This window comes from Xenopus tropicalis, chromosome 1, assembly GCF_000004195.4.
Source record: "Xenopus tropicalis strain Nigerian chromosome 1, UCB_Xtro_10.0, whole genome shotgun sequence".
NCBI classification, from domain to species: Eukaryota; Metazoa; Chordata; class Amphibia; order Anura; family Pipidae; genus Xenopus; species Xenopus tropicalis.
The window spans coordinates 12039146-12111234 of NC_030677.2; the positions used below are offsets into that span (position 1 = coordinate 12039146).

Sequence of the window (72089 nt, forward strand, 5' to 3'; positions counted from 1 at the left end):
GAGATGAGCCAATCAGCAATAAGTACGGGGGCCGCCTGATGCGCAACAAGAAACCCGATATGACATTTTCCTAAAATATTGTATAAACTCCGCAGCTAAAATGAATTCATGATTCAATAGAAATGTTCTTTTTTTATCTCTGAGACACAAGGGAACCGCGGGGAGAGAGGCTCATGAATTTGTGGAGACTGCGACTATCTCCCGTACAGCAGTAACTGTGAGCAACAGGGGTTTATATTCTGCTTATTGATGCTGGGGGGTTAATGTATGTCACGTGACATTGAGTGGCTTTAACTATTACTTGTCCGTGTCCCCCTCCCTATGCCCGTTCCCTGCTCCTTTACCAATGTACCTTATAGGCCAGTTTCTCCTCTTTCCTTCCCAACATGCCAGACTCCAGCCTCTCCTCCATTCTTTCCGCCATTACAGCCTACCCCATATACCCCATAAACCCCATATACCCCATATACCCCATAAACCCCATATACCCCAGCACTGTGGATAAAACTTCCCACCTTCTCAGTGAGCTCAGCCAATCAGTATTGTCTCCCTACCGGTGGTGTTGGTTGTATTTGCCAACCCAGAGGACAAAGGTGGCCAACCAACAATTAACGGACTAAGCAGACACTGGGTCAGACTAGGGTGTGCCCCCAGGGGTCCAAATACCCCCTCAGGGGCCACTGACTACTCGCTCACCCCCACCAGCCCCTTCCCCCAATGGAGAGTTGACACTTTTCTGTTTTGGACCCAGAAGCCCTGTTTTCAGTAGGGCTGTCCGGGTCAAAACCGGCTGCCCTTTTTTCCCAAATTGAAGAACCGGCCAGGACTCTCCAAGATCTGACCAATCGCTGATCGCCGCATCACTGCCCGACCCAGAGACGTCATGTCCCAACTCCCTGCCCAGAGTTCCCGTGCAGAAAAGGTGGCAACCCAACCCCCATGTACGTACCTTATACTTAACCCCCTCAGGGGAGGGAGGGCTGAGAGCAGCAGGAAGGGATCTTGTCTGGGCCGGGGCCCTGTTCCCCTGCTGATCTGACTACTTTGTGACCCAAATAAAATGTAACAGTAGTCGCCTGTCCTCAGCCTGCCTTCAGCCTGCCTCCTCCCAATCCCACAATCCCCTGCTGCACACTTGATGTCAATAAGGAAAGGAACATCCCAGTACAATGCATTGTGGGTTATGTAGTTCCTGCATGCTGTCTGTAAGCTGGGGAGAAGTTGTTACAATTTGTAACATCAGTGTTTTAGTCCCTCCTCCCCTGCCAGGATTTCAAATGATGCAGAAAGAGAAGAACTGTTTTGCAGCTGGATTTCAGCATTAAAAATGGGATTTATTCCTACTTTTGTAGGTGGCATAGAAGCCCAAGGTGCAGATAATGTGTCCCTGCCCGCAATGCAAGATCCTTTCCTAGAACTGTTTGCCGGGTATCGGAGTAAATTACTTACAAATGACAGCAATGTTACCCCTCACTTACACACCCTATTATTGGCCCTATAGGCACAATACACAAACACAGGAGTTAGGTAGCCACAGTGGTAGCCACAGCCGGCAAAGCCAACCTACTAGCATTGAAGGCTATTTTATTGGATCTCTTTATGCAGTAATTAATTGAGCCCACCCATTCCTTAAATCTTTTCCCTTATTTAAGATATCTGCTTTCTTTTCTCACGACCCTTGTGCCGAATCCCCAAATGAGGCGAATGTACATCTGCTTTTTGGCTATTTTTAGTTTATTAAACAAAGGGGACAGAATGCATCGACATACAAAGGTTGCCTGGATCTGTAATGTATTTGCTTTACAGTAGCGCTGCAAAAGTAAAGGTTGGTGCCATTTTCCTGTGCCTCCCAGTGTTCCCATTGCCTTTTCCTACGATAGGATGGGCCTGGCTCAGCGAGGTCCCTGAGGGCTGGAGCCCAGCAGAATTTCTCCTGGTGTCCCAACTAATGTTGGCACCTAAAGAATGGTGGGACATTGACATCACAAGGGCGGAACTGTGATGTCACGAGCAAGGCTATGACACAGCAAACGCCAATTGGCCAATGGCAGGGTCAATTTAGGAAAGCCCTGCCCAGTTTTCCAAATTCCAAAAACCGGGCTATCTAGGCCATTCAGGGTAAGTGGCAACCCTAGCCCCAGTCCTTCTGGTATCACAATAGCCACACAGAAGCTGCTCCGACCCCAATGAATTGATATCAGAACACTGAAATGTCCCGTTTGGCTCAGCGAAGACTCTAGATATGGGCCCCATTTGGCTCTTTGTTTATCTTTTAACTTTATTAATTAACCTAACAGTATGGGATGCCATACAGGAGGGAGAATTTATAGGCAAATTAAAGTCCCCAACAATGAGTCTTGGCCTTGGAGTATTTATCTCTGCTGCTTCCAGAGAGGAGAGATTAAAGCCCCGATAAGGGCAGGAGAAGTGAATAATGGAGCAGAGCTTTGTTCTTAGCGGATAATTGTATTTCAGTAAGGAATGTCGGCCAGTCCGGCCCAGGGAAGGCGCCACATGGGCACACAGACGCTGGGCTAATGGCTTTATCTGCACTGTGTATCAGGGGCTGTGGCTCTAATGTGAAGCTGAACAAGAACTCCCTGCACCCTTCCCTAGGGCAGCCTGTTTGCCTGGGAGCCAATGGGAATGCACGGAACTGATATCTCTAACTTGCACCCGCCAGCAACATGTCTCATACTCCTGTATGTAGGGGGCAAGTTGTGTATGTAGGGGGCAAGTTGTGTATGTAGGGGGCAAGTTGTGTATGTAGGGGGCAAGTTGTGTATGTATGGGGCAAGTTGTGTATGTAGGGGGCAAGTTGTGTATGTAGGGGGCAAGTTGTGTATGTAGGGGGCAAGTTGTGTATGTAGGGGGCAAGTTGTGTATGTAGGGGGCAAGTTGTGTATGTATGGGGCAAGTTGTGTATGTAGGGGGCAAGTTGTGTATGTATGGGGCAAGTTGTGTATGTATGGGACTGTATGTAGGGGGCAAGTTGTGTGTGTATGTAGGGGGCAAGTTGTGTATGTAGGGGGCAAGTTGTGTATGTAGGGGGCAAGTTGTGTATGTATGGGGCAAGTTGTGTATGTATGGGACTGTATGTAGGGGGCAAGTTGTGTGTGTATGTATGGGGTAAGTTGTGTATGTATGGGGCAAGTTGTGTATGTAGGGGGCAAGTTGTGTATGTATGGGGTAAGTTGTGTATGTATGGGACTGTATGTAGGGGGCAAGTTGTGTGTGTATGTATGGGGCAAGTTGTGTATGTATGGGGCAAGTTGTGTATGTATGGGGTAAGTTGTGTATGTATGGGTAGGTTGTATATGTATGGGACTGTATGTAGGGGGCAAGTTGTGTGTGTATGTATGGGGCAAGTTGTGTATGTATGGGGCAAGTTGTGTATGTAGGGGGCAAGTTGTGTATGTATGGGGTAAGTTGTGTATGTATGGGACTGTATGTAGGGGGCAAGTTGTGTGTGTATGTATGGGGCAAGTTGTGTATGTATGGGGCAAGTTGTGTATGTATGGGGTAAGTTGTGTATGTATGGGTAAGTTGTATATGTATGGGACTGTATGTAGGGGGCAAGTTGAGTATGTATGGTACTGTATGTAGGCGGAGTGTTGTGTGTGTATGTATGGGGCAAGTTGTGTATGTATGGGGCAAGTTGTGTATGTATGGGTAAGTTGTGTATGTATGGGTAAGTTGTGTATGTATGGGACTGTATGTAGGGGGCAAGTTGTGTGTGTATGTATGGGGCAAGTTGTGTATGTATGGGGCAAGTTTTGTATGTAGGGGGCAAGTTTTGTATGTAGGGGGCAAGTTTTGTATGTAGGGGGACATACTGTATATATGTGTTGTTAATGAAGGGGGCATGCTGTGTATGGAGGGAAACACTGTGTCTGTAGGGACATGAGTTTCTAGAGGGCATTTTGGATATCTAGGGGTCATTCTGGGTTTCTGAGGGAATGCTATGTACACTGGGGGGGGGCACACTGTATATGTATGAGATGGGACTGGCCATAAATGAACTAAACATGGTTCTACATTATATATAAATTAGACTAAAGGTGGCCATACACAGGAAGATTTGCTTGGTTGGTGAGGTTGCCAAACAAGTGGACCTTCTCCTGATATGCCCACCTAAAGGTAGTCGATAAGGGGCCATTTTGATTGTGTGGCGCAATGGCAGGGAGAGGGGCCGTTGGATCAGGGACTGCATCAATGAGTGGTCTCCGATCTGACGGAAAATCAAACCCATCGAGATCTGGCCAATTTTAGGCTCATCTGGGGTGCCCATACATGGCGGATAAGCTGCTGAATTGGTCATCTATTTCCCCCCTTTGTTCCCATTCAAAAAAAGGGAATGACCATGAAGGAGGGCCAAATGATTAGGAGCAGGAGGGCCCACTGACCCCTGGGTTTTGCTGGTATCCCGCTGGGCCAGTCCTACACTGGGTAAGTCCCAATATACCTGCCTCACTCTTTTCATGTATCTGGGAAGAACTATATCAATCTGCATTGTATGAAGAGCAACCCCCCCCCCCCCCCCCATAGCAGCCCCCATCTGTAATCACCTGAAATGATATTAAAGCAATTTCCCTGAAACACAATCTGTTGAACCCAATGGCAGGCCGGTCAGATCTGCTGAATAACTAAATAAAACATTTCTGATTCCCCCCCCCCCCGGCAGTCCCTGCCCCTTGATCTGCTCTCATAGCAACACAACTACCCAGGCTTTAATCTAAAGGGAATATATATCCTATATTTAAGTTATTCCAGTTATCATCCCCCCAGGCCCTTAACCTGCTCTACAAAGCACTTGGGTTCTCAGGGAGATCTTCTCTCTTGCCCAATGTTATAAAGGCAAATCCTTAGTGCCAAGGCACCGGGGCAATAGGTCTCTTTAGCCGCAGTAGGTTCAAGAGATGAGAACAAATCCCCAAAAGTAAGTAGAAAATACAGATATATTTCCAGATATCCATGTTCCCTACAACTTAAGCTTAGCCAAGGTCTATTAGGATACAAGATTTTGCCCCGGCCTTGTGGTCATGCCACTCGCATTATCTGGAAAGTCATTATCTGCCATTGATATCAGTAGGGGGTTGGCTCACAGCAGGGCTATTAGGTTACAATGGGCCGTGATGAGCAGCCATCAAAGAGTGACTTTCTGTAAGAAACCTATTTAACACATTGTATAAGTGAATATATCATCCGGTGAGACAAGAGGGAAATCAGCGGCTTCACATCTGGTGGCTATTGACCTTGTGTGTTTAGAAGAATGACTTTGAAGTTCAAAGGAAGACGCTCAGCGAATTGGGTGCGGAGGAGAAATGGTCTTTCAGCCCTTCTGGGCTACTTAGAACCTGCATAGAACCGGCATATGTTTTACCTAAGATTTGTTTTTATTTTATCCTAAGTCATTACCCGCTATACACAGCACTATACAGAGAATTAAGAGAATGCTATAATAATCAAAAGGCAAAATTCAGAGGCAAAAATAGTGATAATAGCATTAAAAGAGTCACTTAGGGCCACTCCAGCGCTTATCCCATTCACCCTGTACTTCATAACCGTACTGAGAGAAGGAACCATATTAGAGTAGAAGATTATTAGGTCCATCAGAGACTGACTCTATATGGAATGGGGGGGGGGGGGTCAGGACGACTTGTCTTTCCCAATGGAGTCACAGTACAGTAAGGAATCCCAGATATTAAATGGAAGACTAATTATGGAGAATTGATGGTAGGCTCTATTGTTCAGCATTGGCCAGGTGCCTAATTGGCCACTAAAAGTGTCTGGCAAATGAGTGGTACCAATACACTAGAAAAGGGCTAGAACCAGCCTTAAGCCATAACAACACTTGTAGGGCTAGACCTACCTACACTTAAGGTCCCCATACACGGGCTGATTCTAGCTGGCGATATGGGTCCCTTAGACCGACTCGGCAGCTTATCGGCCCGTGTATGGGCACTACCGACGGGCCTGCCCGACCGATATCTGGCCTGAAATCGACCAGATATCGATCGGTCAGGTTAAAAAATCTAGTCGGATCGGGAACCACATCGGCTCATTGATGTGGTCCCCGAACCGACTTTGCCTATACCCGTCATCATAATTCAATCGTTTGGCCCCAGGGCCAAATGATAGAATTAGCCTGGATTCTCCCGATATCGCCAACCCATGGGTGGGGGTTATCAGGAGAAGATCCGCACGCTGGCTTGGCAACATCGCCAAGCGAGCAGATCTGAAGGTGTATGGGGATCTGAAGGTGTATGGGGAACAATGGAATATTCACAGGGCTAGACCCATGTGTAGCCAATCATGGGATGAGAACATTAATGGGGCTGGGCTAACATGTAGCCAATGACAGCATGTAAACCTTCTCAAGGCCAGACCAACCTGTAGCCAAGGGAGGCACTAATGGGACTAGACAAGACCTGTATCAGAGGACGAATTTCTTGGTAAAAAAGCCAAATGTATAGGAAATAGTGTGCATTTTTACATGTTTTTCTGAAAAATAGATATATAAGACATAAAATATTTGATATATATAAGATATTAACATTTATTATTCAATTTTAGGAAGACATATAAGGAATAATTTATTATTCCGCAGGAGCAAGTGCTAGAGCACTAAGGGGTGTAAGAGTGCAACCCATAGTGGTACAAAGAGCAGCATCAGGCCTGCCCTGTCCTTACTACCTGCAATGGGCCTTGTTGTGCTCTGCACCGTGCAACACTGGGGGGTACAAGGCGGATCTCTCCTCAGCCAACGCCAAGCAAAGATGGCCCTCTCCTCGGTGCTTGCCATAGGCCAGCTAGTATGGAGCTCCTTTGCACCCTCAGCCTACATTTGTTCCCTGCATGACATGAGTGTTAGGGGGTAAGCAGGGCAGGAACTAGGGGTAGGCAGAAGAGACACCTGCCTAGGGGTGCCTGAAGGGGGCGCCAGGCAGGTACCTCTCTATCTTACCCCTAGTAAGAGCTCTTTCCCCCCCCCCCCCCGCTGCTTGTCTAGTGCGGCAAAACCCCCCCTCCCCATGACATCTCTGCACAATTAGTTCAGAGGCGAGGTGGCCAGCTGGGTTGCCTAGGGTGCCCAGTTGGCTTGGCCTACCCATGAAGGTCAGTAGGGACAGGACGAGGCCTTCCCCAGTCTACCCACGCTGCAATGCTAAAGGCAGCTTTGTATTCCTAGTGAAAGTGCAGGTCATTGTGCTCCAACCTGCGCCCCCAGATGCTGAGGGTGGGGCAGTGGGCAAAGTGCAAAAAACCTCTGTAAATGAGAACCATGTGTCTGGTTTATCGTAATTTCATTACTGAAGGGCTGGGATTTTTCGTCTCTTGATACTAATTCCTGCAAATGGAGATGTTCCTTACAAATGTCTCCCACTGAACATGAAGGGCTTCAGAATGTAAGAACCAGGTACATATAGGGCTCGATGTTTTGATTAATAAAGAGTTAGGACTGATTTTCAGAGCCCGCCATGTGCTATTTATTAAAATACCAAACCAATTGGCCCAGACATTAAGTAAGATCTATAGCTCAGCCGGCAAAGCCCCGTTGAATTTGACTCTTAGAATTTTACATATAGGGCAAATTCTCTCCTAATCTCAGCAAAGGAGAATATAATTGCCATTATATTGCAGCTTAGTTCCCAGCTATCCATTGCCAGCCCCCGTTGGCCATTACTGGAGAAGTTGGTGCTTGAGAGCATTCCATATGTCCATAGACCAATCCCCGTAAGCCTTCTGCTCTTAAGCCATAAGCCTTTTTCTATATCATCATGGAGGTGCCCCCACCCATCACCTAAGCATATTGTGAGCACCAAATGCTGTAGCAGAATAGGGGCAACAGTTTCATGCTGGGGGTGCCATCTTGGTTGCCTTCAAGAATGAGGTTAATGGTTCCTCCATAACCAAAAAGGAGGGGAAAGGGGACTTTGTAGCATGGCTCCATTGGTCCAACTGGTCACGTACATGTAGCAGATACCTGCCCCAGGATCTAAACACAATGCCATGTTGGAAGCACCTCCACATTTCAGCTGTAGATGAAGGTCCCAAGTGACAGTTAGACCATCTTCTTTCTGCCCAACATACCAGGGGGGCCAGTGTTGACCTTTAGCTCCTGAGCCATAAACATTTACTAGAGCTCAGCGTTCCCATTGCTTTCTGTATCAGCGGCGTGACTGTTTTATTGAGGGCCTGGGAAATAACGTTCTACATTTTCTTATTAAAGAAACTCGTCAGCATTCGCTTGTGTTCTGTAATGTAACAAGGACTGGGTATGAGGGAAATCAGAGAACCGTATGTAACATTACATTCTGCCCGACTTTGTAGCTTGGGCGCTTGAAGGTATTGATTTTGTCTTGGAAAAGTTCATATCACCTTGGGAAAAAAAAAGGCAGAAAAACATAGCGAGATTCCAATATATTTTTACAATCCGTAAAGCCGTAGATTTACTATTATTAGCAGCAGGCGCGGAGGAATTACCAGAATCCATCAGCCCGATGAAAGCGGTACAAACGCTGCTGAATAGTGATTGGCCCTGCAAGGAATTCACTAGGGCCGGGGGGGGGGTTGTAGAGAGCAAGTTACTCTGTCTCTATGGCATTACCTGGCACCATCGGGACTCATCAAACCCAACGCTCAGTCTCACAGCTGATTGCACTGCCGGCCAACAAGGATGATCTACTGACCACCTAAGTCTCTATTTAGGGGACCTCTAGAGTAGCCATGGGCAACCATCAGACCTCAACGGGGGAAGTGTTGGAAATTATAGATCAGTTAAGATGTCCATACACATGAAGGTTCACTCGCTTGGCGCCAAGTGAGCGGATCTTCAACCGATATTCCCACCTATGGGTGGGTGATATCGGGGAAAATGTAGGCTAATTTGATCTTTTGGCCCTGGGGCCAAACGATCGAATTATAATGGTGGCAATGGGGCAGTTGGTTTGGGGACCTCATCAATGAGCCAATGCGGTCCCTGATCCGACTAAATCTTTTAACCCGCCCAATCGATATCTGCCCAATTTCAGGCCAGATATTGGTTGGGCATGCCCCTCGCTCCTGCCCCTACACAGCCCGATAAGCTGCCGAATCAGTCCAAGGGACCCATATCGGCAGCTACAAACGGCCCATGTATGGCCACCTTTACCCCAAAAAGCCATTGGTTGTACATCAGTAAACAGAAATGGTTTAGGGACAAAGACACTTAAGGGAGTAATATTCTAAACTGTTTTAGAGTTTAAACCAGTTTTATTCAGAAGGCAGCTTCCAATAACTGCTACCTGCTAACTGGTTGCTATGGTTTACTAGACCCAAGTCTAGTTAGCAGGTAGCAGTTATTGGAAGCTGCCTTCTGAATAAAACTGGTTTAAACTCTAAAACAGTTTAGAATATTACTCCCTAACAAGGTAACTGATAAAGAAAACAGGGCATTGCCCCATTTGTAGCAGGATTCAGATTAACCTCAATGCCTAACTCAATGATTACCTAACAAGTCCAGTTGCTTTAGATTTATTTATACTAGATATACCATGGCCTGGATGAATGAAAATAGTCTTCATAGTCTTACTGCCTAACCGTCACCAAGATGAACTTGTAGCTGAGAGAGTCCCCAGTTTGGGGCCCTGGAAAAGCAGCCTCGCTCCTCATCACTGGTGTATTGATGAAAGCCCTAAGGTGGTGATGTTGGTGCCACCATATCCCTTCCCACCATATCCCTTCCCACCATATCTCTTCCCACCATATCCCTTCCCACCATATCTCTTCCCACCATATCCCTTCCCACCATATCTCTTCCCACCATATCCCTTCCCACCATATCCCTTCCCACCATATCTCTTCCCACCATATCCCTTCCCACCATATCCCTTCCCACCATATCCTTTCCCACCATATCTCTTCCCACCATATCCCTTCCCACCATATCCCTTCCCACCATATCCCTTCCCACCATATCTCTTCCCACCATATCCCTTCCCACCATATCTCTTACCACCATATCCCTTCCCACCGTATCCCTTCCCACCATATCCCTTCCCACCATATCCCTTCCCACCATATCTCTTACCACCATATCCCTTCCCACCATATCTCTTACCACCATATCCCTTCCCACCATATCCGTTCCCACCATATCTCTTACCACCATATCCCTTCCCACCATATCTCTTACCACCATATCCCTTCCCACCATATCTCTTACCACCATATCCCTTCCCACCATATCTCTTACCACCATATCCCTTCCCACCATATATCTTACCACCATATCCCTTCCCACCATATCCCTTCCCACCATATATCTTACCACCATATCTCTTACCACTATATCACAGGACAGGAATATTTTAGACAGCTCCATAATGTATGCCATAAGCAGGTTCATTGAAAATACATTTTGTACAGCAAATACATAGGATAGGCTTGGCTCAAGTTGTGGTTTTTTGCCAACCTCTTCATCTATTTCTCTCAGTATGAAGGTCTCACCTACAATGTCTTGCAAATAAAGGGGTAGATACTGGGTACCATTATGATATAACGGCAGCCCATAGGCCTTTCTATGGGAATGGGAAGACCCCCAACTTGAGCAGCTGGTGCATATTTTTAGACATTTAGATACTTACGGTTCTTGCACAGGATGATGGCAGCTCTGGAGACTGGTCTTCATATCGAGGGAAAAGCCAACAATTTGCCCCAAGGAAGAGGATGATCAACCTCAATGTAAGTCTCTTCTTCTTAACAACGGTACCAGGACCAGACTCACACTGGGAGAGAGGGATAAATAACTGGTTCCAGTAAGGGCAGGGGAAGGGAAAGCACAATGATAGCACTAAGGGCTCCTTTGGGTTCTCTCTGTCCCATTCCATATTCTTTCCCTTGGTGCTAATTAAGAGGGAGCCTTTATCTTCTCGCTATTGATCTCACCTAAAGAAGAGAAGAAAAGCTTTACCTTTGTCTGTACATTTGTTACTTGGGCGGATTGTGTGTGAATAAATTCAATAAATATTATCCGGCAAGAGCCATGTCCCATCTGCCTATAGTACAAGATGAGAGGAGTAATGATCTTCAGCCGGCTAAACGGCTTTGTACTTGTGTTTAATTAAACCCGTGTAACAATGACACATTATTCCTAGTGTGGAGCCATCAATGTGTTGTATCCTCCTGCGGCTTTAGGCACATCTATAGGTCACTTGCATATAAATGTTTCATTTACACACACATTTGATTAGAGACAATTATACCCCGATTTTATTTTTTCCCTTTGTATCTTTCTAATAGAAATAGTGAGAACTTTATGGCTTCTGAAAAGGTAGTTATAGCTCAGATTGCTCGCCTACGTTTCGATTATTCCAGGCTGGCCAACCACAAACTCCCACTCGGGCTCCAGTCTCTAGCAGTGATATTTACTAGTTTTCCCCTTTTTGAGTTTTATTACTCAGGGGTGGTCTTTGCCTAAAGATCAGTTTTTAACAGATGTGGATGGTCTTTAGTTCATCTCCAGCTTGTGATCCATACATGGTCCTCACTGCTGTTGAGTTGATGTTGCCATAGCCTTAGCTACTTATTCACTTTCTAGCACCTTACTCTTGCCTTACTCTTCATCTTCTCTTGGGAACTGTAGTGCTGGTGTTCTCTATACTTCCTCAGCCTCGGTTACTGTTATATTTAGTCTCAGGCCTACCTACTGTCTCCCTTCATCTGTTGTCCTTCGTCTTGCCTTGTTCTTGGGTGCTGCTGATCTTTCCTAAATCTTGGGTACTGTTTCACTTGGGCAGAGACAAGAGGTCTCACTCACTCCCCCCGGTCTGGCCAGTCCTACACTCACTCACCCCCGGTCTGGCCAGTCCTACACTCACTCACCCCCGGTCTGGCCTGTCCTACACTCACTCACCCCCGGTCTGGCCTGTCCTACACTCACTCACCCCCGGTCTGGCCAGTCCTACACTCACTCACCCCCGGTCTGGCCAGTCCTACACTCACCCCTGGTCTGGCCAGTCCTACACTCACTCACCCCCGGTCTGACCTGTCCTACACTCACTCACCCCCGGTCTGGCCAGTCCTACACTCACTCACCCCCGGTCTGGCCTACACTCACCCCCGCTCTGGCCTGTCCTACACTCACTCACCCCCGGTCTGGCCAGTCTTACACTCACTCACCCCTCGGTCTGGCCTGTCATACACTCACTCACCCCCGGTCTGGCCTGTCCTACACTCACTCACCCCCGGTCTGGCCTGTCCTACACTCACTCACCCCCCGTCTGGCCTGTCCTTCACTCACCCCCCGGTCTGGCCTGTCCTACACTCACTCACCCCAGTCTGGCCTGTCCTACACTCACTCACCCCCGGTCTGGCCAGTCCTACACTCACCCCCCGTCTGGCCTGTCCTACACTCACTCACCCCCGGTCTGGCCTGTCCTACACTCACTCACCCCCCGTCTGGCCTGTCCTACACTCACTCACCCCCGGTCTGGCCTGTCCTACACTCACTCACCCCCCGTCTGGCCTGTCCTACACTCACTCACCCCCGGTCTGGCCAGTCCTACACTCACTCACCCCCGGTCTGGCCTGTCCTACACTCACTCACCCCCGGTCTGGCCAGTCCTACACTCACTCACCCCCAGTCTGGCCAGTCCTACACTCACTCACCCCCGGTCTGGCCTGTCCTACACTCACTCACCCCCGGTCTGGCCTGCCCTACACTCACCCCCCCGGTCTGGCCAGTCCTACACTCACTCACCCCCGGTCTGGCCTGCCCTACACTCAGCCCCCGGTCTGGCCTGTCCTACACTCACTCACCCCCGGTCTGGCCTGTCCTACACTCACTCACCCCCCGTCTGGCCTGTCCTACACTCACTCACCCCCGGTCTGGCCTGTCCTACACTCACTCACCCCCCGTCTGGCCTGTCCTACACTCACTCACCCCCGGTCTGGCCTGTCCTACACTCACTCACCCCCGGTCTGGCCAGTCCTACACTCACTCACCCCCGGTCTGGCCAGTCCTACACTCACTCACCCCGGTCTGGCCTGTCCTACACTCACTCACCCCCGGTCTGGCCAGTCCTACACTCACTCACCCCCGGTCTGGCCTGTCCTACACTCACTCACCCCCGGTCTGGCCTGTCCTACACTCACTCACCCCCCGTCTGGCCAGTCCTACACTCACTCCCCCTCGGTCTGGCCTGTCCTACACTCACTCACCCCCGGTCTGGCCTGTCCTACACTCACTCACCCCCGGTCTGGCCTGTCCTACACTCACTCACCCCCGGTCTGGCCTGTCCTACACTCACTCACCCCCCGTCTGGCCTGTCCTACACTCACTCACCCCCTGGTCTGGCCTGTCCTACACTCACTCACCCCCCGTCTGGCCTGTCCTACACTCACTCACCCCCGGTCTGGCCAGTCCTACACTCACTCACCCCCGGTCTGGCCTGTCCTACACTCACTCACCCCCGGTCTGGCCAGTCCTACACTCACTCACCCCCGGTCTGGCCTGTCCTACACTCACTCACCCCCGGTCTGGCCTGTCCTACACTCACTCACCCCCGGTCTGGCCAGTCCTACACTCACTCACCCCCGGTCTGGCCTGTCCTACACTCACTCACCCCCGGTCTGGCCTGTCCTACACTCACTCACCATTAGTATTGGGTACTGTTACTCTTTCCTTGTTTCTTGCTTTATCACACTCGGCGATGCTTTGGCCTTGGCCTTGGCTGGGAGATGCCTATGGATGGATTCAGCACTGACAGTTAAACAGAGGCTTAAACAGACTGAACAGAAGGGTTGGGCTTTTACAACTTGTAAATATAAAGTATCTGTAACAAAGCGGAAATGAAGGCAGAACTGTTCAAACTAGAAGTAATAATGTGATGGCTGCAATGGACCCAATACCCATTCAATAAGTCAGGCCCCATAAAAGGTAACATCACATTTCAAATTAATTATTAATTAGTTTCCCTTCTTGAATTTGCATTATTTTTAATTTACTTGCATCAATCTGATTGCGCTACAGAATAAGCAATCAGTATTTAACACTTGGACCCCTGGTGAGCGACTCAGTCTACTGTAATGGAGCAATTAATATTAAATTCCTGCGTTCTGTGTAAACGAGCCCTGGGCCATTAAGCAACACTTATCTTGCATCATTAGATTAACTGTTTGCTATTTTCTTTATAAAAATGGGACCAGGGAGGGGCAGTGCTGGAATGCAATATGTGAGTGGCAAATAATGAGTTCCGCCAGCAGGTGGCGCCAAACCCTCTAGCAGCCTCTATAAGGGAGCACTTTAGGTGGGCACTTACTCTTTTGGCCTAAAAACACCTTGAGGCAGGGACAAGACCAACGTGGCCAGACCAGTTGGGATACAGACTCCTTCAGGGCCAGCAATGGGATAGCAGTGGGGTGTGAGTTCACTGTAGGCAGGGTCAGACTGGGCCCCATCAGACTAGACCCAATCCCTGCCTGAGCCCCCCGGGCTGCAGATTTCCCTCCTCCGACACGCTGAAAGTAAGTTTAATTACTTGGGGGAGGTAGGGGAATTGGGGGCCCCTGGGGGCCCAGCACCCCCCCAGTGCGACTCTAGGAGTGAAAGATAGGTAGCCTAGTGGGAAAGGACAGCCTGTTGAGAGTCCCAGAGATTATTAAAAAATGACAAATAATAAAGAATAAAGACCAATTGCAAATCGTCTCAGAATATCACTCTTTATATCATACTAAATATTAACTCAAAGGTGACCAACCCCTTTGAAGTATATGAGAGTTCCTCAACCTAACCTTATCCTTCTGGCTGCAAGCAATACACTCATGCTGTGAGTCACTGGCACATTTCCTACTCTTCTATTGGCCGAATTTTAGTATGTTATAGAACGGCCAATTCTAAGCAACTTTTCAATTGGTCTTCATTATTTAATTTTTTTTATTATTTGCCTTCTTCTTCTAACTCCTTGCAGCTTTCAAATGGGGGTCACTGACCCCATCATCCAGAAAAGAATTGCTCTGTGAGGCTCCAGTTTTATTGTTATTGTTACTTATTATACCTTATTTTTCTATTCAGCCCCTCTCCTATTTAAATAGCAATCTCTAATGCAAACTACTCCCTGGTTGCTAAGGTAATTCAGACCCTAGCAACCAGATAGCTCCTCAAACTCCAGACTGGAAAAAATGAAGACCAACTGCAAATAGTCTCAGAATATTACTCTCTACATCATACTTGAAGTGAACAACCCCTTCAATTACTATTTTTATCTCAAAAACAATAAGAACGTATTACGTATCCACTACAGTTGGGGGAGTGACAGTTCCCCTTTAATAAAATCTTTACTAATTATCGTATGATAAACCGAGATGCAAACGAGCGTTTCCCAAGCGTGCCGTTTCTGCACAATAATAACGGCGGATATAATTAAATGGCGCCCATTGGATCTGGGCTGAACCGGAGCCAGCGTCTGGGGGAGGCAAAGAGCTTTTTTGGCTAATAAATAGGAATATCTATTAAAAGAACCTATTTATGGGTTTAATGAACCTGGAGAGCAATCAGATAATTGTGTGATGTCTCGGTGCATTGTGGGAAGACGCTGAGAGGTTAAGGACCGGCCCTTTATAGTCACAAATAACATAATACACATCTAATGGGGATTTGTCAGTCGCACAATGATAAACCCACATGAAAGGGAAAGCGAACCCTCGGCATCTCGTGCCCCAATGTTCTTCCATGGATGCGTCGGTGCCGGCAGCGCCGCCGGGCTCTAACGCTGAAATGACAAATAAAGGACAAGCTAAATGTCTGCGGATTTTATTGGTATACGGAAACAGCTGCCCAAATAATGGCAATAAAAGTAAAAGTCAAGTCTAAGCCACCCCCCCAACGCATATTTATTTTCAGTCATTTTGGGGTTAATTGTAAGTAGTTTTTTTTTTTTACGTGTTTTTTTCTTCTGCCGGAAATTACGGAAAGGATCTGGCGTTCGGACGGCGAAATTCGACATTTATTTTACACAGCGTTTTACACCGTTTTTACGGTGACTTTTGTTTTACACGGTATAATAAATGGGCCCTAAAAGGGGAGGGAACGCGTGCCGGCAGCCATTCATTCACAGCACCTTAAGGCTGAGCCAATGAGATATTGGAAATAACCCGATAAGCCTTGGCCCCTCGTGGGACCCTCGCTGAGCCAGATCTGACCTTCCGCTCCCCCACTCCTCTCCCTCCCCTGGTCATAGTAAAGTATAAGGGCTGGTTGGCTGGGAGGGACTGGCGTTGGGTGAGCGGGTAGTTGGGGGCCCCTGAGGGGGTGTGGGGGGGCCCCTGGAGTAGGGTTGCCACCTCTGCCGGCTTTCTTAGCCGGGCAGGGGTGGGGATGACGCCACAGGGGGCGGGGAGGAGGTGGGGCAGTGTTGTTGCAGGGTGGGGAGGAGGCGGGGCTGTCACATCATGGGGGTGGGACTATGGCATGGCGAGTACTTACGAAAACCGGGCTGTCAGGGTCAAAACCATTCCCTGGGGGTATCATCCCTAGTGGGCCTCACATACCCCTACCCTGGGGGTATCATCCCTAGTGGGCCTCACATACCCCTACCCTGGGGGTATCATCCCTAGTGGGCCTCACATACCCCTACCCTGGGGGTATCATCCCTAGTGGGCCTCACATACCCCTACCCTGGGGGTATCATCCCTAGTGGGCCTCACATACCCCTACCCTGGGGGTATCATCCCTAGTGGGCCTCACATACCCCTACCCTGGGGGTATCATCCCTAGTGGGCCTCACATACCCCTACCCTGGGGGTATCATCCCTAGTGGGCCTCACATACCCCAGTCTGACCCTACAGCACCTAAAGATACAGTTCAGCAACACCTTCCCTCCAGACAGTTTTATCAAGGGCTCAGCTAAGAGCGAAGGGGGCAACTTCAACCTGAGTGTAAGGAGAGGAACAGAAGCAAAGTGAAAGTTATTATGGCAGCTGGTTTGTGCTACATTGTTTCAGTAGTCAGGCAGGCAGGGAAGGGAACAAGGGCAGACATTTGGCCTCAGTATCTCATCAGCTCTGGAGAAAGGGATAACCTTGGGGAAAATCCTTTCAGTTCTCTCGTTAGTCACCTCTGTATCATATTAACAGTTAATTTAAAGGGCAACTATTCCCCAAACTGCTGACTGAGCTCCCCTTGTGCCATTGGGATTATATTGTATTTCTCCCAGTCGATGCAGTGATTAGATATTATGGGAGCTTGTTATCATTACAGGGTGTATCAGTGGGCAGATATAAGTTACGGCGGCCGCTGTTTGGGCGCAGGAAGGCGCTATTGGGCGGGGCCATGCTGACACATATGTATAATGGGGAGGGGGCACCAGTGCCCAGTGCCAGGGTGGGGGCCATAAGGGACAGCTGGCGCTCTCTACTCTCCATGTTTATATAGTGGGGCAGTGAGCGTTACACTAGTGAGCGGCGTGACTGCCACGTGATCAGAGCGCTCTGTGGGTTACGGGAAAAACTGACATTAATGAGTGATGTCCCCACTCTGTGTGATACTAAGAGCCACTTACACAGGCGCCTGCATTGCTCTATAATAACCCAATGGGCCTGGTACCCAGGGCCGGAGAAACCCACCTGTCTCACACTGCCCCCCCAAACAGAGACAGCCCTAGCATAAGGCTAATAAGGGGGTCAGTGATGAACACGCCCACGGTATCAGTATGGGGGAGCAGGACCATTCTGGGGGTGTCTCTGCTGCGGCTGGGGGGAGACCACATAGACTCTACATGTCAGACAGGGAAGGGTTAAGGCACCCGGTATAAGTGCAACCGCGCTCTCATATTTCAAATATGCCCCCCCACCTACTCATTAGGGTACATAACTGCCCCTGGGGAGTCCGCACTGTTTATTTGCCCTTTATTCATTGTCTCCAAAATGAGGTTTTTAACCTTTTCCAGTCGCTGTTTAGTTCCAACTTGTTTAATGAATTTCCCATGACACCCTGCAAAGTATTTGCCTCTTGGCTACTGAAGCCCCCTGTACAGTCACATGACATGGTACCTGCCATTGGCCCCCAATAGCCCCCCTGCCCCCCCCCCCCCCCCGTGGTGCATTAATCACGACCCCTCGCACAGCCATACGGCCCATTATATCTCTGTGGCTCATCACAGGTTTATTTCCTGACTATAACGTTTCTGGGAAAAAGAAGCGAAACTGATGAATTTCTGTAACAAATCAGCCCCTCCGCGCCGGAACCATCGGAATAAATGAGATGAGGAGGGAACACTTTCCCTTGATTTCATCAGCGTTTCATACAGAGATAGGAAAGTCCTTCTATAATGATCCCTATTGTGAGCCAAATGCACCAACGCTGCCTATTGGCTGCCCCGGCACCGGCGGGACCCTGGGGGTCTGGGACATGCTGGGCAGGGACCCTAGAGACAAATTTGCAATGAATGTATATTGTGAAGTTGCTTAGAATTATATTCTGGGTTGACTTGTCCTTTAAAAAAGGATATTAGCAAAAAAAAGTGACATCATAGAAATAAATCTCACCTCATCCGTGGTGTCCATGTACCTTTTGCATATAGTACTGATGATGATGACAGGGGCACGGGGGGGAAGACAGGGGCACGGGGGGGGGAGACAGGGGCACGGGGGGGAAGACAGGGGCACGGGGGGGGGGAGACAGGGGCACGGGGGGGAAGACAGGGGCACGGGGGGGGGAGACAGGGGCACAGGGGGGGACAGGGGCACGGGGGGGAAGACAGGGGCACGGGGGGGGGGAGACAGGGGCACAGGGGGGACCGGGGCACGGGGGGGGGGAGACAGGGGCACAGGGGGGGACAGGGGCACGGGGGGGAAGACAGGGGCACGGGGGGGAAGACAGGGGCACGGGGGGGGGGAGACAGGGGCACAGGGGGGGACAGGGGCACGGGGGGGAAGACAGGGGCACGGGGGGGAAGACAGGGGCACGGGGGGGGGAGACAGGGGCACGGGGGGGAAGACAGGGGCACGGGGGGGGAGACAGGGGCACAGGGGGGGACAGGGGCACGGGGGGGAAGACAGGGGCACGGGGGGGGGAGACAGGGGCACAGGGGGGGACCGGGGCACGGGGGGGGGGAGACAGGGGCACAGGGGGGACAGGGGCACGGGGGGGAAGACAGGGGCACGGGGGGGAAGACAGGGGCACGGGGGGGGGGGAGACAGGGGCACAGGGGGGGACAGGGGCACGGGGGGGAAGACAGGGGCACGGGGGGAAGACAGGGGCACGGGGGGGGGAGACAGGGGCACAGGGGGGGACAGGGGCACGGGGGGGGACGGGCACGGGGGGGGGAGACAGGGACACGGGGGGACAGGGGCACAGGGGGGGACAGGGGCACGGGGGGGAAGACAGGGGCACGGGGGGGAAGACAGGGGCACGGGGGGTGGAGACAGGGGCACAGGGGGGACAGGGGCACAGGGGGGGACGGGCACGGGGAAGGATAGGGGCACGGGGGGGGCACGGGGGGGAAGACAGGGGCACGGGGGGGACGGGCACGGGGGGGGAGACAGGGACACGGGGGGACAGGGGCACAGGGAAGGATAGGGGCACAGGGGGGGACAGGGGCACGAGGGGACAGGGGCACGGGGGGACAGGGGCACAGGGAAGGATAGGGGCACAGGGAAGGATAGGGGGAAAGGGGGGGACAGGGGCACGGGGGGACAGGGGCACGGGGGGACAGGGGCACAGGGAAGGATAGGGGGAAAGGGGGGACAGGGGCACGGGGGGACAGGGGCACAGGGAAGGATAGGGGCACAGGGGGGGACAGGGGCACAGGGAAGGATAGGGGGAAAGGGGGGGACAGGGGCACGGGGGGACAGGGGCACAGGGAAGGATAGGGGCACAGGGGGGACAGGGGCACAGGGAAGGATAGGGGGAAAGGGGGGGACAGGGGCACGGGGGGACAGGGGCACGGGGGGACAGGGGCACAGGGAAGGATAGGGGCACAGGGAAGGATAGGGGGAAAGGGGGGGACAGGGGCACGGGGGGACAGGGGGGGACAGGGGCACGGGGGGGCAGGGGGGGACAGGGGCACGGGGGACAGGGGCATGGGGAGACAGGGGCACAGGGGGGGACAGGGGGACAGAGAGTTCATCTGCAAGACTTATGTGTTTGTCCAGCTTATTAACCTCTAAGTGTTCAGCCCAAGCTCCTCCTAATAGTGTGTAGGCAAGGAGTTAAAGGGAACATAAACCCTTTCCAACTGTCATTTTTATTTTCCAGTTTTCAAAGATATTAACAATTTTTCACACTAGTTATATGCAGAATATGAAACATCGGCGCCACCTGCCGTTCATTTTGCCAAACTGCCTATTGTTGATAAAAGTGACATAGAAGACTCATGTGACTTTTTCTGACCAGTCCTAAGCAGGGCAAAGTCATAGGACTTTCTTTTTCTCAGTGAATGAATTTTCTGCCACCAGTTGGCCAAAATAGGCACCAGGTGGCGATGTTGTTTTAACTCATCCATTTTTATTAGATTAGCAGTGGAAAAACTGCTAATATCTCGAAAACTGGGGTAAAAAATAATTTGGCCTTTATACATATAAATGTTATACAACCTAGTGCTCCCTGTTACACAGAGGCCCACCCATAGACTGAATCAGTTGCCCAATGGGATGTTTCACTCCAATCCAGAGTCTCTGCACAGCCTCAGATAACTATTCATTTTAATCAGGCCAGTAAATTATAAAAAAAAATTATATAAATGCACAGATCTGATTGGTTGCTAGGGGTATCTGCTTCTAGGTTACTCAATAGACCCCCAGGGAATTCTAAAAAGCATTTTACCTCTCTGTCAATGCTCTAAAATTGCTCTAAATAAGGTGCAGAAATAGAATAATTAAGGTTCTTAACCTTAAATGACCAGAGAGCAGATGGGCTGTACAATTAGTAAGTCAATGTTACGGTAAACAATCTCCATCTAGAAACAGCACAAAAAGGGTTAATAGTTGGCAGCAGGAGAAGCCACTTACTTAGTTACCAAAATGACATAATGAAAGGCTATTGGTGCAAACAGCCAAGCAAATCCGGCCATTTATCAGCTCATTTCCACTTGACTTCATCTGCAGGAAGCATTGTGCAGGGCTGCCATCTAGTGGTGGAATAGAAGAATTACAGGTGTCAAGGAGCTTATGCCGGATTGATTCAATTCTACAGCTCTATATAAAGCCATTAAGGCCCGGACTGGCAATCTGTGGGTTCTGGCAAACGCCAGGGGGGCTGCTGTAAGGTGCCATAGACAGTCACTATTTATTGGGCTGGGGGGGCTGTTTGTGCCTCTGGGTACTGGGAATGCCAGGGTGGCTGTAAGGTGCCACAGACAGTCACTATTTATTGGGCTGGGGGGGCTGTTTGTGCCTCTGGGTACTGGGAATGCCAGGGGGGCTGTAAGGTGTCACAGACAGTCACTATTTATTGGGCTGGGGGGGGGCTGTTTGTGCCTCTGGGTACTGGGAATGCCAGGGGGGCTGTAAGGTGCCACAGACAGTCACTATTTATTGGGCGGGGGGGGCTGTTTGTGCCTCTGGGTACTGGGAATGCCAGGGGGGCTGTAAGGTGCCACAGACAGTCACTATTTATTGGGCTGGGGGGGGCTGTTTGTGCCTCTGGGTACTGGGAATGCCAGGGTGGCTGTAAGGTGCCACAGACAGTCACTATTTATTGGGCTGGGGGGGCTGTTTGTGCCTCTGGGTACTGGGAATGCCAGGGGGGCTGTAAGGTGCCACAGACAGTCACTATTTATTGGGCTGGGGGGGCTGTTTGTGCCTCTGGGTACTGGGAATGCCAGGGGGGCTGTAAGGTGCCACAGACAGTCACTATTTATTGGGCTGGGGGGGCTGTTTGTGCCTCTGGGTCCTTGGAATGACGGGGGGGGGGGGGCTGTAAGGTGCCACAGACAGTCACTATTTATTGGGCTGGGGGGGCTGTTTGTGCCTCTGGGTACTGGGAATGCCAGGGGGGCTGTAAGGTGCCACAGACAGTCACTATTTATTGGGCTGGGGGGGGGCTGTTTGTGCCTCTGGGTACTGGGAATGCCAGGGTGGCTGTAAGGTGCCACAGACAGTCACTATTTATTGGGCTGGGGGGGCTGTTTGTGCCTCTGGGTACTGGGAATGCCAGGGGGGCTGTAAGGTGCCACAGACAGTCACTATTTATTGGGCTGGGGGGGGGCTGTTTGTGCCTCTGGGTCCTTGGAATGACGGGGGGGGGGGGGCTGTAAGGTGCCACAGACAGTCACTATTTATTGGGCTGGGGGGGCTGTTTGTGCCTCTGGGTACTGGGAATGCCAGGGGGGCTGTAAGGTGCCACAGACAGTCACTATTTATTGGGCTGGGGGGGGCTGTTTGTGCCTCTGGGTACTGGGAATGCCAGGGGGGCTGTAAGGTGCCACAGACACTCACTATTTATTGGGCTGGGGGGGGGCTGTTTGTGCCTCTGGGTACTGGGAATGCCAGGGGGGCTGTAAGGTGCCACAGACAGTCACTATTTATTGGGCTGGGGGGGCTGTTTGTGCCTCTGGGTACTGGGAATGCCAGGGGGGCTGTAAGGTGCCACAGACAGTCACTATTTATTGGGCTGGGGGGGCTGTTTGTGCCTCTGGGTACTGGGAATGCCAGGGGGGCTTTAAGGTGCCACTGTAAAACAGGATTAAAAGACTCAGTGTGACGTCTGGGTATTTATGGAGAGGCTGCAAATAGGACTGAGATTTGTCATTTGTATTCAGTCCCCGACCCTGTGTGTGACTAATGATAATAATAATACAATATTCAGTACAACGGTGCAGGAGTCGCATCCATCCAACCTTGTACTGCTCAGTATGTGGGGAACCGCGCAGGGAGGGGGCACAAACTTTATATGTTTCTAATGGAAACACAGAGGTTAATTGTTTGGCCATTATATAAAGGTCCCATAAAGCGGCCAATACTAAGCAACTTTTCAATTGGTTTTCATTAGATAATTTTTACAATTTTTAAATTATTTGCCTTCTTCTTCCAACTCTTTGCAGCTTTCAAATGGGGGTCACTGACCCCGGCAGCCAAACCCTATTGCTCTGTGAGGCTCCAGTTTTATTATTGGTAGTTTTTATATCTTATTTTTTCTATTCTATTTTCTATCTATTTCTATTCAGGCCCTCTACTATACATAAACCAGTCTTTCATTCAAATCATATCCTGGTTACTATGGTCATTTGGACCCTAGCAACCAGATAGCCGCTAAACAAATAGTGAAATAATTAAAAAAATAAAAATAAAAAAATGAAGACCAACTGCTAATTGTCTCAGAATATAACTCTCTACCTTATACTAAAAGTTACATAAAGGTGAACAACCCCTTTAAAGGCGGCCCTGCCCTCCTGTCACCAATTCACTATACAATACATATTTAAATATAGCAAAAGAATTGCTGAAATGGGGTGAAAATAATCTTATCGTTTTCTTTAATGTTTTACAGCAGCCATGAGGCTTCTGTGTTCCAAATTATGGAAAGATCCCTTATGTGGCAAAGCCCAGGTCCGGCATATTATGGGTAATACATCCCACACCAGTATGTATATGTGTATATATTTGTGAGTTACTTGGATCTGCCACTAGATGGCACCATACAGCTTACTTTCACATACACAACCTATTAACACTGCAGGCCGGGATTAAATTCAGGGATACAAACTCCTGGCATTTGTTGGAATATGTTAAATGCAGGAACAGCGTCATTTCTATGGACTCTGAACATTAGAATTGTATAATATTAGCAATATCACTTTAAGTAACTCAGGCCCAATTAGTTTGAATGGAGAAGGAAGGATGAAAATGCCATTTTCACACAGATTACATACAGGCCTACCACCTGATAACTCCCCCCCAAACTTAGTGGGCTGTTCCTGCTGAATTGTGCTTAGTACAGGGAAATCCCTATGCTGCCATAGGTTTATGGTATCTCTCTGTACAGGCTATGAGCAAACTTAGGGGGCTGTTCCTGCTGAATTGTGCTTAGTACAGGGGAATCCCTATGTGCCATAGTTTTATGGTATCTCTCTGTACAGGCTATGAGCAAACTTAGGGGGCTGTTCCTGCTGAATTGTGCTTAGTACAGGGGAATCCCTATGTGCCATAGTTTTATGGTATCTCTCTGTACAGGCTATGAGCAAACTTATGGGGCTGTTCCTGCTGAATTGTGCTTAGTACAGGGGAATCCCTATGTGCCATAGTTTTATGGTATCTCTCTGTACAGGCTATGAGCAAACTTAGGGGGCTGTTCCTGCTGAATTGTGCTTAGTACAGGGGAATCCCTATGTGCCATAGTTTTATGGTATCTCTCTGTACAGGCTATGGGCAAACTTAGGGGGCTGTTCCTGCTGAATTGTGCTTAGTACAGGGGAATCCCTATACTGCCATAGGTTTATGGTATCTCTCTGTACAGGCTATGAGCAAACTTAGGGGGCTGTTCCTGCTGCAGTTTTATTTGCAGAGTTTAACTAGTGAAACCGGAAATGCCAGATAAATGAGAGGGGTATGGCGCTGGGGAAGGGTGTAATAATTAATTTGGGTTCCTAATAATGACATCAGGAAGAGACAACAGGGATAATTATGGTTCATCTCAGGCCATTTCAAGGCAAAGTTAACCCAGCTGCCTGCATGTAACAGTAAATTAGTGCTAATAAGATATATATAATATATATATAGTATAATTCAGTCCCACAATCAGTGATGTTCCCAGGGTGAAAGGCTGTAAAAGGGCAATATTTACTGATATATATATTCCAGTTTGGGGAGATTCTTTAATAGGTCACTTAATATGATATAAACTGTCTGTTGGTTACGTATTCATTCTGGGGGTGTAGTTTCCTTTATGTTGCAATATTGCCATCTGCCCACTGGCCCGTTGCCCTGCACTGTATCTAGGAGGCCCCTCCATGGATACTGTACGGCCGACCTTGTCTTTTCTATTGCCGACTCGCCGTCACACCTTCTGCAGGAAACTCTCATTTCCCGCTCGCTATAAACAAACTACAACATGATATAAATAGCGGCGGCGCTCAGGGAGGGGCCCATTTCCCTCAGTATAATACACTGATTTCTGGCACAAATACAAAGATGAAATATTTATCATCGCTTCCCTTTAGCCGTAGCATTGAGGCAATGTATCAGCAGCTCCCCCTACAGGCAGCGGTGTCAGACTGGGGTACCCCCCCCATATCCCAATGGGCCAGTCCAACCCTGCCAGCAAGACTTTAAGTCCCACAATGCCTTGCATGTTCTTTGATTAACATATCTGAGAAGAAGGACCATAGCAGAAGTGTGCAAAGCATTGTGGGAACTGACATGTGCATAATTTTACATTCATGTATATTGGACAGTTGCTTAGAATTAAGTTTTTTTTCATTATGCCAAAAAAAACCCATGATTTGTGGTAGTCACCCCATGTAAGTAGATTTCAGTGTTACCAGTGAGGTGCATGTATAGATTGGGGGTGCCCCTCTACCCTCAGTCTACACTGTCTGTGCTAAGGCCGGTGGGTATTATTGGAGTAGTGACCCCACTAGCAGTAAATAACCCCTCACTATATTGTACTCACAGAGCCCCAAAACACTTTGGGGGTCATTTATCAACAATGGGCAAATTTGACCCTGGGCAGTAACCTATGGCAACCAATCAAACTGTTGCATTCATTGTTCTGGCTGAAAAAAGGCAATCACTGATTGGTTGCTATGGGTTACTGCCCATGGGCAAATTTGCCCAGTGTTAATAAATGAGCCCCCTTGTGTTGCCCTGACCAGGTCTATTCCTGAACAAGTGGCTCAGGCTTCACTCTAGTCCAGTGGATCCCAAGCCCCTCCCCTAGGGACCCCCAGAGCCAGGGCAGTAGGGGCAGGAGCCTTAGGGTGAGATATGAGAGCTATTCCTACTTGTGGCCCTAGATACTCCCAGGAGCCCAGTGTAAATGTTGATTAAACTGATGTTTGGGGTAAAAGTGTATTTATCATGCTAGGTAGGCTGATATGATGCACCAATGGCCAATTCTAAGAAACCTTTCAATTGGTCTTCATTTTGTATCTTCTATAGTTTTTGAATTATTTGCCTTCTTCGTCTGTCTCTTCCCAGCTTTCAAATGGGGGTCACTGACCCCGGCAGCCAGAAACTATTACTCTGTGAGGCTCCAGTATTATCGCTATTGTTACTTTTTATTCCTTATCTTTCTATGCAGCCCCTCTGCTATTTATATATCAGTCACTCTCTTAAATCACGTCCTGGTTGCTAAGGTATACTGGACCCTAGCAACCAGAAAACTGCTCAAATTCCACATGTAATTTAAAGTAATTGAAAAAATCACCAATGAAAAATGAAGACCAATTGCAAATTGTCTCAGAAATATATTACTCTCTACATGATACAAAAAAAATGAATATAAAGGTGAACAACCCTATTAAGTTAATAGGGGCTGCAGCTAATTATTATCCCTCATAGGAGGGTTTGGAGCAAGTTTTACCACTGCTGTAGACACTTAATGGGGGGGGGGGAGTCATCTAAGACACCCCCCCACTACCTAAAATAGAGGTTCTGTTCCATATTCTCAACATGTACCCCGGGGCCAAACAACTGAATTATCCTGATATCACCCACTTAACTCTTTGCAGCTTTCAAATGGGGGTCACTGACCCCCGGCAGCCGAAAAGCTATTGTTCCATGAAGCAGCAATTTTATTGTTATTGTTACTTTATATTACTTAGTTTCTATTCAGCCCCTCTCCTATTCATATACCAGTCTCTCATTCAAACCACACCCTGGTTGCTAAGGTAATTTGGATCCTAGCAACCAAATAGCTGCTGAAACTCCAAGCTGGAGAGCTGCTGAACAAAAACTGAAATAACTAAAAAAAACTACAGATATTGAAAAATGAAGACCAATTGCAAATTGTCTCAGAATATTACCCTCTACATCATATTAAATGTTGACCCAAAAATCAACCCATTTAACTAGACTTCTGTCTGAGACCCCCCCCCCCCCCCCCCCCCCCCCCCCCACCACTGTCCCTCAGGGAGCAGCCCTAGATGGGTTCTAAATAAATATATATATATCACTGTCTGTTCTGCTGAGAGACTGGGGCCATAATGGCTATAACAAATATAAAGTAACAGTCCCCTGGGTCTCTTGTTATTATGGGCTGCGCCACAATAACTATGCAGCATGATGTAGAGAGTAATATTCTGAGACAATTTGCAATTGGTCTTCACTTTTTATTTTCTGTGGTTTTTTAATTATTTCGGGTTTTTTTTGTTCAGCAGCCCTCCAGTTTGGAATCTCAGCAGCTATCTGGTTGCTAGGGTTTAAACTACCCTAGCAACCAGGCAGTGGTTTAAATAAGAAACTGGAATATGATAGAAGAGCTGACTACAAAAATAAGTATTAAAAAGTAACAATAACCATAAAGCTGGAGCCTCACAGAGCAATAGGTTTCTGGCTGCCGGGGTCAGTGACCCCCATTTGAAAGCTGGAAAGAGTCAAAAGAAAAGGTAAATGATTAAAAATAACTATAAGAAATAAATAAATGAAAACCAATTGGAAAGTTGCTATGATGTAAAGGGTGATATTGTAAGACAATTTGCAATTGATCTTCATTTTTTTTTTCATTTTATTATGGTTTTCCAGTTATTGAGATTTTTGTTCAGCCGCTCACCTGTTTTGAATTTTAACAGCTGTCCAGTTGCTAGGGTCCAAATTACCCTAGCAACCAGGCAGTGGTTTGACTGAGGGACTAGAATAGGAATGGGAGAGCCCCTGAACAGAAAGTAGTAAAAGTAGAAATAATAATAAAATTGTAGCCTCACAGAGCAATAGTTTTTTGGCTGCCGGGGTCAGTGACCCCCCAATTGAAAGCTGGAAAGAGTCAGAAGAGGAAGGCAAATAATTATAAAACTAGAAAAAGTACAAAAATAAAGACCAATTGAAAAGTTGCTAAGAATTGGCCATTTTATAATGTACTAAATGTTAACTTGAAGGTGAACTATCCCTTTAAAGGGATGAGGTGCAGGTCTATGCTAAAGAAACAACTTCTGTACAGGTATGGGATCCCTTATCCAGAAACCCGATATCCAGAAAGCTCCGAATTACGGAAAGCCTGTCTCCCATAGACTCCATATTAATTAAATAATTCAGATTTTTAAAATTGATTTCCCTTTTCTCTGTAATAATAAAACAGTACCTGTACTTGATCCCAACTAAGATATAATTACCCCTTATTGGGGGCAGAACAGCCCTATTGGGTTTATTTCATGGTTAAATGATTCCCTTTTCTCTGTAATAATAAAACAGTACCTGTACTTGATCCCAACTAAGATATAATTACCCCTTATTGGGGCAGAACAGCCCTATTGGGTTTATTTAATGGTTAAATGATTCCCTTTTCTCTGTAATAATAAAACAGTACCTGTACTTGATCCCAACTAAGATATAATTACCCCTTATTGGGGCAGAACAGCCCTATTGGGTTTATTTAATGGTTAAATGATTCCCTTTTCTCTGTAATAATAAAACAGTACCTGTACTTGATCCCAACTAAGATATAATTACCCCTTATTGGGGGCAGAACAGTCCTATTGGGTTTATTTCATGGTTAAATGATTCCCTTTTCTCTGTAATAATAAAACAGTACCTGTACTTGATCCCAACTAAGATATAATTACCCCTTATTGGGGCAGAACAGCCCTATTGGGTTTATTTAATGGTTAAATGATTCCCTTTTCTCTGTAATAATAAAACAGTACCTGTACTTGATCCCAACTAAGATATAATTACCCCTTATTGGGGCAGAACAGTCCTATTGGGTTTATTTCATGGTTAAATGATTCCCTTTTCTCTGTAATAATAAAACAGTACCTGTACTTGATCCCAACTAAGATATAATTACCCCTTATTGGGGCAGAACAGCCCTATTGGGTTTATTTAATGGTTAAATGATTCCCTTTTCTCTGTAATAATAAAACAGTACCTGTACTTGATCCCAACTAAGATATAATTACCCCTTATTGGGGCAGAACAGCCCTATTGGGTTTATTTCATGGTTAAATGATTCCCTTTTCTCTGTAATAATAAAACAGTACCTGTACTTGATCCCAACTAAGATATAATTACCCCTTATTGGGGGCAGAACAGCCCTATTGGGTTTATTTAATGGTTAAATGATTCCCTTTTCTCTGTAATAATAAAACAGTACCTGTACTTGATCCCAACTAAGATATAATTACCCCTTATTGGGGCAGAACAGCCCTATTGGGTTTATTTAATGGTTAAATGATTCCCTTTTCTCTGTAATAATAAAACAGTACCTGTACTTGATCCCAACTAAGATATAATTACCCCTTATTGGGGCAGAACAGCCCTATTGGGTTTATTTAATATTTTAATAATTTCTTAGTAGACTTAAGGTTTGAAGATCCAAATTATGGAAAGACCCCTTATCCGGAATACCCTTGGTCCCGAGCATTCTGGATAACAGGTCCTATACCTGTATTTATTAGTTCTCCTGGCTGCTATGGGTAGACTTCCCCTTTAATGGAGCCCTGGGGGCAGACACTGTGCCCTTCGGCAGATAAAGAGACAGCTCTGAGCCCGGTGAGAGCGAGGGACGTTCACATTGTACCGTTATTCCAGGAAATGGAAACACACTGTATGTTCTCACTAATCGCCAGAGATTCCTCTCATATTGTTCTGATATCAGAGACCCAGCGGCGGGGGGAGGAGACTTCTCCCTAAATCAGTTGCTGTGCCAGTAAGGGGATCCCCGCCCAACAACATTTGTTTGCATAATGGAAACAAAAAAAAACTAATGAAAGCAGGATTTGCCTTTCTCTTCTTTGGTTCTGACTCTTGAAATAATGTAGCAGACATTTGTATTGAGTCTGGCCTCGATTTGGCACAGAGGGCAGGGCTTGTGAATAGTTACATAGTTACATAGTTACATAGTTACATAGGGTTGAAAAAAGACCAGTGTCCATCAAGTTCAACCCATCCAAGTAAACCCAGCACCCACAACCCACACCTACCAATCTATACACTCACATACATAAACTATATATACAACCAGTAATACTAACTGTAGGTATTAGTATCACAATAGCCTTGGGTATTCTGCTTGTTCAAAAACTCATCCAGGCCCCTCTTATAGGCACTAACAGAGTCTGCCATTACCCCATCACTAGGAAGGGCATTCCCCAACCCCACTGCCCTCACCGTGAGGAACCCCCTACCCAACATCTCCCGGCAGGGCATTCCCCAACCCCCTCACTGCCCTCACCGTGAGGAACCCCCTACCCAACATCCCCCGGCAGGGCATTCCCCAACCCCCTCACTGCCCTCACCGTGAGGAACCCCCTACCCAACATCCCCCGGCAGGGCATTCCCCAACCCCCTCACTGCCCTCACCGTGAGGAACCCCCTACCCAACATCCCCCGGCAGGGCATTCCCCAACCCCCTCACTGCCCTCACCGTGAGGAACCCCCTACCCAACATCCCCCGGCAGGGCATTCCCCAACCCCCTCACTGCCCTCACCGTGAGGAACCCCCTACCCAACATCCCCCGGCAGGGCATTCCCCAACCCCCTCACTGCCCTCACCGTGAGGAACCCCCTACCCAACATCCCCCGGCAGGGCATTCCCCAACCCCACTGCCCTCACTGTGAGGAACCCCCTACCCAACATCCCCCGGCAGGGCATTCCCCAACCCCCTCACTGCCCTCACCGTGAGGAACCCCCTACCCAACATCCCCCGGCAGGGCATTCCCCAACCCCCTCACTGCCCTCACCGTGAGGAACCCCCTACCCAACATCCCCCGGCAGGGCATTCCCCAACCCCCTCACTGCCCTCACCGTGAGGAACCCCCTACCCAACATCCCCCGGCAGGGCATTCCCCAACCCCCTCACTGCCCTCACCGTGAGGAACCCCCTACCCAACATCCCCCGGCAGGGCATTCCCCAACCCCCTCACTGCCCTCACCGTGAGGAACCCCCTACCCAACATCCCCCGGCAGGGCATTCCCCAACCCCCTCACTGCCCTCACCGTGAGGAACCCCCTACCCAACATCCCCCGGCAGGGCATTCCCCAACCCCCTCACTGCCCTCACCGTGAGGAACCCCCTACCCAACATCCCCCGGCAGGGCATTCCCCAACCCCCTCACTGCCCTCACCGTGAGGAACCCCCTACCCAACATCCCCCGGCAGGGCATTCCCCAACCCCCTCACTGCCCTCACCGTGAGGAACCATCTACCCAACATCCCCCGGCAGGGCATTCCCCAACCCCCTCACTGCCCTCACCGTGAGGAACCATCTACCCAACATCCCCCGGCAGGGCATTCCCCAACCCCCTCACTGCCCTCACCGTGAGGAACCCCCTACCCAACATCCCCCGGCAGGGCATTCCCCAACCCCCTCACTGCCCTCACCGTGAGGAACCCCCTACCCAACATCCCCCGGCAGGGCATTCCCCAACCCCCTCACTGCCCTCACCGTGAGGAACCCCCTACCCAACATCCCCCGGCAGGGCATTCCCCAACCCCCTCACTGCCCTCACCGTGAGGAACCCCCTACCCAACATCCCCCGGCAGGGCATTCCCCAACCCCCTCACTGCCCTCACCGTGAGGAACCCCCTACCCAACATCCCCCGGCAGGGCATTCCCCAACCCACTCACTGCCCTCACCGTGAGGAACCCCCTACCCAACATCCCCCGGCAGGGCATTCCCCACCCCCCTCACTGCCCTCACCGTGAGGAACCACCTACCCAACATCCCCCGGCAGGGCATTCCCCAACCCCCTCACTGCCCTCACCGTGAGGAACCCCCTACCCAACATCCCCCGGCAGGGCATTCCCCAACCCCCTCACTGCCCTCACCGTGAGGAACCCCCTACCCAACATCCCCCAGCAGGGCATTCCCCAACCCCCTCACTGCCCTCACCGTGAGGAACCCCCTACCCAACATCCCCCAACAGGGCATTCCCCAACCCCCTCACTGCCCTCACCATGAGGAACCCCCTACCCAACATCCCCCGGCAGGGCATTCCCCAACCCCCTCACTGCCCTCACCGTGAGGAACCCCCTACCCAACATCCCCCGGCAGGGCATTCCCCAACCCCCTCACTGCCCTCACCGTGAGGAACCCCCTACCCAACATCCCCCGGCAGGGCATTCCCCAACCCCCTCACTGCCCTCACCGTGAGGAACCCCCTACCCAACATCCCCCGGCAGGGCATTCCCCAACCCCCTCACTGCCCTCACCGTGAGGAACCCCCTACCCAACATCCCCCGGCAGGGCATTCCCCAACCCCCTCACTGCCCTCACCGTGAGGAACCCCCTACCCAACATCCCCCGGCAGGGCATTCCCCAACCCACTCACTGCCCTCACCGTGAGGAACCCCCTACCCAACATCCCCCGGCAGGGCATTCCCCAACCTCACTGCCCTCACCGTGAGGAACCCCCTACCCAACATCCCCCGGCAGGGCATTCCCCAACCCTCTCACTGCCCTCACCGTGAGGAACCCCCTACCCAACATCCCCCGGCAGGGCATTCCCCAACCCCCTCACTGCCCTCACCGTGAGGAACCCCCTATGCTGCTTCAAATGGAAGCTCTGTTCCTCTTATCTAAAGGGGGGGCCTCTGGTGCGCTGATTGTTTTTATGGGAAAAAAGAACCCCCCCATCTGCCTATAATCCCCTCTAATGTACTTGTACAGAGTAATCATGTCCCCTCGCAAGCGCCTCTTTTCCAGAGAAAACAACCCCAACCCTGACAGTCTCACCTCATAGTTTAACCCTTCCATCCCCTTTACCAGTTTAGTTGCAGTCTCTGCACTCTCTCCAGCTCATTAATATCCTTCTTAAGGACTGGAGCCCAAAACTGCCCCCATACTCACGGTGAGGCCTTACCAGGGGCCTATAAAGGGGCAAAATTATGTTTCATCCCTTGAGTCAATGCCCTTTTTATACAAGACAGCACTTTATTTGCTTTAGTAGCCACAGAATGACACTGCCTGGAATTAGACAACTTGTTATCAACAAAAACCCCCAGATCCTTCTCCATTAAGGAAACCCCCAACACACTACCACTGAATGAATGATATATCTTTATTAGCCGACTCTTCCTACTAATATACAGCGCTCCCCTACATGCTAAGTAATGAACCCCTGCCCCCCCCTTCCCTTACTGAATTAATTAAAGGGGACCTGTTACCCTAAGAAATAATTCTAAATCCCTTTCTATCATGTTAGTGGCACAAAATAAACTTTACTTACGCTCTATATATTATTTACATTTTGTTTCCTTCAGTCTTGGAAGTCACAATCACAGCCAGCAGGGAGGCGCCATTTTGTGGGCAGTGTTAATAAAGGAGAAGGAAAGGCTACATCACTGGGAGGGGCCAGTCGGTGCCGGATCTCGGCAAAAGGAGAAGGCCGGTGCAGTTTTCTCCTAAAAGAAACTCCGCCCAGGGGTATCAGGTAAGCGACTACAATCACTGGGGGGGGCTGCCTAACATTGGTACCCCCAGTCATTTAGCCAGTTTTGTACCTCCCCCAGGGAGGGCAGCAGGTCTTGGGTCACACACACAAAGTAGGGGACCTTATGCCCCTGCACAGGCTGCATGATTATAGATTGCAAGGAGGGAGGGGCAATGAGAGGAGGGCGGTGACCTAGAAAAGTGATCTAGAAAATGCTGAATGGAAAGTGAAAGTAACGGTCTGCCCCACCCCTATGTCTGAGGCATAGAGGAGGGGCAGGCAATATTTGATTGACAGCTCAGATTTTTAAATACCTTTATATAGATGTTTGGGTTTCATCTTTAATTTGATCTTTATTATTCTGCTTTTTTGTGTGTGAGTGACAGGTCCCCTATAAGTTGAGCTTTTCCTATACACAAGGTCCCTCCCTCTTTGGATGTGGGTTTTATTCCCTTCAGTTTTGTGTTCAGATAATGGAGTCACTGTGGGCGCTGACAGATGACATCACTGAGCTGTAGTAATCTGATGACATCATTGTGTTATCCAAAGGTCTGCAGTAAAGGACCTCGAGTGAAGGGGGATGGAGGTCGTACCAAAATAAAGATGTGGGGGGGGGGGGCAGCTTCTGATCTCACTTTTATGAAAGAAGCTTTGGGAAAGAGCAGGGAGGTGCAGTTCCGCGCTCTCCCCACGACTGGATAGCGAAGCTCTTTTCAGGATTTCGGGAGGTCCCTCAGGGGAAAACATTTGGCTTTTGTCCTCATAGGAAAGTTTGGGTTCCTGGTTTTTAACATCTGGTTTTACAATCAAATCTATTTTAGGTTTGGGTGTTTGATGGGGGGCAGGGAAGGTTGGAAACGGGAAAAAGGAAACACATTTATCTGAGAAGTATAAACGTAGGGTTACATTTGATTGGTCGCTATTTCATTAGGACGTCTGTGTCCCAGAGATTTGGGCTTCAGCGGCCAATCAGAACAATGGGAAGGGAGCAAGATAGCAGCTCCCAGTAGGTATCAGAATAGCACTCAATAGTAAGAAATCCAAGTCTGGCTTGGGACTCCTCTAGTTACATGGGAGTAGGAGAAACAATAGGTTAGCTGAAAGCAGTTCTAATGTGTAGCGCTGGCTCCTTGTGAAAGCTCAGACTCAGTCACACTTTACTGCTGCGCTGCAAGTTGGAGTGATATCCCCCCTCACCCCCAGCAGCCAATCAGCAGAACAATGGGAAGGGAGCAAGATAGCAGCTCCCAGTAGGTATCAGAATAGCACTGAATAGTAAGAAATACAAGTCCGGCTTGGGACTCCTCCAGTTACATGGGAGTAAGAGAAACAATAGGTTAGCTGAAAGCAGTTCTAATGTGTAGCACTGGCTGAAAGCTCAGACTCAGGCACACTTTACTGCTGCGCTGCAAGTATGAGTGATATCCCCCCTCCCCCTCACCCCCAGCAGCCAATCAGCAGAACAATGGGAAGGGAGCAAGATAGCAGCTCCCAGTAGGTATCAGAATAGCACTCAATAGTAAGAAATACAAGTCCGGCTTGGGACTCCTCCAGTTACATGGGAGTAAGAGAAACAATAGGTTAGCTGAAAGCAGTTCTAATGTGTAGCACTGGCTGAAAGCTCAGACTCAGTCACACTTTACTGCTGCGCTGCAAGTTGGAGTGCTATCCCCCCCCCCCTCACCCCCAGCAGCCGATCAGCAGAACAATGGGAAGGGAGCAAGATAGCAGCTCCCAGTAGGTATCAGAATAGCACTCAATAGTAAGAAATCCAAGTCCGGCTTGGGACTCCTCCAGTTACATGGGAGTAAGAGAAACAATAGGTTAGCTGAAAGCAGTTCTAATGTGTAGCACTGGCTCCTTCTGAAAGCTCAGACTCAGGCACACTTTACTGCTGCGCTGCAAGTTGGAGTGATATCCCCCCCCCTCACCCCCAGCAGCCGATCAGCAGAACAATGGGAAGGGAGCAAGATAGCAGCTCCCAGTAGGTATCAGAATAGCACTCAATAGTAAGAAATCCAAGTCCGGCTTGGGACTCCTCCAGTTACATGGGAGTAGGAGAAACAATAGGTTAGCTGAAAGCAGTTCTAATGGGTAGCGCTGGCTGAAAGCTCAGACTCAGGCACAAGGCACTGAGATGGCGCCTACACACCAATATTACAGCTAACCATTTAATATCTTTATAACAATAATCTAAAAAACAAGATTTATAAACCATCCGCCAGTCTGGGAGCATTCTCCACCCATGATACTTTCCCTTTAAGTAGAAAAGCCGCTATTCGCACACGACTCAATGGGGCCAAAGTGAGAAACATTTCACGTTTCAGACACATTGTCAGGTCTCACAAAGAGCCCGAGAGGCTGAATCGTCGCTTGTTTTCTCCTGCGGAGTCATGGGGACCGACAGGCTTTATGTTCCCAAGAAAGGAGGGGTGCCCTCCCCTTACACTATAGGGGTGACAGACTTACTGCCCCAAACATTGCTTCCAACCCCTTTATTCATCTTACCCACATTCAGTGCTAATATAATAATAAGACACTTCCTATTCCCAGACAATTAAGGCTGAATTCCTCACTTGTTTGGAGCAAAGCCCATAAGCAGAGAGGCGCTTGCACAGATCCCCTACAAAGTGCCCAAACGCAATTCAGCAGGTCACAATATACTGGCCCTTTAAGATTCTGAGTTGTTGTAGAACTAAAGCTCTCAGAATGCCTGCAGAGTTAGAAAGTGTGTAATGATATTATTCTAGTCTATTTCTCTGTGTTTTCTAGTCCATCGCTGTCCCCTTGGGAAATCACCAAGCTTCTAGCACAAACTGTGAGCAGAGTTACTTATATTTATTTAGCTGTTGGCAGATACTGAGTATATTCCCAGACACATAATAGGATTATCCACTGCTGCGCTGAAATACTGGAACAGGCAGATGGTAAACAGAAAAAATCTTAGATGCTTTCACTACATTTAGACATGACCCTGGCTGTCTCCTATTAGCAATAATAGCCTCTGGGAAGGGACTGGGGCTGTGGGATAGCAGGTATAGTAGGGAGAGATGGTGCCTATAGTAGCAGTGGGGGGATAATAGCCTCTGGGAAGGGACTGGGGCTGTGGGATAGCAGGTATAGTAGGGAGAGATGGTGCCTATAGTAGCAGTGGGGGTATAATAGCCTCTGGGAAGGGACTGGGGCTGTGGGATAGCAGGTATAGTAGGGAGAGATGGTGCCTATAGTAGCAGTGGGGGGATAATAGCCTCTGGGAAGGGACTGGGGCTGTGGGATAGCAGGTATAGTAGGGAGAGATGGTGCCTATAGTACCAGTGGGGGGATAATAGCCTCTGGGAAGGGACTGGGGCTGTGGGATAGCAGGTATAGTAGGGAGAGATGGTGCCTATAGTAGCAGTGGGGGGATAATAGCCTCTGGGAAGGGACTGGGGCTGTGGGATAGCAGGTATAGTAGGGAGAGATGGCGCCTATAGTAGCAGTGGGGGGATAATAGCCTCTGGGAAGGGACTGGGGCTGTGGGATAGCAGGTATAGTAGGGAGAGATGGTGCCTATAGTAGCAGTGGGGGGATAATAGCCTCTGGGAAGGGACTGGGGCTGTGGGATAGCAGGTATAGTAGGGAGAGATGGTGCCTATAGTAGCAGTGGGGGATAATAGCCTCTGGGAAGGGACTGGGGCTGTGGGATAGCAGGTATAGTAGGGAGAGATGGTGCCTATAGTAGCAGTGGGGGGATAATAGCCTCTGGGAAGGGACTGGGGCTGTGGGATAGCAGGTATAGTAGGGAGAGATGGTGCCTATAGTAGCAGTGGGATAATAGCTTCTGGGAAGGGACTGGGGCTGTGGGATAGCAGGTATAGTAGGGAGAGATGGTGCCTATAGTAGCAGTGGGATAATAGCCTCTGGGAAGGGACTGGGGCTGTGGGATAGCAGGTATAGTAGGGAGAGATGGTGCCTATAGTAGCAGTGGGATAATAGCCTCTGGAAAGGGACTGGGGCTGTGGGATAGCAGGTATAGTAGGGAGAGATGGTGCCTATAATAGCAGTGGGGGGATAATAGCCTCTGGGAAGGGACTGGGGCTGTGGGATAGCAGGTATAGTAGGGAGAGATGGTGCCTATAGTAGCAGTGGGGGGATAATAGCCTCTGGGAAGGGACTGGGGCTGTGGGATAGCAGGTATAGTAGGGAGAGATGGTGCCTATAGTAGCAGTGGGGGGATAATAGCCTCTGGGAAGGGACTGGGGCTGTGGGATAGCAGGTATAGTAGGGAGAGATGGTGCCTATAGTAGCAGTGGGATAATAGCCTCTGGGAAGGGACTGTGGCTGTGGGATAGCAGGTATAGTAGGGAGAGATGGTGCCTATAGTAGCAGTGGGGGGATAATAGCCTCTGGGAAGGGACTGGGGCTGTGGGATAGCAGGTATAGTAGGGAGAGATGGTGCCTATAGTAGCAGTGGGGGGATAATAGCCTCTGGGAAGGGACTGGGGCTGTGGGATAGCAGGTATAGTAGGGAGAGATGGTGCCTATAGTAGCAGTGGAGGGATAATAGCCTCTGGGAAGGGACTGGGCTGTGGGATAGCAGGTATAGTAGGGAGAGATGGTGCCTATAGTAGCAGTGGAGGGATAATAGCCTCTGGGAAGGGACTGGGGCTGTGGGATAGCAGGTATAGTAGGGAGAGATGGTGCCTATAGTAGCAGTGAAGGGATAATAGCCTCTGGGAAGGGACTGGGGCTGTGGGATAGCAGGTATAGTAGGGAGAGATGGTGCCTATAGTAGCAGTGGGGGGATAATAGCCTCTGGGAAGGGACTGGGGCTGTGGGATAGCAGGTATAGTAGGGAGAGATGGTGCCTATAGTACCAGTGGGGGGATAATAGCCTCTGGGAAGGGACTGGGGCTGTGGGATAGCAGGTATAGTAGGGAGAGATGGTGCCTATAGTAGCAGTGGGGGGATAATAGCCTCTGGGAAGGGACTGGGGCTGGGGGATAGCAGGTATAGTAGGGAGAGATGGTGCCTATAGTAGCAGTGGGATAATAGCCTCTGGGAAGGGACTGGGGCTGGGGGATAGCAGGTATAGTAGGGAGAGATGGTGCCTATAGTAGCAGTGGGGGGGATAATAGCCTCTGGGAAGGGACTGGGGCTGTGGGATAGCAGGTATAGTAGGGAGAGATGGTGCCTATAGTAGCAGTGGGGGGATAATAGCCTCTGGGAAGGGACTGGGGCTGTGGGATAGCAGGTATAGTAGGGAGAGATGGTGCCTATAGTAGCAGTGGGGGGATAATAGCCTCTGGGAAGGGACTGGGGCTGTGGGATAGCAGGTATAGTAGGGAGAGATGGTGCCTATAGTAGCAGTGGGGGGATAATAGCCTCTGGGAAGGGACTGGGGCTGTGGGATAGCAGGTATAGTAGGGAGAGATGGTGCCTATAGTAGCAGTGGAGGGATAATAGCCTCTGGGAAGGGACTGGGGCTGTGGGATAGCAGGTATAGTAGGGAGAGATGGTGCCTATAGTAGCAGTGGAGGGATAATAGCCTCTGGGAAGGGACTGGGGCTGTGGGATAGCAGGTATAGTAGGGAGAGATGGTGCCTATAGTAGCAGTGGGGGGATAATAGCCTCTGGGAAGGGACTGGGGCTGGGGGATAGCAGGTATAGTAGGGAGAGATGGTGCCTATAGTAGCAGTGGGATAATAGCCTCTGGGAAGGGACTGGGGCTGTGGGATAGCAGGTATAGTAGGGAGAGATGGTGCCTATAGTAGCAGTGGGGGGGATAATAGCCTCTGGGAAGGGACTGGGGCTGTGGGATAGCAGGTATAGTAGGGAGAGATGGTGCCTATAGTAGCAGTGGGGGGATAATAGCCTCTGGGAAGGGACTGGGGCTGTGGGATAGCAGGTATAGTAGGGAGAGATGGTGCCTATAGTAGCAGTGGGGGGATAATAGCCTCTGGGAAGGGACTGGGGCTGTGGGATAGCAGGTATAGTAGGGAGAGATGGTGCCTATAGTAGCAGTGGGGGGATAATAGCCTCTGGGAAGGGACTGGGGCTGTGGGATAGCAGGTATAGTAGGGAGAGATGGTGCCTATAGTAGCAGTGGGATAATAGCCTCTGGGAAGGGACTGTGGCTGTGGGATAGCAGGTATAGTAGGGAGAGATGGTGCCTATAGTAGCAGTGGGGGGATAATAGCCTCTGGGAAGGGACTGGGGCTGTGGGATAGCAGGTATAGTAGGGAGAGATGGTGCCTATAGTAGCAGTGGGGGGATAATAGCCTCTGGGAAGGGACTGGGGCTGTGGGATAGCAGGTATAGTAGGGAGAGATGGTGCCTATAGTAGCAGTGGAGGGATAATAGCCTCTGGGAAGGGACTGGGGCTGTGGGATAGCAGGTATAGTAGGGAGAGATGGTGCCTATAGTAGCAGTGGGGGGATAATAGCCTCTGGGAAGGGACTGGGGCTGTGGGATAGCAGGTATAGTAGGGAGAGATGGTGCCTATAGTAGCAGTGGGGGGATAATAGCCTCTGGGAAGGGACTGGGGCTGTGGGATAGCAGGTATAGTAGGGAGAGATGGTGCCTATAGTAGCAGTGGGGGGATAATAGCCTCTGGGAAGGGACTGGGGCTGTGGGATAGCAGGTATAGTAGGGAGAGATGGTGCCTATAGTAGCAGTGGGGGGATAATAGCCTCTGGGAAGGGACTGGGGCTGTGGGATAGCAGGTATAGTAGGGAGAGATGGTGCCTATAGTAGCAGTGGAGGGATAATAGCCTCTGGGAAGGGACTGGGGCTGTGGGATAGCAGGTATAGTAGGGAGAGATGGTGCCTATAGTAGCAGTGGGATAATAGCCTCTGGGAAGGGACTGGGGCTGTGGGATAGCAGGTATAGTAGGGAGAGATGGTGCCTATAGTAGCAGTGGGGGGATAATAGCCTCTGGGAAGGGACTGGGGCTGTGGGATAGCAGGTATAGTAGGGAGAGATGGTGCCTATAGTAGCAGTGGAGGGATAATAGCCTCTGGGAAGGGACTGGGGCTGTGGGATAGCAGGTATAGTAGGGAGAGATGGTGCCTATAGTAGCAGTGGGGGGATAATAGCCTCTGGGAAGGGACTGGGGCTGTGGGATAGCAGGTATAGTAGGGAGAGATGGTGCCTATAGTAGCAGTGGGGGGATAATAGCCTCTGGGAAGGGACTGGGGCTGTGGGATAGCAGGTATAGTAGGGAGAGATGGTGCCTATAGTAGCAGTGGGGGGATAATAGCCTCTGGGAAGGGACTGGGGCTGTGGGATAGCAGGTATAGTAGGGAGAGATGGTGCCTATAGTAGCAGTGGAGGGATAATAGCCTCTGGGAAGGAACTGGGGCTGTGGGATAGCAGGTATAGTAGGGAGAGATGGTGCCTATAGTAGCAGTGGGGGGATAATAGCCTCTGGGAAGGGACTGGGGCTGGGGGATAGCAGGTATAGTAGGGAGAGATGGTGCCTATAGTAGCAGTGGGATAATAGCCTCTGGGAAGGGACTGGGGCTGGGGGATAGCAGGTATAGTAGGGAGAGATGGTTCCTATAGTAGCAGTGGGGGGATAATAGCCTCTGGGAAGGGACTGGGGCTGTGGGATAGCAGGTATAGTAGGGAGGGATGGTGCCTATAGTAGCAGTGGGGGGATAATAGCCTCTGGGAAGGGACTGGGGCTGTGGGATAGCAGGTATAGTAGGGAGAGATGGTGCCTATAGTAGCAGTGGGGGGATAATAGCCTCTGGGAAGGGACTGGGGCTGTGGGATAGCAGGTATAGTAGGGAGAGATGGTGCCTATAGTAGCAGTGGGGGGGATAATAGCCTCTGGGAAGGGACTGGGGCTGTGGGATAGCAGGTATAGTAGGGAGAGATGGTACCTATAGTAGCAGTAGCAGTGGGGGGATAATAGCCTCTGGGAAGGGACTGGGGCTGTGGGATAGCAGGTATAGTAGGGAGAGATGGTACCTATAGTAGCAGTGGGATAATAGCCTCTGGGAAGGGACTGGGGCTGTGGGATAGCAGGTATAGTAGGGAGAGATGGTGCCTATAGTACTAATAATAGAGACTAATAATAAAAAAAGACCTGTTTGGAAGTTGCTAAAGTGCTCCCCATAGCTGTGCTGTACTATTCTGAATGAAAGTCTATGTAGCGAGAGAGTTTGATTCTTAGTGCTACATTGTTAGACCATAAAGCGAGGATGGGATGATCATACATAGAGAAGCAATCCTGTGCTGAGTGGGAAGGAGACAATTAGGCAGAATACTAAGTGTAACTGTTACTTTGCTAAGAGCATTTGAATTACCTTGTGAGGGGGGTGCAACATGAAGGCAACACAGGGGGGTAAGGAGCAGAGAAGCTTCAGTACAGTAATGTGTGGCCCCCGGATAGAGACGTAACATGGAGGGGCCACTGCCTCCAGCCTGTGTAACAGAACTTCCCTGTCCCTAATGGCTGACAATTACAGATCCATTTAGGCAAATGAGAGGGCCCCACGCCGAGCCGGGGAAGGAACAGTCACATAATGGCGGTGCAATCTGCCCGACGGAACAGGGGAAAGAATAGACTAAACCCAAACGAGCAGCTCTGAAATGGGGATCCCTACGGCTCTTAATTTATAGGAATAATAGCGAGCTGAGACATTTCTACAGATTTTACTTATCCTTTCAAATAAACACAGGTTTTCCGCCATTTTATAAAAGAAGCGTTGGCATGGTTACAGCACAGGGCAGGGACCCCCTCCAGCTGCTCATTGGGTGCAATCAAGCCCCCTTTATTTATATAGGGTAGGGCAGTTAGTTGTTGTTAAACTACAAACTGCTTTGCACAATTTATTATTCAATCTCTGTGGTGTATGGGGGTGCAATGGGGGAGTTGGGGCCCCCTTAATGCTCTTGCACTTCTGTTAGGGGTAAATGACCCCCAGAACATATAACCCAGCTGCCTCTGCCCGGAACATTGTCCCCAAGTTTGCAGCAAAACTTCCCCCCAATTCACAAGTGACAGAGACTTTTCCCCAGGTATTTACAGAGGGAGCACAAAACATTCCCCCTATATGTAATAAAAGGCATTACATTTGCCTAGGTGCAGTAACCCATAGCAACCAATAAGATTTTTGCTTTTAAGCAGGTGACCAGTACCTCCTGATTGGTTGCTATAGGTTACTGCACAGGGCAAACTTAACACCTTTTATTACATCACCACCCCCCCATTATACGCCCCGAAAAATCCCCCAGACTTACACAAACAGCACAAGGAAGTCACTGTAGGACTGGAACTGAACTTTTATTATTTATAAAAAGTTACATTCAGCTGACAATACAATAAACAAGACTTGTACACGGGAGACGCCATACTGCACGGAACAATACATATTCTCTGGAACCCCCCCCCCCCCCCGACTAATATCACAACCCCCCATTACTCCTTAAGATCTGCCAGTCACTGAGATGCACCCCCATAAGCCTACCCGTTACCCACTGTGGGATCATTCCCATAATCCCCTGGGACATTTACATTACCCCCCCCATAATAAATCACTGCACGGTCACATGATGGGCAGAATTTTAACCCACCCCCAACCCTTGCACAATAACAGTGACACTTTAATATTGAAACGGCATGAAATATAGGATGAAAAATGTAATGCTGGGCAAGGGGAGGGTTAATTTATATACTTAATATAATTAATTTAATGTCTAGTAACCTATGGAAACCAATAAGCAGGCAGCACTTATTTACCATACAGAAGCAGAAATCTGATTGGCTGCTGTGGGTTTCTAGAACACAAACATTACAGAACTGCCTGCCATTCATTTCACTCGCTTTGAGCATACGGGAAATACATACAGCCCCAATTGTACCAGTGGGTCACCCCTAAAGTACTGGGCTGTACCTCGTTATATAAACGAGCCGCCATATTACAGCCGGTGGCTCAAACTACACCACTCTGGGGCTCATTTACTAACCCTGGGCCAATCAGCAACCAGCAGTGTATTTGTAATAGAGAGATCAGAGCTAATTATCATTTTCTGTGGGTTAGGGGCAAATTTGTGAGGTTTGTAAATAAGCCCCAGCGATGGCAGCATATTAAATATTTAATGGGTTAGATTAACTTTTAGCATGTGATTGGCTAACTGAAGCAGTGGGTCAGCATGCTATGATGGAAGCTACAGGGGGCGGGGCAAGGAGTCGCTGACTCAAGCAATGGGCTGGACTAAACCACTCTAATGGGAGGGAGTGTGAGGCTAAACCAGTCAGTTAAGAAGAACATGCCCATAACCACTGATGGAATAACCAGTCATCAAATAAATCATTAATCAGCAAGACCCTAAAGCATGGAGAACAAAGGTCCATATACTATAATAGACAGAATAAATAGATATAACAGATAGTTCTGAGCTTCAGTTGAATAGCGTTGCTATGGACACCCCATACCCCCCATTTAGCGAGGCCCGAGACACAAGTAACCGCATATGGAGTGTGCAAACAACTCGAGCACCCCAATATACTCCCATTTCCCAATATTCAGGGGACACAAGCAATTTCCCACAATTCCCAGGATGTGCAGATCCAGTTCCCACCAGTCAATTGACTTTTCTTCAAACCCGGATAGCGGCTGCAGTTATTGCTTTTATTTCTACATCCTATTCAAGCTTCTAAGCAACTGCTTGGTTGCTAGGGTAACTGGGACCCTGGCAACAGAGTGGCAAAATGAAATGCTAACTTTTTTTTTTTTAAAGGGGAACTACTCCATGAAGACTGCTGCTTCTCTGGCTTTCCTCTACCCCGTGTATGGGAGTTACCCCTTAGGCCTTACTATGCACATTCCTTTACCAACATCCAATGAGAAACCCCATGGGAGTGATGTTCATCTTTAAAGCACATTTACCATTAAATACACCTAAAGATACACTGAAATATCCATTTATTAGTAGAAAGTCCAACTTAATTGACGGCTGATTACAAAACCCAAGATACCAGCCCGCAGCAGTGGAAACCTACCTATGCTGGGCAGCGGAACGCGTGATACGTAGGAGCAGACGCGGCCATTTTTATTTAAGGCAGCCACTAAGCTTAAAACCGTATTCAAACACTGGATTTACAGTAGGTGCAAGTTTTTAAAGGGCAACCTAACTGGCCAGCCAAGGCACTTGCACCCAGGTCCGTCAGGCATAAGCTTTATAGCACAGCCTGCCGCTCTCTAACTCCCAGAAGCCTCCGCTAGGTACCTGCAGGGAGTTCTTAAACACACAGTACATTAACGCCAGCAGCCGCCCAGCCTTATACCTTATACCACCTGTACCAGTTAAAAGGACGGTACCACTTTAAATATGAAAAACAAGAGTGTATTTGCTGGTGATTATTGAATAAGTAAATCTCTATAAAGAATCGGACGCTCGTCGGACCTGATATGCATTTATTATTATTTCACTTACTTGTATTCTTTTTAGTATCATAGAAGGCACTTACAAGACAGAAAACAAAAAAAAAAAAATAATGAGAGGCACCAGGTGTGCGAGTGTTAAAAACCGTAACATGGCGAGAGAGCACCCTTTCCCACGAGCGATACAGTACAGGAACAGCCTACGGGTCACACTTTGTTTTAAAACGGTCGCGGTTTTTTCTTAAAAAGATAAAAATCTGAACATTTTTTATTGTTTAAAAAAAAAGAAAGGACAAGTAGACGGATGTGAGTGGGAATCACGAGCTAGTGGTTCTGGCGGCTCAGTTCTTGCGCTGCAAGAGGTCTTGGTACATTTCGGCGAGGCGGTCGGCCTCCCGCTGGCCTGAGAGCAGAGCGCCGTGAGTGGTGGAATAGTACTTCCTGTGCGTGGCCTCGCCGGAAAACATCACTTGCAGCGGCTGCGGAGAGAACAGAAGGGCTTGTAAGGGTTAAAATAAAAAAAATCACTTTTTAAACTAATGGCTGCCCCTATGCCTGCACCTTTCCATTTACATGAGCAGGAATTGCCACCCTGCTTGCCTCCAATGACACTTACACCCCCCTAGTGGTTATATAGTGATTATAGGACCTGCCCATCCCCCTCCCACTCACCTGAGGGCAGTGGCAGATGGGTAATCTTCGTTACCGCGGGCGACTAATCTCCCCGCAATGCCATCCCACCAGCAAGAATGCCCTCTCAAGGCAACTTCGGGATATTGTAGCGACACGTATGCCATCCCACTGGCGATTTACATTCTGGCCAGTGGGATGGCATTGCGGGGAGATTAGTTGCCCGCAGTAACGAAGATTTGTAGCGGGGCGACTAATCTCCCCGTCTACCACTGCCCTAAAGGGGAAACATATTGGCACCAGTCAAGTCAATGGTAGACAGCAGGGGCAGATAAAGATTATTTTTTGGCTGAGAGAAGAGCTCCCCCTTGTGGTCTTATCCTAAAGCTGGACGCCATATTTGTAGGCCTGGTAGGCACACTGATACTGTCCATAGATGGCATTTTTATATCTGTCAGCTCTAAAGCCAGATGTCATCTGGCCCGCCCAGTAAGATGGGCCAATACAGTCTGAAGGTGCCACAGACTTGTGTATGCCCAACGCCACTTTATAGAGAGACCTGAAAGCCTGCAGTTTGGACACAGCCAGTAGGGGGTGCCAGAAAGCAAAAGGATAAGAAGTGCAGCCGCCAGGGGTACTTACAGCAGTTTTGGAGCTCTCCGTATAAGGCAGAGGCTTAGCCAGCTTCTCTACATCTTCTCCACTGGAGCCCACTTGAGTGTAGGAATACGACCCAAAGAAATACGGGTTACTGCCCCACGAGGACCTCATTATCCGCCGAGGCTTCGGAATGTTAGGATTCCCTATGAGGAGGTAAAAATAAACCAGGTCAGAAAATGGGAGAAGAAGCAGCAATAAGAGCAAATTCCCAGAGAGGATCTGCAGAACTACAACTCCCTTTCCCTAGGTTCCTGATAAACACATGGGATTCACATGGACAATTTAAAAATTTATGGGACAGGGGCAATTAATCTTAATAGCAAAGAAAACAAATTAGCCCAGCTGTGTCTGGGTTTGTATCTGCTGCTTCCTTTATGTGCCATTGCCTAAGGGCCCCGCGTGTCACCCACAAACCTCTCCCCCACTGGCAGTTCTGCTTTCACAACTCCCTCCTGCTGACTGCGGCAAAATATTCTCCCACTGACACAGAACGTTCAGCGCGAGGCAGGGGCTTTCTGCTGAACAGACAAAGCTAGGGATATTAAAGGGGAACTTCACCCTAAAACGTCTTTACAATGGGAGAGAACTGCTTCACTGTTCCAAGAGTCAGAACCAGAGAACAGCAAGACACTGTTTTAAATATTAATTGTTTTTAAAAACCCTTAACCCTTTTGGAAATGTGGAATAAATGCATATAGGAAAGTAGAATGACATTTTCTATGGGTGGATATCCCCTCTATATTTATGAGCTCCATACTGACAATGTTCAGTTGCCCATCTGACCTTCACACTGCCTTGTGCATTGCCCGTTTGGCAAGTAAACATCCCCGGCTGCCATATTGAGTTTTACAGGTCACAGACACCTTGATGCGGAAAATAAATGTTTATACGAGGCTTTTTATGCCCTTGCTTCCCTATACAATGGTATATTCTGCACAGGCAGCTGATCCGGAGGGTCGGAAGGAGCCACTGCATATAACAAAGGGTTACACAAGCGGCCCGTTTAATAAATATCAGCCCATTATAAAGCATTTAGCCGCCAGGTTTCCCAGAGCCGCCGGCGCTTCGAAGGCTTTCATAGAAAAGTGCAGCAATTACTGTTCTCAAAGGGGGAGTGAAAAGTGCAAAGGAAAATAATGACGCTGTCCCATTTGGCTCAGAGAGACTAAAGAAAGGTGTAATTTAAAGTCTCAGCCACCACTTAGCCCGGGGGCCGGCTATAGAACTGTGCCCCACAGTGAGCGATGGTGGGGCGACTGTGCCGGAACAACTAGGTCAGAGCGCCTTTATTTTGTACTTTGTTCCGCACAACGCAGAGACCTTTATTTAGAACCCGTACTGGGTATGACCAGCCCTACTATCAGCCCCGCTGCCTGCTGGTCCTTCCCCTACCAATCAATCCAGCACAGACACCCTCTCCCACCCCACCACCCTAACTCAGAGGTGTGGAACACATGGCCACAAAGGCAAGTACTGGGGCAGGATTTTGCACCCCCTAGCCCCCCAGCACTTACATCCAGGATCAATGTAAATGACCCCTAAAGCCTTATAACCATTGGCCAACATAACCTACTAACATGTCATCTCCAGAGCAAACAAGTTGCAGCCCACAGAAGCTGCTCGAAGGCACCAAAGGGCAAGTATGCACCCAGTCTGGTTACTATCACTGCTGCCCTATTAGTCATGCTATCCGCCTTACACCACAAATATTAATAGCTTTGGCTCCTAAAAGTAAATGTGCCCAATGAACTGTTTGGGAAAGCAAGTAGACCTATAGGTAGTATACAAATACATGTATTAAAGGATAAGTAAGCCTTTTATTTTAAAATCCCACTCTGTACAGCCCCCAGAACATACTTTTCTCCCTGAATGCACATTTATATTGTTTGTCTATTACAAGCAGCTAAACCGAAGCTCTTTTAGTTACTTCCTTGTCTAGTGTGAAGCTCTGCCCCCTTTAACTTTGAGCCCTCCTTTTCTCTTCGACTATAATGACTTCAAAATAGGTGCCTACTGGGCATGCCGGATTGATTGTAAGTGGAGCAGGGGCAGTGAGCATGCCTAGTAGACCCCTCTGAGGTCATCATAGTCACAGAAAATGAGGGCTCAGAAAGCAAAAGGAGGCGGAGCTTCACACTAGACAAGCAAGTAACTAAAAGAGCTTCTGTTTAGCTGCTTGTAATAGACAAACAATATAAATCTGCATTCAGAGAGAAAGGTATGTTCTGGGTGCTGTACAGAGTCATTTTAGGGGATTGTAAAATAAAAGGCTTACTTACCCTTTAACACGTGTATTTGTATGCTTACTGCTATAGGTCTACTTGCTTCCCGGAGCTAAACAAGCTGCAGTTCAGCAGCTGTACTTTTTTTATGGGCTTGTTTTCTACAAGAGCCTTGCACTGGTGAAACCCATAGACCTAGCGAGACCAACCTGTAAATTTGCGCAAGAGCTCAGTGCAGGTTTCGGCCACAGTCTCGTCATCGTATTTCTCCATAATCAGAGCCTCCTCCCCACAAATCCACCCACTGAGCACGTAACCGTATCTCTCCGGAGGGTAGAGGACATCAAAACTACAGATCTTCTTGTACCACAGCTCCTCCGGATAGGTCAGGCTCTCGCTCTCGGCCTCATCTTCCCAGACGAACTGGATGCTGTTACACTCCGGACTCCAGAAGGGCTCCTCAAACTCCAGGAAGATCTTGTCGGTGGTGCTGATGCCCAGTTTGTCGATGGCCGTGACCTTCTCTTCCGGCAGGCTGGGACGAAACAAAGTCTCGTGGAACTTCTTCATGACGCCCAGAGAGGCGGTGACAATGACGTGGTCGGCGGCGATGAACTCGTAATCTTCACATTCGACAAAGACGGGGTAACCCTTGTCCTCGACTTGGTCATTGTTGTGGTCGGCGACCCGGTCGATCTGTTTGCGTATGGACCGGTTCCAGTGGACGCATTTCACAGGCTTGCGCAGCTGGATCAGCGACTTGGGGACGGAGGAGGAAAGGATCTCCACTATCCGAATGAAACCGCAAGGGATGACGTGATGGGCGCCAGGAATTTCGGTCCATTCGCCGAACTCGCTGAGCGACACCTCGTCCATACTGTGTGAGCTGCTCTCGCAACTCTCAACCTGACAGAGGGAGGGAAAAAAAAAGATCAAATGAGAATCTGGGCAGATTAAAGCAGGTCCTGCCAGGTGATTTAAGATTAAAATAGGGGCTTAAATAAGTGATTTCAACTTTATGAAATTGAATGGACATAATCCATTTGCAATTTGCAGGATGAGCTGGGAACCCAAGAAAGCACAATGCTCCCAAGTCTAAATTCCTCACCCCAAACAACCTTTTTTTCCTTTCCAAGCCTCATACAGCTCAACCTTTTGATTTAAATACGCCCAAAGCGCCTGCCCATACCCCTCAGTATAAGAGCCGGTTGGTGATGGAAACTAAAGGGGCACTGACCTTTAAAAACTGCTGGACCATAGCGAGCTTGAGCTTCTTTGTGCTCTCCGAGTCGTCGGGATCCTCCTTGATGCGTTTGCGCACAACGTCACGTGTAAAGACTCCGACGCTGTTCTGACTTTCAGCATTGACTGGCTTCCCATTCTGAAAGAATTCCTGAGTCAGGTTATAGACCTGGCGCAGGAGCAGAGCAATAGATTAGGCGCAGCACCAGGGATTTCACACAGCACAACATGGAGGCACCTGTTCATGTTTATATGAAGACACTGGAAATCCAAATACAGGATAGAAGAGAATTCTGAGCAGCGTTCCAATATACATTCCTTACACATTTCCATGACTTTTTGATCGTTTTTCAATGCAATTGCGACTTTAGAGAGCACGTAAAGCAACAGAAGAATAAGTCTAACCAGGGTCAGACTGGGCCGGTGGGCCCTGCTGACCCAGACCCAATCCCTACCTGAATTAACCCTCAAAAGCTGAAAGCAAACTATAAATCAAATAGTAAATCAAAGTGTTACTCAAAATCTATCTAGAAGCTAAAGTGTACAAAGGAAAGCAATATAAACGATAAAATTCGTACCAAATTAAACAATAAGGTCCGGGTGTGAACACCCCGAACCTAGCACAAGTATTTAGAGCCGAAGCTCGTGAAGTCCAATAGTAATCAGTTCCACTCACCCAGGTCCCGAGGTGGTCCGGGTGCTCAGGGCCCCAAACCCGTAGCCAAGGTAGTGATTCCAAAGTTCAAACGAAAGAAGCTCCAAGCACACCGGATTAAAAAGGATAAAACTTCATCTTTATTAGTCCATTAGGATACAGGTACCTAACGCGTTTCGTGCGCGTGCGCACTTAGTCATAGGCATACCCGTATGTCAAAACGAAAGGTTTAAATAGTTTATATCACCTGATAATAATTAACGAATCAACCCACCCCAAAACGTAAAAGTTAAACAACAATAATCTTATTTTGTTTAACTTTTACGTTTTGGGGTGGGTTGATTCGTTAATTATTATCAGGTGATATAAACTATTTAAACCTTTCGTTTTGACATACGGGTATGCCTATGACTAAGTGCGCACGCGCACGAAACGCGTTAGGTACCTGTATCCTAATGGACTAATAAAGATGAAGTTTTATCCTTTTTAATCCGGTGTGCTTGGAGCTTCTTTCGTTTGAACTTTCCAATCCCTACCTGCCCTCCTCCCCCAATTGTAGCAAAAGTATGTATAATGGTGGCCATGCAGTGGGCCATATCGGGCTAATTCGATCGTTTGGCCCTAGGGCCAAACAATCTAATCACAATGACGGACATAGGAACCAAGCCAACTTAAAATCAAACCTGCTCAATTGAGTTCTGGCCAATTTTAGTCCAGATATTGGGTGGTAGGCTCGTCAGGTAGCAGCCCCAGTGGTCCCCACACCCCCAGTCCAACTCTGTCCAGTGTATAAAGTAGGGATGCACCAAACCCAGTTTTTTGGGTTCGGCCGAACCCCCGAATCCATAAGGGATTTGGCTGAATACCTTATACCCGGATTAGGATTTGGAAGGGTTAAATGTTACACTTCTGTGTTTATGCAGCGACATTAACCCTTCCAAATTCTAATTAGTGTATGCCAATTAGGAATCAGTTCGCCCAGGACTGTGGATTTGGCCGAATCTGAACCCTGACGAAAAAGGCCGGATCCTGGCAGAATACCGGACTGAATCCTGAATTCTATACATCCCTAGTATAAAGATATACAGGTATGGGACCCATAATCCAGAATGCTCAGGATAACAGATCTTTCCATAACTTGGATGTCTCTACTCTAAGGGGCACATTTACTAAATCACGAACGTCCGAAAAGCGTCCGAATGCGTTTTTTTCGCAATGATCGGACTTTTTCAAGCGCTCAATACGAAAAAGTCGTGACAATTCACGAAAGTCGTAATGGCTATGAAAAAGTCGCGACAATTCACGAAAGTCATAATGGCTATGAAAAAGTCGTGACAATTCACGAAAGTCATAATGGCTATGAAAAAGTCGCGACAATTCACGAAAGTCATAATGGCTATGAAAAAGTCGCGACAATTCACGAAAGTCATAATGGCTATGAAAAAGTCGTGACAATTCACGAAAGTCATAATGGCTATGAAAAAGTCGCGACAATTCACGAAAGTCATAATGGCTATGAAAAAGTCGCGACAATTCACGAAAGTCATAATGGCTATGAAAAAGTCGTGACAATTCACGAAAGTCATAATGGCTATGAAAAAGTCGTGACAATTCACGAAAGTCATAATGGCTATGAAAAAGTCGCGACAATTCACGAAAGTCATAATGGCTATGAAAAAGTCGTGACAATTCACGAAAGTCATAATGGCTATGAAAAAGTCGCGACAATTCACAAAATTTGTAATGGCTATGAAAAAGTTGCGACAATTCGCGCAAGTCGTAACGGCTACGAAAGTCGCAAAAAATACGAAAAAGTTGCAAAATGTTAGTTTTCCAATCCGAATTTTTCCCATTCGGATTCGTGGATTAGTAAATCAGCCCCTAAGGCTACTAAAAAGTCATTTAAAAAACAAAACACAAGTACAAGATACGATTTTATTATTATAATAAAACGAAATCATTTCTAAAAATTTTAATTACTGAATTCAAATGGAGTCTATGCGAGATGGCCTTTCTGTAATTTGGAGTTTTCTGGATAACAGATCCCATACCTGTACATAGACATACACAGCTGTGACTACATCTTTGGCCCCAGGGAGCAGATTTAACCATTCGCCTGCCACAAAACAGGCAGTTAAGGCAGGTTATATACAGGCATTAAGGTTGAGCTTGATGGACGCATGTCTTTTTTCAACCTAACTTACTATGTTACTATATGATCTGCAAAAGGTTTAGGGAAAAATAAAGCACTGGCTACTTCTGGATAGGGATGATTTTCTCTTTACAGCAGTGGGTGCCGGAGAACAATAAGCCAATTGACCAATCCACAGACGAGGCCCCGCACTACACCCACTGTAAGCACCGTCCTGAATACCAATGCCATGATCCGATCGGGGGCCGTAGAGCTGCACGTGTTTCCAAGGATCACTCGGATGAGATGTTAAAAGCAGGGGCAGCCCCCACCCAGTTCAATGGCACAGAATATGGCAGCACCCATGCCTGGAAACAAATAGTCTGTAAGGGCTAAATAGTGCAGAGAAGCCATATAGTCACTGTACTACCAAGAGCGTCTCCCCAGAATATTCTTAAGAAATCTCCCCTAATTAAAATGCATTAAACAGTCCCCCCCCCGTGTAGCCACTGATCCCTGACCAATGAGCCGCGAGAGGCAGATTGACTGCCTATGAGGATGGGGCCCCACTCGGGAGAACTCATTTATTTCCTAGCAAAACATTCAGCTCGCTGCTTTATTCAATCAGCTGTCGGAGCCCACGTCGGGCAGGTTCAGCTCCCCAGGGAAATTCCAGCGGGATTGATATTTCACGCCCAAGGTTGTATGTGTGCTCGTGTAACAATACTGACGCACTGGTACCAATTCAGCCCCCAAACAGGACCTCTATTTTCAGGGTTTTCTCCCTGAAGTGAAGCATATTTACCCTTTAATAAAAGTAAGCATTCCTGGCCAATCAGAAACACTCACCTCGTTATAAACATCACTGAATTCTTCAACCAGATCTTTCGGGATCCTGTGGCCGCTGTTGGTGAGGTAGTGCGCCACTCCATTCTTGGAGTATAGGCTGATGCGGCCGACGCTTCTCTCCCCGTCTGTGGTCTCCTCGAGCAAACCATTGTCTTCTGCTAGATGGTAGATGGGGTTGCCGTTCGAACCATGGATCCAAGTCGCGCCCAGTTCAAACGTGGCGTGTTCTGTGGGGGGCAAGAGAGACGATGAGCACATCATACTTATACATTCCTGGTTACAGGACTTGAGCTTTATTTCCCAGACTGGCCAGTCCGCCTATACACTTGCCATAGCCTTCCCTTCTGGTAATGTATTGGGATCCCCTTGAGCCGCCATTTAGTGATGGGCTGTGTGCTCCCTCAGAGATCAGCTGACAGGAAGTGATGCAGCTCTAACTGTAACAGGAAGTAGTGTGGGAGCAAAAGGCAGAACTCTGCCCATTCATTGGCTGATGGGGCCTAGCATGTATGTGTGCCTTGGCTTGTTTGTGTGCACTGTGACTCCTATGATCCCAGGGGGCGGCCCTTAGTACATAAAATGGCAGTTTCCTATTTAGGATTACCCAATGGCACATACTACTAAACAAGTATATTTATATGAAAATGGTTTATTTAGATGAAGCAGTGTTTAGCCTACACTGTTCAGAGGTGTAGTTTTCCTTTAAAACTGGGGATGCAAGGGATTTGGTGCATCCCTATTTAAAATGCACCAACAAGTGGCATTTCCTGCGTAGCACCCAGGGACTAATGCATTGCTGTACACAATAAACTTGAAATCGGGGTGGGGGGGGGGGCGTTCTCACCAAGTTTAATACTTTGGACTCTGCCTCCGATTCGGTCAGACGCCTCGAGGATGGTTACATCCGTGAATCCCTTTTCCAGGAGGGTTTTTGCAGCGGATAGGCCAGCGAGCCCAGCCCCAATAATCACTATTCGCGGTTGCCGGTGTCTCCGTGGGCCACTACTAAGAGGATCATCAGTGCCGTCTGAAGATATTTCACAACTTTGCATGCCGTCCAAACTCTCTTTTTGGGATAACCTGGATGGGAGAAACAACGGGGGGCTTAATGTGGGCACAGAATAGGGCAGAAAATACAGCATAAGCCGCTGTATATACAAATGCCGCTCTAGCTCAACTGTACGACAAATACAGTAACATTATAAATAATAATAAAAAAGGAAAAAAGGCAGAAATTACAGAAAAGGCTGCATTCGGCGGAAACGAGTAATTCCCTTTAGACACAAATGCCCGGCCTGCCGCGAGCAGCGAGGAGGAAGAACAGAGGCCCCTATTAATCCATTTAGCCGACAAGCTAATAACAGTGTTGGCCTCTTGGAACCCCTGGCACGAGGAGAGGAAGCGACTAATTACGCCCCTTTCGCTCGGCGGTGACTGGCACCCAAGCGCAAGGGGCGGGCACTCGGGGAAAACAAGATGTGCCAGATAATAAGCAGAGGGTACGGCCCAGGAACAGGGTGTTATTACGGCACAAAGGCTTCCGCAGCACAAACCCTTCCATTAAGCATGTTGCCCAGACAGGTCTAGAATGGGCTGATTAATTCACACTTAACTTACCCTTTAAGCCATTACGGCACAGTGCTCCTTTGTACAGACGGCACAGCAAGGGCCACACTGCGGAATCAGGAGAGGAGCAGAGAGGCACCCACACCGCAATGTGCCCATGCCAGTTCTAGGAAACTCATAGCAACCAATCAGCACGTAGCATTTACTGACCAACTGGTTGCTTTGGGCAATTATATTAAACCACCCCCCCACGGTAGTTGTAAAGGGATGAATGCTGGAAATTGTACTGTGACAGCTAAATACCAGAAGGCACAAAGGGTAGAATTTACCAAGGTAGGTGGCTAAGCTGCACCGGTACGGTTACCCATAGCAACCAGGCAGTCATTAGGTTTGAGCAGTCTATTGCTTGGGGTGGGGTGGGGGGGGCAGCATAAAGGTATGTGAACCCTTGTCTGAAAGTCCTGAGACCCAAGGCTTGCACATATGGCACTTTTAGAGTTAAAACTTTCACCTCCTCTACATTCAAGGGGTACTAAGGGCAAAACTTCAGCTCCAAAATCCATTAATATCCTGACATTAGAAGCAGGTTTTGGGCCTCCTAGCACCCCAGCCCCCATGTACGGGGACACTGGATAAGGAGCCCAGTACCTGTACAACAGATTGGGTGAAGGTCTAGTAACCCATAGCAACCAGTCAACACTTATGGGTGCAGTTAGAAAGAGGATAGCAATAGTTATTAGAGCCATTCCCCTATAAAACAGTTTAAAGGGGAGATAATGAGCAGACTATACAGCCTATTAGATTTTTTTTTTGGCAATGTTTCTAAGGATTAAAGGGGAACTTATTTATTGAAATCAAATAGGATGATGTATTGGTATCCGTACACATTTTCTAATAAGGCGATTACAATGTGATACTGTACAACAGGGGTTTATATTACTGCCGTCCCACAGAAAACAAATGGAGCAACACGTCAGTTAGTGAAGCCAACTCCCGTCTCAGCCCTGAGGGCAAATGGCACCAGGAGGGCCCAACCCAGTGCACCATACACCTACGAGAGCAGGAAGTGCCAGCGCCGGCATAAAGGCACACCCTGTAGCAAAGAGGTGACGCGGCTGTTAGGGGAACAAGTGGAGTTACCCAAGGTGGCATGATCTAGACAGAGGCAAATATATACTGCCATCTACTGGGCATGTTCTGTGGGTGCACATTCTGTGCAATGAGTGATAAAGTTGATGGGCACCCGGGGGGGGCGGGTAGGCAGCCACCTACCTACTGCTAGTTGGTGACCCCAATACCCAGGCAGCAGGGTTTATTTTCCCCTGGGTGCCGGGCCTGCATTTTCAATTTTTGTTGCATGACGAAGGCCCCTGAAGGCCGAAACGCGTTGGGTTTGTTAAATGGGTTCTAATTACATTGTATTTGTATTTTTTATTTTTTTTAAGGAGCTCCCTATTGATTGTATAATTTGGAGACATCCTATAGAGAACACCCTTGTTTGTTACCCCTTTAGGTACGCCTTCCTAAAATCTGTTCTTTGATGGCAGCAGATCAAGGGCAGGAATAGTACAGGGTGTGAGTTATATGAGCGTCTCCTGAAACAATTGGCTCAGTAACCGCAGAACAAAAACTGTACGGAGGTAAGTGAGCCGCCGGGCATGGGACAAGAACAGGCAGTGACCCAACCATCTTGGTGCCACTGTCGGGCACGGGACAAGAACAGGCAGTGACCCAACCATCTTGGTGCCACTGTCGGGCACGGAACAAGAACAGGCAGTGACCCAACCATCTTGGTGCCATTGTCTGGCACGGAACAAGAACAGGCAGTGACCCAACCATCTTGGTGCCATTGTCTGGCACGGAACAAGAACAGGCAGTGACCCAACCATCTTGGTGCCACTGTCGGGCACGGAACAAGAACAGGCAGTGACCCAACCATCTTGGTGCCACTGTCGGGCACGGAACAAGAACAGGCAGTGACCCAACCATCTTGGTGCCACTGTCTGGCACGGAACAAGAACAGGCAGTGACCCAACCATCTTGGTGCCACTGTCTGGCACGGAACAAGAACAGGCAGTGACCCAACCATCTTGGTTGCCACTGTCGGGCACGGGACAAGAACAGGCAGTGACCAAACCATCTTGGTTGCCACTGTCGGGCACGGGACAAAAACAGGCAGTGACCCAACCATCTTGGTTGCCACTGTCGGGCACGGGACAAGAACAGGCAGTGACCCAACCATCTTGGTTGCCACTGTCGGGCACGGGACAAGAACAGGCAGTGACCCAACCATCTTGGTGCCACTGTCGGGCACGGAACAAGAACAGGCAGTGACCCAACCATCTTGGTGCCACTGTCGGGCACGGGACAAGAACAGGCAGTGACCCAACCATCTTGGTTGCCACTGTCGGGCACGGGACAAAAACAGGCAGTGACCCAACCATCTTGGTTGCCATGAATAAAGTACAGGCAATTACAGGGCAGGTACACAGGATAATGTCCTAATCTGCCCTTAGAAGTAGTATGAAAGGAACCACTGAGGTGTCTAATTTCCCTTTTAACACCCCCCACCCCCAGCACCCATGAAAGTATCAAGAGCACACCCTTCCTACAGCCTGTACAGAGTAATAACTATCTATAGGCACAGCCTAGCACTTACAGGGCTGTTCCTGCTGAACTGTGCCAAGTTCATTCACAGCAACAAAGTTGCCCGTCGTGACCTTACCAGTGAGTTAACCCCATAATGGGGGAAGGGTGGCAGCAGGGCAAGAAGCTTTCAGCGCCGGATCCAGATGTTAAATGTATGAAATTTGCAAATAAATTCTGGGTACAGACCCCAGGAGCTTAAAGGGTTAAAGGTGAATATGCAGGTGAATGGCCATTTGCACAGTCACTACACAGTTAAAGAAAAATAAAACTCAACCCCCCCCCCCCACCCACAAGGGGTTAGCCGAGGGCACACTCCATGCAACCCACACTACTCTCCCGGCACAGCCATAACTCAGCGCTGCGGCACTGGCGCCCCGGGCACAACGGGGCAAAAACCAAAAAGGCTTAGTTTGCCCACACCCAGATCTCCTAAAAATAACCCCCAAGGCTGCCGTGCCAGGATCCATCATTCAGATTTACCTCTAATCCCAGCAGCTTAGGTCTTAAAGAGATACAGCCGACCCTTTGTCTCACATTCTCTGGGCGAGTTTAAACAGGATGGAATTATCCCCTGTGCCGGGGTCCTATATCAGCAGAAAAAGATTCAAAAGCCACCGCCAATAAAAAAAAAAACAGACCAACTGCAAGTTTGTCTTGTGATATCAAAGCCATCACTGTACCAAACGTACTTATTCTAACTGCCACCCTGGAGGAGCTGCCAAATGCTTACAGGTGTAGTTCAACAGCAGTAGTAATACTAAATCCCTATACAACTTATGGAGAGTTGAGAGGGTTAATAACCCCCCCCCCCCCCCTTGTGTTCCACGCTCACGCTTTGTGGCGCAAGTGCCACATCAGCACCAGTCCGACATGCGTTCGTCATAGGAACAGGCCCTGAGTGAGCAAATATTTCAGGAATTCAGTATCGGGGAAGGGGGCCCCCCACCCACAGTGAGCCCAGCTGCCATTTCAGCAGGTTAGGGAGAAAAACGGCATTTTTTCCACCTTATTCATAAAACAACTGAAAACCCCTTTCCCGTAATGATGTCACCCAGTTGTGAAATACATCTCCCAGCATCCTCTGCCAGACAGATACAGTTGATAACACCAGGAATTGTTAGATGTTGGGGGCACAAATGGGTGGATAGTAGGACCCCAAATGAATTGGTATAAGCCGAGGGGTATATACACATCATATATAGTGACTATACCATCCAGCCAATAAAAGTGGGGTACAGAGGTTCCTACATACCCTGCTATCACTATAAAGGGCCACATGGAGATGCATCACTCACACACGTGCACTCACACTCGCAACTCCCAGCGCAACGCCCCGGGGTCAGAGTACAATGAGGCTACTGGCACATCAGCAGCAGTGCAGGACACCACGTTGGCCCAACCTTGGCCGGACCATGTCCCCAGTGGCTAATGGGAAGCTAAGTGGGGCAGGAAGGCAGAATAACCTTGGCACCCCATGGGAGGGAACCATAACCTGCTGATACAGGAATAAAACTCCCTGCCCCCAGCAATGCCCCCAGTAATGCCCCCAGTAACGCCTCAACCATGGAATTATGAATTAAATAATGTGGCACCGAGGCAGGAATCAGCCCTGTAGGGAGTGGGGGCACATTGGGGGACTGGGCATTACATCCCACAGACTGGGTAATGGGGGGGGGACTGGGCATTACATCCCACAGACTGGGTAATGGGGGGGGAACGGGTATTACGTCCCACAGACTGGGTAATGGGGGGGGAACGGGTATTACGTCCCACAGACTGGGTAATGGGGGGGGGGGACTGGGCATTACGTCCCACAGACTGGGTAATGGGGGGGAACGGGTATTACATCCCACAGACTGGGTAATGGGGGGGGACCGGGCATTACATCCCACAGACTGGGTAATGGGGGGGGGACCGGGCATTACATCCCACAGACTGGGTAATGGGGGGGGACTGGGCATTACATCCCACAGACTGGGTAATGGGGGGGGGGGACTGGGCATTACGTCCCACAGACTGGGTAATGGGGGGGGAACGGGCATTACATCCCACAGACTGGGTAATGGGGGGGGGACCGGGCATTACATCCCACAGACTGGGTAATGGGGGGAGACTGGGCATTACATCCCACAGACTGGGTAATGGGGGGACCGGGCATTACGTCCCACAGACTGGGTAATGGGGGGGGGGGACTGGGCATTACGTCCCACAGACTGGGTAATGGGGGGGGGGACTGGGCATTACGTCCCACAGACTGGGTAATGGAGGGGGGGACTGGGCATTACGTCCCACAGACTGGGTAATGGGGGGGGGACTGGGCATTACGTCCCACAGACTGGGTAATGGGGGGGGGGGGGGACTGGGCATTACATCCCACAGACTGGGTAATGGGGGGGGGCATTGATAAGAGAGTATAATTAGGGCCAAGAAGCTGAGCCTAAATGAAAAGTCTCCGATTTATAGAAGTACAACCCTATATCTCCCATACAGTATGGCCTGTGGCCCCTCATGTGTCACTGAACTACAACTCTCAGCCAGGGACCAATGGCAGTATCGGGGGAGAGTGATGTAGCAGCCCTGCCCCACACACTGTATGAATAATAAGGCTACAGGGTGCGGGTATCAGAGCGGGTACCAGAGCGGGTACCAGAGCGGGTACCAGAGCGGGTACCAGAGCGGGTACCAGAGCGGGTACCAGAGCGGGTATCAGAGCGGGTATCAGAGCGGGTATCAGAGGGTATCAGTGCGGGTATGAGTGGGTACCAGAGCGGGTACCAGAGCGGGTATCAGAGCGGGTACCAGAGCGGGTATCAGAGCGGGTATCAGAGCGGGTATCAGAGCGGGTATCAGAGCGGGTATCAGAGCGGGTATCAGAGCGGGTATCAGTGCGGGTATCAGTGCGGGTATGAGTGGGTATCAGAGTGGGTATCAGTGCGGGTATGAGTGGGTATCAGAGTGGGTATCAGAGTGGGTATCAGTGCGGGTATGAGTGGGTATCAGAGTGGGTATCAGTGCGGGTATGAGTGGGTATCAGAGTGGGTATCAGTGCGGGTATGAGTGGGTATCAGAGTGGGTATCAGTGCGGGTATCAGAGTGGGTATCAGTGCGGGTATGAGTGGGTATCAGAGTGGGTATCAGTGCGGGTATGAGTGGGTATCAGAGTGGGTATCAGTGCGGGTATGAGTGGGTATCAGAGTGGGTATCAGTGCGGGTATGAGTGGGTATCAGAGTGGGTATCAGTGCGGGTATGAGTGGGTATCAGAGTGGGTATCAGTGCGGGTATGAGTGGGTATCAGAGTGGGTATCAGTGCGGGTATGAGTGGGTATCAGAGTGGGTATCAGTGCGGGTATCAGAGTGGGTATCAGTGCGGGTATGAGTGGGTATCAGAGTGGGTATCAGTGCGGGTATGAGTGGGTATCAGAGTGGGTATCAGTGCGGGTATGAGTGGGTATCAGAGTGGGTATCAGTGCGGGTATCAGAGTGGGTATCAGTGCGGGTATGAGTGGGTATCAGAGTGGGTATCAGTGCGGGTATGAGTGGGTATCAGAGTGGGTATCAGTGCGGGTATCAGTGCGGGTATGAGTGCGGGTATGAGTGCGGGTATGAGTGGGTATCAGTGCGGGTATCAGAGTGGGTATCAGTGCGGGTATGAGTGGGTATCAGAGTGGGTATCAGTGCGGGTATGAGTGGGTATCAGAGTGGGTATCAGTGCGGGTATCAGAGTGGGTATCAGTGCGGGTATGAGTGGGTATCAGAGTGGGTATCAGTGCGGGTATGAGTGGGTATCAGAGTGGGTATCAGTGCGGGTATCAGAGTGGGTATCAGTGCGGGTATGAGTGGGTATCAGAGTGGGTATCAGTGCGGGTATGAGTGGGTATCAGAGTGGGTATCAGTGCGGGTATGAGTGGGTATCAGAGTGGGTATCAGTGCGGGTATCAGTGCGGGTATGAGTGCGGGTATGAGTGCGGGTATGAGTGCGGGTATGAGTGGGTATCAGTGCGGGTATCAGAGTGGGTATCAGAGTGGGTCTGTGCCCGGGGTACAGGGGGGGGAGGGGAGGCCGCACACACACACACACACACAGCCGGTGCCGGGGTTACACAATCAGGCTACACGGTGAGTACACACGGCTGGGGGGGGGCACATGACAGTGCGGAGTTACACACACAGGAGCGGAAGGGGGTGGGACTCACACACTGGCCCCCCTCCCCGCCAGCTCAATGCCAAGGACACAGGGTAGAATAAAGCGGTACCTTCCTCCTAGCGCACTCGGGCTCTCGGCTGTGTGCTTCCCGGCTGTGTCTCTCCCCGGCTGGGCGTCTCTCCGCTCTGTGCCCCGCTCTGTGCCCCGCTCTGTGCCCCGCACTGACCCGTAGAACTGCGCGCTGCCGGCGCTCCTCTGTTTATCTGTCTCTGGCCCGGGCCCTCCCACTATGGGCCCGCCCCCTCCCACTGTGGGCCCGCCCCCTCCCACTGTGAGCCCGCCCCCTGCCTTCCCCCGCCCCTTCCCTGGTCCGCCCCCCAACTCGCTCAGCCTCTTGCAGGTTCGCACCTGCCTTGCCCCGCCCCTCTCCCTCCTGTTAGTCCGTAAGCGCCGCCCCTTCTGGCTCCGTCTCCTCTCCGGGTCACACAGACACAGAATTAGCCCGGGGAGAGTCAGGGGAGCATGCAGCCTGCATCTGAACTCATTACTGCTCAGCCATGCAGCCCTGCATCTGAACTCATTACTGCTCAGCCATGCAGCCCTGCATCTGAACTCATTACTGCTCAGCCATGCAGCCCTGCATCTGAACTCATTACTGCTCAGCCATGCAGCCCTGCAGTATTAATGTACAGCCATGCATCCCTGCAATATTAATGTACAGCCATGCAGTATTAATGTACAGCCATGCAGCCCTGCAGTATTAATGTACAGCCATGCAGCCCTGCAGTATTAATGTACAGCCATGCAGCCCTGCAGTATTAATGTACAGCCATGCAGCCCTGCAGTATTTATGTACAGCCATGCAGCCCTGCAGTATTAATGTACAGCCATGCAGTATTTATGTACAGCCATGCAGCCCTTCAGTATTTATGTACAGCCGTACAGCCATGCAGTATTAATGTACAGCCATGCAGTATTAATGTACAGCCATGCAGCCCTGCAGTATTAATGTACAGCCATGCAGTATTAATGTACAGCCATGCAGCCCTGCAGTATTAATGTACAGCCATGCAGCCCTGCAGTATTAATGTACAGCCATGCAGTATTAATGTACAGCCATGCAGCCCTGCAGTATTAATGTACAGCCATGCAGTATTAATGTACAGCCATGCAGCCCTGCAGTATTAATGTACAGCCATGCAGCCCTGCAGTATTAATTTACAGCCATGCAGCCCTGCAGTATTAATGTACAGCCATGCAGTATTAATGTACAGCCATGCAGCCCTGCAGTATTTATGTACAGCCATGCAGCCCTGCAGTATTAATGTACAGCCATGCAGCCCTGCAGTATTAATGTACAGCCATGCAGTATTAATGTACAGCCATGCAGCCCTGCAGTATTAATGTACAGCCATGCAGCCCTGCAGTATTAATTTACAGCCATGCAGCCCTGCAGTATTAATGTACAGCCATGCAGTATTAATGTACAGCCATGCAGCCCTGCAGTATTTATGTACAGCCATGCAGCCCTGCAGTATTAATGTACAGCCATGCAGCCCTGCAGTATTAATGTACTTATTATGGCACTTATATTGTAGTGTCACCCACTGTGACCTACAGCACTTACATTTGCCTATTTGTGTCTGTAAGTTACCCTCCCATATAGATTGTAAGCTCTACGGGGCAGGGACCTCCTTCCTCTTGTGTTTCTGACTCTTATTGCAACTATGTATGTATGTATGTATAACTTTATTTATAAAGCGCCACAAGGGTACGCAGCGCTGTACAGTCTTACAGAATACAAAATTACACACAGGGAGGACAAGTGATATAATAAATAAATACAATAAATACATATATGTATATATATATATAAGTGCCATGTGGTATGAGACACAGTAGGAGGGAGGTCCCTGCCCCGTAGAGCTTACAATCTGAGTGGCTGGGTAACATACAGGCACAAACTGGAAGGTAAGAGTGCATCAGGTATGGGCATTTGCCCTTGTATTTATTGTATTTATTGTTATACTGTGTATTTATCCATTATCTTTTGTATTTATCCATTATCTTTAACCCCCTGTTTGTATTAATGTATTCTACTGTACAGCGCTGCGTACATAAGTAGCACTTTATAAATAAAGATATACATACATACATACATGTACAACCATGCAGCCCTGCAGTATTAATGTACAGCCATGCAGTATTTATGTGCCGCCATGCAGCCCTGCAGTATTTATGTACAGCCATGCAGCCCTGCAGTATTTATGTGCCGCCATGCAGCCCTGCAGTATTTATGTGCAGCCATGCAGTATTTATGTGCCGCCATGCAGCCCTGCAGTATTTATATGCAGTCATGCAGTATTTTTATGCAGCCCTGCAGTGTTTATGTACAGCCATGCAGTATTTATGTGCAGACATGGAGTATTTATGTGCAGCCATGCAGTATTTATTTGCAGCCATGCAGTATTTATGTGCCGCCATGCAGCCCTGCAGTATTAATGTACAGCCATGCAGTATTTATGTGCCGCCATGCAGCCCTGCAGTATTTATGTACAGCCATGCAGCCCTGCAGTATTTATGTACAGCCATGCAGCCCTGCAGTATTTATGTGCCGCCATGCAGCCCTGCAGTATTTATGTGCAGCCATGCAGTATTTATGTGCCGCCATGCAGCCCTGCAGTATTTATATGCAGTCATGCAGTATTTTTATGCAGCCCTGCAGTGTTTATGTACAGCCATGCAGTATTTATGTGCAGCCATGCAGTATTTATGTGCAGACATGGAGTATTTATGTGCAGCCATGCAGTATTTATTTGCAGCCATGCAGTATTTATGTGCCGCCATGCAGCCCTGCAGTATTTATGTACAGCCATGCAGCCCTGTAGTATTTATGCGCAGCCATGCAGTATTTATGTGCCGCCATGCAGCCCTGCAGTATTTATATGCAGTCATGCAGTATTTTTATGCAGCCCTGCAGTGTTTATGTACAGCCATGCAGTATTTATGTGCAGCCATGCAGTATTTATGTGCAGCCATGCAGTATTTATGTGCCGCCATGCAGCCCTGCAGTATTTATATGCAGTCATGCAGTATTTTTTATGCAGCCCTGCAGTGTTTATATGCAGCCCTGCAGAGTTTATGTACAGCCATGCAGTATTTATGTGCAGCCATGCCGTATTTACGTGCAGCCATGCAGTATTTATGTGCAGCCATGCAGTATTTATGTGCAGCCCTGCAGCCTGCATCTAGTCATTACTGCTCCGCGCTGCCATATTCAGGGTTGGACTGGGCCGGCGGGACACCGGGAACCCCCCCCCCCAGTCTGCTTTTGTGGCACTGCAGCATGCAGCTGATTAGCGGGGGGGGGGGGCTATAAAGCCTTTAATGCAGCCACTGTGTCTGGGCCTGACATGGTGCCTCTGTGGCACCGCAGCGTCTCTGTACTGATCCCTACTTGCAGCTGTGTGCCCTCAGCGTATGGATTTGTCCCTACGGAATGTGTTTATTATACGTTTGTGGAAGATTTTATTCAGTCCATGAAGGGATGAAGTGGGGGCCCTGCCTCCTCTCCCCTCTCCTTCCCTCTGCCTTCCCCGCCGCAGTAGGGCTGCCCCAGCTCCTGTATAAGAGGGGGGGGTTACAGGCAGCGCGTCTCACCTCCTCCAGATCAATGTTTTTGTTTATAGTCTGTGGCCCCTCCCCCAATGTGCGTCTCCCCTCCCCTTCCCCTCACTGCTACTTTCCTGAGCATTCACTCATGTGTGTCCCAATCAATCGCTTTGCGGTGCCTCGATTCCTTTATCTACGGGCCCCCATTCCTTTATCCTTTATACGCAGCGGTGAATTTATATATAGAGACCCTCTGGTGCCTATATAACACATGAGTTTATATAAATACCCCGCTGTGTAGCCCCGGGGGCAGCCATTCCTGCACCGGTACAGCTGGGGTGTTTGCTACAGAAACCCTACTATAGTTTATATAAATACCCCGCTGTGTAGCCCCGGGGGCAGCCATTCCTGCACTGGTACAGCTGGGGTGTTTGCTACAGAAACCCTACTATAGTTTATATAAATACCCCGCTGTGTAGCCCCGGGGGCAGCCATTCCTGCACTGGTACAGCTGGGGTGTTTGCTACAGAAACCCTACTATAGTTTATATAAATACCCCGCTGTGTAGCCCCGGGGGCAGCCATTCCTGCACCGGTACAGCTGGGGTGTTTGCTACAGAAACCCTACTATAGTTTATATAAATACCCCGCTGTGTAGCCCCGGGGGCAGCCATTCCTGCACTGGTACAGCTGGGGTGTTTGCTACAGAAACCCTACTATAGTTTATATAAATACCCTGCTGTGTAGCCCCGGGGGCAGCCATTCCTGCACTGGTACAGCTGGGGTGTTTGCTACAGAAACCCTACTATAGTTTATATAAATACCCCACTGTGTAGCCCCGGGGGCAGCCGTTCCTGCACTGGTACAGCTGGGGTGTTTGCTACAGAAACCCTACTATAGTTTATATAAATACCCCGCTCTGTAGCCCCGGGGGCAGCCGTTCCTGCACTGGTACAGCTGGGGTGTTTGCTACAGAAACCCTACTATAGTTTATATAAATACCCCACTGTGTAGCCCCGGGGGCAGCCATTCCTGCACCGGTACAGCTGGGGTGTTTGCTACAGAAACCCTACTATAGTTTATATAAATACCCCGCTGTGTAGCCCCGGGGGCAGCCTTTCCTGCACTGGTACAGCTGGGGTGTTTGCTACAGAAACCCTACTATAGTTTATATAAATACCCCGCTGTGTAGCCCCGGGGGCAGCCGTTCCTGCACTGGTACAGCTGGGGTGTTTGCTACAGAAACCCTACTATAGTTTATATAAATACCCCGCTGTGTAGCCCCGGGGGCAGCCATTCCTGCACTGGTACAGCTGGGGTGTTTGCTACAGAAACCCTACTATAGTTTATATAAATACCCCGCTGTGTAGCCCCGGGGGCAGCCATTCCTGCACTGGTACAGCTGGGGTGTTTGCTACAGAAACCCTACTATAGTTTATATAAATACCCTGCTGTGTAGCCCCGGGGGCAGCCATTCCTGCACCGGTACAGCTGGGGTGTTTGCTACAGAAACCCTACTATAGTTTATATAAATACCCCGCTGTGTAGCCCCGGGGGCAGCCATTCCTGCACTGGTACAGCTGGGGTGTTTGCTACAGAAACCCTACTATAGTTTATATAAATACCCCGCTGTGTAGCCCCGGGGGCAGCCATTCCTGTGCCTTTTCTCCTTTTTTCCAGCTTGAATGGCTGGAAAGCAGTTCTAATGTGTAGCGCTGGCTCCTTCTGAAAGCTCAGACTCAGGCACACTTTACTGCTGCGCTGCAAGTTGGAGTGATATCCCCCCCTCCCCCCCAGCAGCCAATCAGCAGAACAATGGGAAGGGAGCAAGATAGCAGCTCCCAGTAGGTATCAGAATAGCACTCAATAGTAAGAAATCCAAGTCCGGCTTGGGACTCCTCCAGTTACATGGGAGTAGGAGAAACAATAGGTTAGCTGAAAGCAGTTCTAATGGGTAGCGCTGGCTGAAAGCTCAGACTCAGGCACAAGGCACTGAGATGGCGCCTACACACCAATATTACAGCTACAAATACATTTGTTGGTTCAAGAATAAAAGGTTAATTGGCAGAGGGAATTATTTGCTGTGTAACAGTGTCATTTAGAAATAAAAAGTGCCCCATAAATATCATGACAGTGTCCCTTTAATGATATTCCAGACAGTTGGTTGGTTGGTTTTGGTAACCCTAAGGTTTGACCAATCTCTTATTTTTGTTTTTCAGCCTCATACTCTAATACCCTCCTTGACATTGGCACAGTTTTTTTATCCGAATGGCAGAAGCAGCCTGGGAACTATGTATAACATGTGTTGTCATTTCTACATGGTGCAAATGAAATGTATGCAACAAACATATTGCACTCTGGAATGTGCACTTTAATCACATCTAAATTGTTTAATTCAAAATTTTACTGAGGAGCAGAGGGGTAAATCAAATAAAAATGTGTCTTTGTCCCAAACATTATGGAGGCATACCCCCCAACTGTCCCTTTCTGCAGTGGCGACAGGCCCTTTTATAAGGCTGTGCATATTGACGTCACATGTACCCACGGGGCGCAACCTTATAAAAGGGCCTGTCGCTGCCACACAAGGAGCCACATGAGGAGCAGGAGCCGCACAAGTAGAAGGAGCATCTATGGGGGCACTGTGTATGGGGGCACTGTCTATGGGAGCAATTGGGGGCACTGCGTATGGGGGGTACTGTCTATGGGGGCACTGTCTATGGGATCACTGTATATGGGGGCAATTGGGGGCACTGTGTATGGGGGCTACTGTCTATGGGGGCAATTGGGGCATTATGTATGGGGGGTACTTTCTATGAGGGCACTTTGTATGAGGGCTACTGTCTATGGGGAAATTGGGGGCACTGTCTATGGGGTCAATTGGGGGCACTTTCTATTGGGGGTACTGTCTATGAGGGCAATCGTGGGCACTTTCTATGAGGGGCACTGTCTATGGGGGCACTGTGTATGGGGGTACTGTCTATGGGGGCACTGTGTATGGGGGTACTGTCTATAGGGGCACTGTGTATGGGGGGTGCTGTCTATTGGGCCATTGGGGGCACTGTGTATGGGAAGCAAAACTGGTACATAGTTATAACTCACTTATAACTGACTGTCTTCTCTCTATATTTGTATTTATATGCAGGAGTTGCTATATTGTTTTCCTTAGTTAGTACAGTATGAGGGAATAGCACATTTGCGTCTGATCCCACCATTTCAACTATATAAAAGGAGTACTTTTTGTGAAAAAGGGGTGTGGTAATTGGGGCGTGGCCACAAAAATGGGCGTGGTCAAAAAGTTGCCACGCTGCCGGCACCAATACTTTTAGTCCTTCTTTTCATTTTTCAAATGTTGGGAGGTATGTGGAGGGCACTGTAAATACATTGCGTCAAATCCCTCAATGCTTTGCCTACTTCTTCACAGGGCTGCTAATGAGCGGGCTAATACTACATTCTGTCCGGAGTCAAAACCAGCAGTGCAAACTATATAAACAGCCAGATACTGCTTTCAGTATTAATTACATTTACAAGTAACCCCGAAACCAATGAATAAATTGTAATAGTGTATACTGGAAAGCCATTCACAATGCATTTATTCATGTAGGGAGGGAGCCGCACCTCGGGGCTGAGACACTTGCTGGACGTTCCTGCCTGTTTCTTGGCAGCAGCAGGTTTTACTCCCACCTGTCACAATAAAATAAAGGACATAATAAAATCTGTATTTCTGCAGCTCCGACCCCAACCGACTCCGGCCGAATGGCGGCCAAAGTAACTGATAAAATGTTACATACAGATGTGGGGCACCTGGTATTTGCCCATTAGGATGGGGGGGGGGGGCTGTTAGTAAGCACATTCTGTTCCCTGCTGTTCTATTTCCATCAGCTCTATGGAGAAGAGCAAACAATCGGCATTCTGAGTAGTCTGTGGATTCCAAGGAATGATAACATTTGTGTATTTTATTCTGTTACAGAGCCAGAAGCAGAGAGCACAAGGGGCAGACGGGCTCGGCTTTCAATGACATTTTACAAATAGCTGTAAAGCCATTGGCAACGTGTATTAAATGTGAACTGGAAAGTTGGTTAAAAAGGAGGTTTGGGGTGAAGTTCCCCTTTAATCCTAACATGCAGTAATGACAGGCTGGGGCATAGTTGAAGGGGATGGAGTGAGTCCTAAATAAATAAAATAAGGTCTACTAAATCACTAGAATTTGATAGGCCCAAAGCCCAGGCCATAGGGGGCTGAGAGACATGGTGATTAGAGGGGGGGGGGTGTTTAGAGGAGACAAAGAAAACACCCTGGGACCTGGAGGCTCTTTACAATGGCTGCAATTACAATTCCACCTGTGAAAGGCATAATGATACAAATCCTAGCTAGCAGTGCCACCCTATGCCAGAATAAGTATTCCTCTGTACTATGCATAATTCAGCAGGAACAGCCTGTACAGAGAGATACCATAAAACTATTGCAGCATAGGGATTCCCCTGTACTAAGCACAATTCAGCAGGAACAGCCCCCTAAGTTTGCCCATAGCCTGTACAGAGAGATACCATAAAACTATGGCACATAGGGATTCCCCTGTACTAAGCACAATTCAGCAGGAACAGCCCCCTAAGTTTGCTCATAGCCTGTACAGAGAGATACCATAAAACTATGGCACATAGGGATTCCCCTGTACTAAGCACAATTCAGCAGGAACAGCCCCCTAAGTTTGCTCATAGCCTGTACAGAGAGATACCATAAAACTATGGCACATAGGGATTCCCCTGTACTAAGCACAATTCAGCAGGAACAGCCCCCTAAGTTTGCTCATAGCCTGTACAGAGAGATACCATAAAACTATGGCAGCATAGGGATTCCCCTGTACTAAGCACAATTCAGCAGGAACAGCCCCCTTAGTTTGCTCATAGCCTGTACAGAGAGATACCATAAAACTATGGCAGCATAGGGATTCCCCTGTACTAAGCACAATTCAGCAGGAACAGCCCCCTAAGTTTGCAGGATTGGAATTGCCCTTGCTGCCAGTCTCAGATATTGTTACTCTGACTGAGGAAATGTTGCAGGGTGAGAGGCTATAACCTATAGTATATATTGTGTAAAAGATATGAAAGAAAGCAATGTGTGAGTACCCTGTGTATCTGTACTGAATCCTGTGACCTGTTTCATCTCTGAGGCTCCCACAGGACTTGCTTTTATTCCCCTCCAGCCCCAGAGAGGCTCCTCCTGTACAAACACTGGGAAATAGAACTCTCCCTTGTGTAATGAGGAATCTCTGGCATTTAAACCATTCTAATTCTTCACCCATCACTCATAACCCACAGACTCTACAGGACCTTCCCCTCTTCCTTGGTGCATCTCACTACAATGAATAATTCTTTTCATGTGAATTGTACCCAAAATGGGGCATTTATACACAATACAATACATATACAAATTTCTGCCCAACCCCTTGGGTGTTGCTCTCAGTGCCCCCAAACCAGGGAGTTATTTTTGAATTCCTGACTTGGGGGCAAGTTTTGGTTGAATAAAAACAAGATTTCCTACTAAATAAAGCCCCTATAAGCTGATAGGGTGCATAGAGGCCCCTAATAGCCAATCACAGCCCTTATTTGGCTCCTCCATGAACTTTTATGGTGCTTCTGTTGCTCTCCAAGTCTTTTTACATTTGACTGTGGCTCACGAGTAGGAAAGGTTGGGGATCCCTGTGCTACGGGGTACAATGGCATTCTTGGCATTTCCTACTTTGCAGTAATTGTTGGGTGAAGCCCTTTCCTGGTTCACCATGAGTGCTGAGATGGGAGTGGAAGAGCTTGATTGGCTGTCGTAGAGACCTTACCTTGACCCAACTGAACACCTGAGGGATGAATTGGAACCCCAACTTCTTCCACATAAATGGAAGCAGATCTCACTATTGATCCAATATGTAGTGCAAAGCCTTCCTAAACGAGTAATACTACAACCTGAGGAACATCATACTCACAGCCTTGCTTTGCTCTTCTGCTCAATATCTTTCCATTCATTGTCACTCCTGCGTCTGCCCATGTCCTGCTCTTTATTCTCTTACGTCTCAATCTTCTGGGTTCTATTTCTATCCTCGGGGACTTATTTTCCATTATCAGAGAGGGCTTTTGTGGCACCAAGAACCTTGCATTTACCTTGGAACATGGAGATTGATTGGGAATCATTGGTGCTCATTATCTGATAACGGTGAATCATGAAAGAGGAGAAAGTCCCATATTAATGGTTCACAAATCCCAATTCTTACTCTGTTCTTTCTCTTCTATGCCTTTGATGTGTGTTTACTTTGATCTTAAGGAGTTCTCTCGGCCTATTAGATCCTATTTGATTTGATTAATGAAGTGCAATCGATCACCAATTAGTGCACTTAGTGTGAAACATAGGGACGCTCTCCAGGTTAATTTTGTCTTTTTGTTTCATTGGCCTTTTATATAATAAAGAAAGGGGCCCAGAGCTCGGCTTATGGAAGGACCCCTCTATGTGGGTACAGAGAATATACAATAATTACCCCTGGAAGACAAACTGCCACTTTATCCTTATGAGGAATGGGTCTTTGAAATCCACCACCCAAAGGTTTGGCCACATCACCTCTGTTCTTAAGAGATATCATCACCAGGGTCTCTCTATATATATATATATGTAGGGACTTATAGGGTTAACAATCCCTACAGCTTTAAATCCCTACTCTTCCTTATTTTCACTGTTTACATGAGACCCATGTAATAGATTTTCCTATTTAGATGTTGTACATTATTGGCCCATAGGATAAACCACTTCCTACCACATATTGTTTGCAAAGGGGCAGCATCTGTTATAACAAGTGGATGTTCCACTG

At 48.9% G+C, this 72089-nt stretch overlaps 2 protein-coding genes across 2 annotated transcripts; both read right to left on the reverse strand.

Annotated features, from left to right (window-relative positions):
* Positions 1–9653: 9653 nt before the first annotated feature.
* LOC116411621 (acanthoscurrin-2-like) lies at positions 9654–10672 on the reverse strand. Its single transcript, XM_031904285.1, has 2 exons — positions 10629–10672; positions 9654–10329 (listed from the first exon to the last, which is right to left on the reverse strand). The coding sequence occupies exons 1-2, from the start codon at positions 10670–10672 to the stop codon at positions 9654–9656; spliced, it is 720 nt and encodes a 239-aa protein (XP_031760145.1).
* Positions 10673–44901: 34229 nt separating this feature from the next.
* smox (spermine oxidase) lies at positions 44902–61838 on the reverse strand. The gene is given in 7 exon segments (NM_001045670.1): positions 44902–45361; positions 46155–46315; positions 48604–49300; positions 49632–49805; positions 53272–53498; positions 54116–54351; positions 61741–61838. Coding segments are annotated over 6 exon segments (1605 nt in total). The 5' UTR covers positions 54324–54351; positions 61741–61838; the 3' UTR covers positions 44902–45223.
* Between the last annotated feature and the right edge of the window lie 10251 nt (positions 61839–72089).

Coding starts and splice junctions, on each gene's coding strand:
- LOC116411621 (XM_031904285.1), bottom strand. CDS start 10,672: ATGAAGACCAGTCTCCAGAGCTGCCATCATCCTGTGCAAGAACC. Junction 10,330..10,628: donor CATCATCCTGTGCAAGAACC/GTAAGTATCTAA, acceptor CCTGTGATATAG/TGGTAAGAGATATGGTGGTA.